This window comes from Solanum dulcamara, chromosome 8 (assembly GCF_947179165.1).
Source record: "Solanum dulcamara chromosome 8, daSolDulc1.2, whole genome shotgun sequence".
In the NCBI taxonomy this organism is placed as follows: domain Eukaryota; kingdom Viridiplantae; phylum Streptophyta; class Magnoliopsida; order Solanales; family Solanaceae; genus Solanum; species Solanum dulcamara.
Window position 1 is genome coordinate 24213656 of NC_077244.1, and position 72089 is coordinate 24285744.

General features: G+C 35.2%; 2 protein-coding genes across 5 annotated transcripts; one reads left to right on the forward strand and one right to left on the reverse strand.

Moving 5' to 3' along the window:
* The first annotated feature begins 26084 nt into the window (after window positions 1–26084).
* Window positions 26085–30167, forward strand: LOC129899392 (aspartic proteinase Asp1-like). Its single transcript, XM_055974341.1, has 8 exons — window positions 26085–26478; window positions 26972–27089; window positions 27726–27946; window positions 28709–28933; window positions 29025–29163; window positions 29253–29453; window positions 29539–29611; window positions 29826–30167. The coding sequence occupies exons 1-8, from the start codon at window positions 26267–26269 to the stop codon at window positions 29933–29935; spliced, it is 1299 nt and encodes a 432-aa protein (XP_055830316.1). The 5' UTR covers window positions 26085–26266; the 3' UTR covers window positions 29936–30167.
* Window positions 30168–30200: 33 nt separating this feature from the next.
* Window positions 30201–39476, reverse strand: LOC129899393 (uncharacterized). 4 transcript variants are annotated; one of them, XM_055974346.1, is made up of 3 exons: window positions 39087–39474; window positions 37871–38641; window positions 30201–31221 (listed from the first exon to the last, which is right to left on the reverse strand). In XM_055974346.1, exons 2-3 carry the CDS (start codon window positions 38495–38497, stop codon window positions 31216–31218), a joined length of 633 nt encoding a protein of 210 aa, XP_055830321.1. In that variant the 5' UTR covers window positions 38498–38641; window positions 39087–39474; the 3' UTR covers window positions 30201–31215. The 4 variants fall into 4 exon arrangements, with proteins under 4 accessions (XP_055830321.1, XP_055830319.1, XP_055830318.1 ...); XM_055974344.1 differs by lacking the exon at window positions 30201–31221 and having other exon boundaries at window positions 35512–38573; window positions 39087–39476; XM_055974343.1 differs by lacking the exon at window positions 30201–31221 and having other exon boundaries at window positions 35512–38635; window positions 39087–39476.
* Between the last annotated feature and the right edge of the window lie 32613 nt (window positions 39477–72089).

Genomic DNA, 72089 nt, shown 5'->3' on the forward strand with positions numbered 1-72089 from the left:
GATCCACTACTAAAGAATTACCTATTGGGGTCTAAACATGAAACGGTGCTATTAATGACTCAGAAGTCACAGCTAGTTGGGTAGAAAAATATATAGATACATATGAATAGGTAGAACCTGGATCAAATAGAACTAAAGCTGACTGTTGGAATAAAAAACCATACCTATGATAACATCATCTGAAGCCTCAGTTTATGCCCTTGCTAGAGCAGCAGAGAAATGGCTCTGATGGCTTCCCCCTCGAGCATCCCTTTTTCTGCCTGACCTGCCTCTTCTGAACCCACGTCGGGCATCCTATTAATCCCCCCTATGATCCTGGCCTTGATCCTCTCCTCTGGCTGGAGATGCTACTGCCAGAGCTGACTAGACTGTCTAAGAATAGGGAGGTCTGTCCCTCCACCTGGGACAATCTTTAGAATAGTGATCTAACTCGCCATAATCATCGCATCCCTGAGAAGATCAACCCACAAACTAATGACCACCACCACCTATAGTACCCGAACCTGAGGCCCTTGAACTCTGACCCGCTGAAGGAGATGAACCAACCTAACCGCAAGCAACCAATGCTACATCCCTGGACCTTTGAATGGTAATATAAAAAGGGCCACCCTAACCTAAGGATCACTGTTGAGGCCTATCATCTTCTAAGTCTACAATGAGGCATATACCAGTCAATGGATTTCCCCTGCTGAAATCGTTGTTGGGACCTGTCATAGTTCTCCTTAGACCTGTAGTAGGTCCCAGTATAGCTGTCCTTAGGTCTATCTCTCTTGTCGCTACCTCCTTAGGCCTTATGACTGAGCTACTCGATGGTGCGGGTATGGTCAACTATCTCCAGAAAAGAATAGCCTGATGTAACCAAGGCATAGGTGTTACACCCCGCACTCTTGAGCTCGAAACGTCTTCTTAAGTTCCTTAGACACAATCATGTGAGCCGGATAAGCTACGACATTATCAAACAACTCTAAGGAAAGAAGATTGTGATACCTCGCGAGATGGGAGGTTGGAGATAGAGTCATAAGAATCCGGAAAGAGTTGGAGGCTAAGAAATGAGTCGTAGGACTCGATTTACCTACGTAAGACACTAAGTTAAGAGTCTTATACACTTAAGTTGCTTAAAGATATACCAAGCTTACGTAGTTCGGATTACATAAGCTCTTAAAGTAAGATGAGATTACGAACCCGCAAGGAAGGGAAAAAGACGACGCGTGGAAGCCAATGGAGGAGCGACACGTGGCAGCACCTCAAGCAAGCAGGTGATGCACCTACTTAGGGTCAAGTAGGTGATGCATCTGCTTGGGGAGGTGGACCCCGCTGCCACGTGGTAGCCCCTAATTGGCAGCATGACACTGTGGTCAATCATGGCTTGACACGTGTCATCCTTAGGGGCTGACACGTGTCACCCCTTGGGACCACCTATATAAGTTGATATGTATCCTAATTACTTCAGTTCATTAACAAATTTCCAGCAGCAACGTGAGAAAACAAACCCTAAGAGCTAAGGAGAAAATTTCGACGGCTTGGGAGAAAAAAATAGGTAAGTCCCGTTTTCGTTCCGTAAATTAATTAATTAGCGTATAATACAATCATATGGAAGTATTAGTAGTATAAAATTAGGATTTTTTGCAGCAAAAATCAGACAGCAAGCTGCCACAACGATTCAGCACGTAAATAAAATTCCGAGGCACGATTTCGGCAAGTTTTAGTCAATTTCGGGAAAGGTAAGTTCTTACCCTCTAATTTGAAGTTTATGAGGTTAAATTAGGTTGTCTTACACACCTTAGGAGCTGCTGGAAGTTGGGGAAAAGGTTTTAAAAGTTCAGCGTTCGGAATAAACGAATTTGGAGTCGCTATAGTTAAGTTGTTGTCGAAATAAGGTGTTGTACGAGTAGGGGCTGCTGCTGGTTGTGTTGTGGCGTGTTGCAGGGTCTAAAAGTTATCTAAATGAGGTGTGGGAGCTGATGTTTGCAGCCACATTACCCTCCGCTTTGCAATTAAAGAATTCGCGAAAGAAAGATTAAAGACTCTAGTTTTGGTATCTTAGTTTCGAGTTAATTGTCGGGGGTTTATATTGTGTAATTTTTGTCGTAATATGTATATGTATGGGTTGGTGGTTTCATTTTTGGTTTTCTGCAGGTTCTAAGGACATGGTTGGAAATTCGGATAGGGCACATTATAGGGGAGGTGCTGCCCGATTTTCGTTAACATCCTAACTAGTTAAGGAACTAGCCGAGAAGGCGAGCGAAGGGATGAATGTTATGAATACTCGTGGGTAGTCTAAGTTGCTGAAAAGTCCAAGGTTGTTAATACTTACATTACTTCCATGTTAAATAGGTTTCGAGGACAACGATGTGGACGTGATTAAGAGAAGTCCATACAAGGTATGTGAAGCTTTCCTTTGGCGTGTTTTTGGAATAGATATGTAGAACTATTCTTCTTTTCTTTTGGCATGTCTTAGATATAAGTTATGAATGATATGTATACGATATTTGGGATTCAATCCATTCGTAAAGCCCTGAGTATGAGTCGAGACTCTTGTTTACTTCTTGGTATTAGAACTTCTGCAATAGCTGAGTCATTGCCTTTTTGTCTTCTATGTGATGAAAACTAGTACATGTAAAGCCTATTTCTTCTTTCCTTTGGAATGGCTTAACTTTAAGTGAAATGGTATATGATATAGGTTTAGAGGTAATTCCATTTATGAGCTCTGATTGTAACTCGTGACTTGTAGTCACTCCTGAACATTAAGAGTCTGAAAGTAGTCAAACTACTATTCTCGAGCCTGCTATATAATGAATAGAAAGTAGAGGTACCAGCTCCTATTTTTAGAGGCTCTGAAATGATAAATGTCGTTGATTGCATGAGTTGAGTCTTTGACTAGATAAATTGTGTTTCTGATTGCATAGACTATATTTCTGATTGCATGAATTATGTGGCATTATTTTGATGCATGTTTGTGATCCCTGAAGCCTCAACTGATATAAGCCCTAATGACATCTAAAGGGATACCTCGGATAATTACTCCCCCAGTCTTCAGGTGACGGTTCACTTGACTGTTTCATTGAGTCTTAGATAATGACTTAGTTGCATATGGTTTCTCACTACTCTACTCGTGCATACTGTAACCCATCCTTCCTCGAGTCCCATGATGGGCCGGGATATGTTATTGTGCACAGTGTTACTGCTTCTTTCACCGCGTCCCAGGCCGGATGTGTATAGTTCCACGCACGAGGAGACGATGTTGTACGTGAGGTATGATATATGTTATATGTTATGACGATACGATTATTCACCGAGTCCCGGGCCGACTGTAATATGATAGTATATGTGGTGAAATAAGGAAGGAATACCGAGTCCCTCCTTAGAGGGCCAGGTACATATGTATATTATGATGGTACGCTTTAGACGTACACCACTCCATTCACCGAGTCCCTCACTAAAGGGCCGGATACTTTATGTAGGCATGCATATGAGATTAAAGTAATACATTGTGACCCTAAGCCCCGTAGTGAACTGGGTATAATACGATGATATACATAATAAGATGATACCGTATACGATGGTATGATACCATATACGATGATATGATGAAATGAAATGCATTATGACACGATGATATGTGATTATGAAGTAATGATAAAGACACTGAGTTCACTAGAGGGCCGGGCACAGTATATGATGGTGTATAGGATCACGTGTCCTAAGGTGCAGGTACAGTAATTTGTTAATTGTTATACTTATCCCCTGCATCCCTATTTCAGTTATGATCTCAGTTACGATGTGTTATGCTTTACATACTCAGTACATATATCATACTGACCCCCTTTTTCTCGGGGGGCTGCGTTTTATGCCCGCAGGTACAAATATTTATTCTAAAGATCCATTAGCATAGGAGTTCCTCTCAGCTGTGTCGGAAGTGCTTCACTGTTCTGGAGCCTAAATTTTGATGCTGGTCACTTAATGTATATATTTGTACATTCAGGGGTACGACGGGGGTCTTGTCCCGTCATATGTTGCTGTTATTATTCTTAGAGGTCTGTAGACATATGTATATGTGGGTTGTTTGTGAGTTAGTTTCGATGTTGCCTATTTGATATGTTGTGAATGTTTTTGTTATAGCAGCCTTGTCGGCTCGCGTACCCTTTCATGATATGATACAAATGAAAGAGGCTACATGTACATGAAAAAGTTTTTAAGTTTTAAACTATTGGGGTTTTTGTATATAGTATCACATCACACACGGTTCAACTTAAGTGTAGTTGATAAATACGCATGAGAGGGTCTAAGTCGGAACCCAGTTGTGGCCTACGGGGTTGGGTCGTGACAATAGGTCTCAATCTATAGCTAGGTCTTCAAGCCATGAACAAAACACAAAAATCCTCTCTTTGTCTATAGGTAAGATCATGGTATCATATTTGGAGATCTCCTGGAATATAGCCTCATACTCGGAAACTGTTATGGAGCCCTGCTTCACCCTCGAGAACAGATCATGTAGCTTATCTTTGAGACTCCTAGAGACAAATATAGCTAGAAAAGTGTTACACTCCAGAACATTTCGTGTTACTAAGGCTACTAATGGCTTAATGTGAGTTCGAGGAGGAAAAAATATTGTGAGTATAAAGAATGAAATTCTATTGTATTAGTATGATGATAGCATGAGTATAATATTTAGAGTTCATACAATATGATTGGAATGGTATGTTAAAAGATATATAGCCCTTGTAATCATGAGCTAAGGTGGGGCCTACATGATAGAATTTTTTATATATATAAAAATGACATATTATAAGTTATATGGATAATATATGTAAATTAAACACAACTCAAGAAGGAACCTTGAGCCAAATCCAAGTGTAAGCCCTCCAAAAAGATATTTCTAAGTTATGTTTTCGGGCGATCTGATTTATAGAGACCATAACGTTGTCATGATTCGGTAATTTGGAAAACCTCATAAAATGAAAGTTGTAGATAATTGGATTATGTTTCTAACCATAAGTCATGATAATTTATTTGATATCGGTATCAAAAGATATAGAGAGCCTGAGATGTGGCCGGACCACTCCACCGCCCTTTATCACTATAAGTAGGCTCAAAAATATGTCACAAATAGAATGATAATTGTTATATTCCATAATTTTTTATATTGGACTATTCGCGAGCTAATGGGCTGTTATATTCCGTATTTTCATACATTGAGTCAGTCTCAAGAGAATTGACTCAGGTTAAAGACGGGATCATCTTTGACACGAGGAAGAAATCTTCAATTCCTAATTCTAATTAGAAGATATTTGTTGATATTATGAATTAATTAACCATGGTTGCATTATTAAGTGAGAATTTGGGATTAATTAAGATGAATTAAGTTAATTAGTGGAATAAAAAGTGGTCCCCCACTACCACATGGCCAATTCCTATTGGCCCACATTTTTGTAAGGGACAATTAGGCCTCTTGGGCAGCCACTTGGTCCCCTTATTGACAAAAATCTGCAGCCACTTCTTTTCCAACTCTAGATATTTCTCCAAGAAGGAATAACTCTCATATTCAACAAATAAAGATAGAGAGAAGCAACGGAAGTGTAGAGAAAGAGAGAGGCGGACAAGCTAGAGAGTAAGGAAGAAATTGAGGGGTTAAGTGTGGTGATTATTCAAGTTCATGGAAGCAAGAATGGATCCATTAGAGAAGCAAAAATATTTTTGACCAAGCCCTCAAGTTTTCAAGAAAATTGTGTCATAAAATCCTAAGGTAAGATTTCATCTCCGTTTTTATTTTTCCCTCATCTTGAAGGTAATTGAAGCTTGTGTGAGTTGATAAATGAATGATGAATGTATGAAATTATGGGTGTTAATGTTGAGGCATGGTAGGAGACGTTTGGGGCTACTTGGTGTAGAAAAGGATGAATTAATTTTGCTTACTATTGGATTGTTATTGTTATGGATTTTGTGATGAGAGTGAAGGAATTAAATGGTTAAGGTTGAGGTTGAATTTGTTGTAGAACTTGTGGTGATATTATCATGGCTTTCTTGCATATGAATGAATGATGTTGTGGTTGTATGTGGCTGCTGTTATAAACCATAAAAATTGGATGAAAAGTAGTATGAAATAAGGTGTAAAAATTGTAGGTGGTTTGCTTGGCTTGTTGTAGGTGTTCATAAGGTTTTTGAGCATCTTTATATTGTTGGTTAGGGGCTGTTTTGATAGGTTTTTGTTGTTCTTATTGAGCTTGGAAGATTAATGATAATTAAGGTTATATATTGCATTATATGTTGGTTGGGCTGTTTTAGGATTATTTCAATAAAATGTTAAGACTATGGATCATTAAGGATAATTGGAAGATATAGTAGTTGTATGTGGGTTATTTGGAGTATTTTTGAATATCATCTTGGATTGTCTTCACATGGCATTGGAATATGTGATTATTGATGTTTCTTAGTAATTGTATGTCTGATTTGGAAGTGGAGAAAGTAAGTAGTATAAGGGAGTTGCTGCTCAGATTTTTGTGTTTTGCAAACCCATTTTTGGATGGGACTGCTGTTAGTAATTTTAGCATAACTCTTTGTGTAAAGCTCCATTTTGAGTCATAGAAGATGTTCTAGAAAGCTATTTCATAGATCTAAAATTTTCGTTTAGGTTCTAAAACCTAGTGTTGCTTTTATATACTTGAAAAAGGGTGATGACGTTAAGGGGAGGTGCTTTCCAGTTTTTTTTCAGAAATAACCAACTAACGATAAAGTACGTTTTATGCCTTTCCATAACCTAATCATAGTGCCTAACGTTTTAATATAGGTTGAGACAATATTGGACAGCATATACGTATTGAGTGCAAGTAAATGCTAAAGGTATGTAAAGCTAATCTTTCTTCCTTTTGGCATGATCCATATGAAATAAACGGACGACGCATACTTAAATTCCAAAGAAACTCCTACTCTTAGATACATTCGGATGGCTAACATTCTTGGTTTACTGAATTTATATGGTTATGTCTTGTCTCATGAGTATGATTCTAGCTTTCCTAGTTGGTATAATTTAAATTTTTGGTACAATACATATTTCGGTATAATTCGTATTTGGCATAATGCCTAACGACAATCAAAGAGTACTTGAAATGACTATCATCCTAATTTTCAAATAATGGTTTGTTTTGATTATTCCATTAAGTCTTAAATGATGATTTAAATGCATATGGTTACTCACTACTCTACTCATGTATGTCTTAATGTATCTTTCACCGAGTCTCGGGCTGGGTATGCATTCGTGCATAGTTTCACTACATTATTCACCGAGTCCCTCACTAGAGGGCCGAGTATGGTGTATATATATATATATATATATATGATGATATGATATGATGACATGGTGATATAATGATGGCGCCGAGCCCCATGATGGGCTGAATATGATATACATATATATGACAGATTCACCGAGTCCATAATGGGCCAGATATGATATATGATATGATCATGCATGATTTTATTTCATAAGGCACAGGTATAGTGATTTCTTGATTATCGGTATTATACCTGTCTCTTGATTGTCCCTTTCAAATGTGATCGCCTTTATGGTATTTTATGCTTTATATACTCAGTATATATGTCGTACTGACCCCCTCTCTTTGGGGGGCTGCATTTCATGCCCGCAGGTACAGATACTCATTTTGGGGATCCGCCAGCTTAGGATTTCTATCCAGATATTTTGAAAGTGCTCCATTATTTTGGAGCGTTGACGTTTGATATCAACCTTTTGATGTATATATTTATTTATCCAGGGGTACGGTGGGGCCTTGTCCCATCATATGTTATTATTGATATTCTTAGAGGTCTGTAGGCATATATGTGTGGGTTGTATATAGATGTTATCTAGCTGTACTAGTATGACTAATGTTTTGGAACGTCCCCATTCATAGTGGCAGCCTTGCCGGCTTGCGTATATACATGTATATTTGGAATGTGATGTGTAGTGGCAGCCTTGTCGACTTGCATATCTGTATATGATATATAGCGGGATGTTCTTACATGTAATGAAAGCCTTGTTGGTTTACATACTATGTTATCTTTTGACGATCGTGACTCCCCAGGAGACAGGTGGTTTTGATATATATATATATATATATATATATATGTATGACTGTTTTGAGGCAAAGTTCTACCCGTATAAGTCCCCTATCATGTTTAGTTGCTGGCAGGTGTATATATGAGTGTGCAGTTCGGGCACTAGTCACAGCCCACGGGGTTGGATCGTGACAGAAATGGTATCAGAGTAGTTCATCCTCGGAGTGTCTATAGACCGTGTCTAGTAGAGTCTTGTTTATCGGTGTATTGTGCACCATATATATAAAAAGGAGGCTATAAGACATTTAGGATGTTGCCTTTCTTTCATAACTAAGATCGTGCGATAGAGCCCAGTTATAGGACATGAAGTTCCTTTTTCTAACCTTAAATTTCAGCTGAAGAATGACATCGATTGAAAAAAGCGAATGATGATATTGGAAGCTACACAGTATACAGGTAAGTAATGGTGCGAAAGAGGCATGTTGGATAAGGTAAAAATATTGAAATATGATTAAAATGAAAAATTGAAAATTGAAAGGAAAAGTAGATAGGAAAGTGTAACAGGTGTAGTTCGAGTTGGACATACGAGGTAAGTCCATTATTTTCATATTTTTTTTGATATTGGGTGCCCCATGTGGCTGTGATGTGATATGATATGATATGAATATATATATATATGTTGGCCCTGTGAGGCATTGTTGGTATTTTCTGCGTGCAGGTTTTGGAATAGTAAGAAATACAGAGGAAACTCTGCCTAAATTTTTCCTGAAATAGAAAGAAATAAAAAGAAAGGATGATATGTCTTGGAAGTTGATACTGATAGGGTAAATTTATTACGTTGGGCTAAAGCTTTAAGAGATAACTTTTATGTCATCCATAAGGGGCGCCACTCTTACTTGGGAAATGATATTTCGGAAAAAGTTTATATGAGCAACAAAATCTAGAATTTATTTAAACGGATCAGAATACGTCCAAACCACATATTGCCTTAGAAAAAGCTCATGTTGAAGGGAAAAACGTAACAATTAAATTTCACTTTCAATTGAAGAATACAAAGCATTCGCTAAGAAATTTATGAATTAAATAATTCGTTCATGATTCAAGAATAAGCCTAGAGGTAAACCAGGTGCATCAAGCACTAAGAAATCTGGTGGTGCTTGTTGGATTCTAGTTTTCATTTGGTAGTGGTTGGAGAATGATTCATAGTAACATTTTATTAGTTTTTAACCAACTAATTGTAGATGGCATTTGTTGAAGGAAAACATAAATTTGTGAGCTATTAAGGATAAGATTGATCAGAAAGGGTGAAGGGTTGAGTACTCCTAGTCCAGGAAGTGTAATTAAAATGTGGTAAGAATCGTCAATAAGGTTAAGAAGCGTTACGTTATAGGATAGATTACGAACAAATTGTAATGTGAATACCATAAGGATTGTTATTAAAATGAGTAAAGCCTAGCAAGGAAGTAACTAAAGCATATGATGTGATTTGTGAGAAACGGAAAATCAAATAAAGAATGAATAAGAAAGACTTACAAAGTTCTATAGGGAAAGTTCAGAATAGAAAGTCAAGTGGTAACGAAGGTAAAGGTGAACAAAAAGATAGAATAAATACCAGAAATAATTGGTATGATAAGAACAAATAGAGATGAACAAAATATGTTTTTTTTTGTTTTTTTTTGGGGGGGGGGAACAGACCCTACACGAGGCTCCCACCTCTCGTGCACAGTCAGGGGTTGAGCAGCACCCCCAAGCCTTAACATAAATAAAATAAAGTAAAAATACACGGAGGGGGACATAAACCTTACCTCCGATCCTATGTTGGTTCATAAGTCGGCTAACCTACTAAGGTCGGCTAACTCATTCCCGTTACAAAAGAAAGGCTAACTAAAACTAAAAAGCATTAAACCTATGGGAGGACTCCTCCTGGTACAAGTCGACTAAATAAGCATAAATGAGGGAGACTCTCCCCTTCCATGAGAGAAAAAAAAGAAAGTAACCTACACTAGTCCTATTCAACTATGCGATGAATCACATATCTAAATTGAAGCAGAACAAGTATACGAAACTTCTATTTCGCATGGGATGAGAAAGTTCTATTCATTTTGCCCTTTTTAGTCTTGTCATATCAAGTAAGTCCAAATGGAGAGATGCATCAACTTCAATATCATGATTATAGCAGCTATGGAGGATGAAAAATGGAAAGAAGTGTATCAGTCAGCCACTTTGGAGCTGTATTAGTCAGCAGCTTTGGAGATGTTATGGAGGATGACATGGTCCTGAGCTGCTGTATGTTGCAGATGTAAGTGGTGCAGCTATGACTGAACTGCTGCTTGGAGATCCAACTGCAATCTTGTAGGAGGTTTAAAGGAGGCTTCAACTTCTTGTTGCCTTTCTTTAGTGTGCAGCTGTGTAGAGTATCATGATTGTGCAAGCTGTAGTATCCTGCAGTAGAAATGCATATTAAGAGGTGCAATTCTGCTGATTCATGCTGCAGTTCTGCAAGCTTCTTGGGTGCTGCATGTTGTTGGAGGTGTTGTGTATTGAGGCTTGTATCCCCAAATATTACTTGATTTAGTGTATCTCCGGCTACCTGCAAATACATAAAACCAAGCCAACAAGACCAAAAACAAAGATCCACAAATAGAACTGGAATTCCCCAAGTTGCTGTGGTTACTGTAGAACAAAATATGTTTTGAAAATGAGAAAGGGGTTATGTAAAAGTAGTGTTTTTCGACGGATATATAGGTAGCATGAAATTCTTTGTGCACAAAATAAAAGATGGACATAGACTAGAGAAATAAAAGGAATACTAAAGGAAGCACTCAAGATAGACGCAATTAATTAAGTTTGAGTATGGGACAAAAAGAGAAATAGATAGCTACGAACTAAAGGTGTAGTATGATAAAAATGTGATAAGACAAGACCATTATTAAAATAAATTTGATATGATTTTGAGTAAGATTAGATGTTAGCATTGGATACACAACAAGGGTGAAAGCACATGAAGCATAAAAGAGTATTGCATATATATGACTTCACCTCGGAAAAATAGTGAGATTCTTAAAGGACAAAAATTGTAGATTTGTGAAACAACTGATGCATTGTGAACTTATTAGAGTAACAAGTCACATTTGTTGGGATAAAGATAATGTTATAACAAAGCTTGGAACATTTATCATCAGAATATAAGTGCTACCGAATGGAGAATATGAAACGATTATAAGCAATAGCTAATTATTGATTGGAATGAATAGAATGTGGCTTTGGATAAATTGCGACATTAATTATATTACTTGAGTACCAATCATCAGATTAAATTTTGTACTATATTTCGAGAATTCTAAGCACCTCATGATTGTGTTAAGGTTTTGTACATGGGTAATCTAAGTTATAGATGATATAAAGGAAGATATGGATATGGTGCAGTATACCAAATGTATTGGAAAAGAATCATATGCATTTGAAAATTTGAAATGGGAGCATAGAGTAGAATGTAAACAGATAATCATATGGGTACACCCTAAAGAGGGGAAGAGGATAAGAAAAATACAAATGTAAAGTGAAATCAACTGAAACTACAACACGTTACTATGAACACTTAAATTTCAAATGAGATTCCATGCTGGAACAAGTTAGTAAGATCTAAAAGCCAGTAATAAATGGATAGAAACCAAGATAATGTTTCAGATAGTGCTGAGGGTTATTGGTAAAGTTCTTGAATAGTATGATATCAAAAGATGAATGTAAAAAAAACAAAAGGATGAATACGACAAGAGAATAGTAACGAGTAACTTAAAGATATTATAAAGGATAGCAAGGCTATACTGGATTAAAGGTTAAGATGTTGGCAGCAGAGTTATTGGCTAATGATATTGTGGCATACAAGTTGCAAGGGAGGAAGGATAAGAAATCTCTCATATGCTAGAATATGATATAATTGAATGGTAAGTAAAGAAAGGGAAACAAATATGAAAAAATAGATAGCAAATGAGTGTTAGTACAATAAGATATGTAGAGTTGAATAAGCCATGAGAAGGAAAGATGATGATTAAGATTGCGCGCACTTTGTACAAATGGTACAAGAAAAGTATGCAACCTAAGAATATGGTATGCTAAGGGTGAGATCAAGTGATTACTTGATAAAAAGAATAAGAATTAAGTAACAACAATGTGATTTCAATATTTCAGATACATCAAAGAAATGTATAAGATGGTTTGAGACAAAACTACAAGGATATAATTAGTAATAAGGGAAAAGGCCTTAGATGAGCCCTGATATCAACTGAAAGAGGCACAATAAAATATAGGGTCTGCATAAAGACTAGTGTGGTGACGTTAAGGTATCTTATGGGCTGATCTAAGCACCTACACATGTTTGCGCAAATATTGCAATAGGATGCATGGTAGGAGAACTAAGAGAAAATTTGAGTAAAGGGAAAATAAAAAAGTTTAAGTCAAAAATAGAGAAACGAATCAAGATATTATGCCTAAAGTATTGCCCGTTAAGATAAAAGAAATTACGAAATAACTTAACCAAGACAATCAGAACAAATGGGTTACTAGTTACTAGATGATGGTAAAGTCATAACATGAGGAAACCCTATAGATTGTCACAATAGAGTAAAGCAAGAATATTAGAGTACAAAAATGTTATCCCCTGTGAAATTTCTTTTTACTTGTAGAACCTGGAATGCGTTATAATGAACTAAAGTGAATCGACAAATGGAGGAGGTATGTGAAGGGCATAATTAACCATGAAAAAACTCGATAAAATATTGGCAATTTAGAATCTATTTAACATTTGAGGACGAATGTTCCAAAGGGGGGAAGGATATTACACCTCAGAAAATTCCGTGTTACTAAGGCTACTGATGGCTTAATGTGAGTTCGAGGAGGAGAATGAAATTCTACCGTATTAGTATGAGGATATCATGAGTATAATATTTGGAGTTCGTACAATATGATTGGAATGGTATGTTAAAAGATATATAGCCCTTGTAATCGTGAGCTAAGGTTGGGCCCACATGATGGAATTTTTTATATATATAAAAATGAAATATGATAAGTTTATGGATAATATATATAAATTAAACACAACTCAAGAAGGAACCTTGAGCCAAATCCAAGTGTAAGCCCTCCAAAAAGATATTTCTAAGTTATGTTTTCGGGCGATCAGATCCGGAGAGACCATAACATCATCATGATTCGGTAATTTGGAAAACCTCATCAAATAAAGTTGTAGATAATTGGATTATCTTTCTAACCATAGGTCGTGGTAATTTATTCGATATCGAGATCAAAAGATATGACTATTTTACGGAACAAAGGCGTTGACCGCAATTAGAGAGCCTAACACGTGGTCGGACCACTCCATCACCCTTTATCACTATAAGTAGGCTCAAAAATATGTCATAAACAGAATGATAATTGTTATATTCCATGATTTTGTGCATTGGACTATTCGCGAGCTAATGGGCTATTATATTCCGTATTTTCATACATTGAGTCAGTCTCAAGAGAATTGACTCAGGTTAAAGACGGGATCATCTTTAGACACGAGGAAGAAATCTTCAATTCCTAATTCTAATTAGAAGATATTAGTTGATATTATGAATTAATTAACCATGGTTGGATTATTAAGTGAGAATTTAGGATTAATTAAGATGAATTAAGTTAATTAGTGGAATGAAAAGTGGTCCCCCACTACCACATGGCCAATTCCTATTGGCCCACATTTTTGTAAGGGACAATTAGGCCTCTTGGGCAGCCACTTGGTCCCCTTATTGACAAAAATCTGAAGCCACTTCTTTTCCAACTCTAGATATTTCTCCAAGAAGGAATAACTCTCATATTCAACAAATAAAGATAGAGAGAAGCAACGGAAGTGTAGAGAAAGAGAGAGGCGGACAAGCTAGAGAGTAAGGAAGAAATTGAGGGGTTAAGTGTGGTGATTATTCAAGTTCATGGAAGCAAGGATGGATCCATTAGAGAAGCAAAAATATTTTTGACCAAGCCCTCAAGTTTTCAAGCAAATTGTGTCATAAAAGCCTAAGGTAAGATTTCATCTCCGTTTTTATTTTTCCCTCATCTTGAAGGTAATTGAAGCTTGTGTGAGTTGATAAATGAATGATGAATGTATGAAATTATGGGTGTTAATGTTGAGGCATGATAGGAGACATTTGGGGCTACTTGGTGTAGAAAAGGATGAATTAATTTTGCTTAGTATTGGATTGTTATTGTTATGGATTTTGTGATGAGAGTGAAGGAATTAAATGGTTAAGGTTGAGGTTGAATTTGTTGTAGAACTTGTGGTGATATTATCATGGCTTTCTTGCATATGAATGAATGATGTTGTGGTTGTATGTGGCTGCTGTTATAAGCCATAAAAATTGGATGAAAAGTAGTATAAAATAAGGTGTAAAAATTGTAGGTGGTTTGCTTGGCTTGTTGTAGGTGTTCATAAGGTTTTTGAGCATCTTTATGTTGTTGGTTAGGGGCTGTTTTGATAGGTTGTTGTTGTTCTTATTGATCTTGGAAGATTAATGATAATTAAGGTTATATGTTGCATTATATGTTGGTTGGGCTGTTTTAGGATTATTTTGATAAAACGTTAAGACTATGGATCATTAAGGATAATTGGAAGATGTAGTAGTTGTATGTGGGTTATTTGGAGTATTTTTGAATATCGTCTTGGATTGTCTTGACATGGCATTTGAATGTGTGATTATTGATATTGCTTGGTGATTGTATGTCTGATTTGGAAGTGGAGAAAGTGAGTAGTATAAGGGAGTTCCTCCTCAGATTTTTGTGTTTGCAAACCCATTTTTGGATGGGACTGCTATTAGTAATTTTAGCATAACTCTTTGTGTAAAGCTCCATTTTGAGTCATTGAAAATGTTCTAGAAAGCTATTTCATAGATATAAAACTTTTATTCAGGCTCTAAAACCTAGTTTTTCATTTATATACTCAAAAAAGGGTGATGACGTTAAGGGGAGGTGCTGTCCAGTTTTTTTCCAGCAATAACCTACTAACGATAAAGTACTTTTTATGCCTTTCCATAGCTTAATCATAGTACCTAATGTTCTAATATAGGTTGAGACAATATTGGACAGCATATATGTATTGAGCGCAAGTAAACATTAAAGGTATGTAAAGCTAACCTTTCTTCCTTTTGGCATGATTCATATGAAACAAATGCACGACGCATACTTAAATTCCAAAGAAACTCCTATTCTTAGATACATTCGGATGGCTAACGTTCTTGGTTTACAGAATTTATATTGTTATGTCTTGTCTCATGAGTATGATTCCAGCCATCCTAGTTGGTATAATTTATATTTTGGTACAATACATATTTCGATATAATTCATGTTTGGCATAATGCCTAACAACAATCAAAGAGTAATTGAAATGACTACCATCCTAATTTTCAAATAATGGTTTGTTTTGATTATTCCATTAAGTCTTAAATGATAATTTAAATGCATATGATTACTCACTACTCTACTCATGCATGTCTTAATATATCTTTCATCGAGTCCCGGGCTGAGTATGTATTCGTGCACAGTTTCACTGCATTATTCACCGAGTCCCTCACTAGAGGACCGAGTATGGTATATATATATATATATGATGATATGATATGATGACATGGTGATATAATGATGGCGTCGAGCCCCATGATGGGCTGAATATGATATACATGTATATGACAGATCATCGAGTCTATAATGGATCGAATATATATGATATGATCATGCATGATTTTATTTCATAAGCATAGGTACAGTGATTTCTTGATTATCGGTATTATACTTGTCTCCTGATTTTCCCTTTCAAATGTGATCTCCTTTATGGTATTTTATATTTTATATACTCAGTATATATGCTCGTACTGACCCTCTCTCTTCGGAGGGCTGCGTTTTATGCCCGCAAGTATAAATACTCATTTCGGGGATCTAGTAGCTTAGGATTTCCATCCAGCTATTTTGAAAGTGCTCTATTATTTCGGAGCGTTGACATTTAATATCGACCTTTTGATGTATATATTTGTTTATCAGGGGTACGGCGGGGCCTTGTCCCATCATATGTTATTATTGATATTCTTAGAGGTCTGTAGGCATATATATGTGGGTTGTATATAGATGTTATCCAGCTGTACTAGTATGACTAATGTTTTGGAACGTCCCCATTCATAGTGGCAGCCTTATCTGCTTGCGTATATACATGTATTTTTGGAATGTGATGTGTAGTGGCAGCCTTGTCGGCTTGCGTATCTGTATATGATAATTAGTGGGACGTTCCTACATGTAATGAAAGCCTTGTTGGTTTACATACTATGTTATCTTTTGACGGTTATGACTCCCTAGGAGACAGGTGGTTTTGATATACCCGTATAAGTCCCCTATCATGCTTAGTTGCTAACAAGTGTATATATGAGTGTCCAGTTCGGGCAGTAATCACGGCCCACGGGGTTGGTCATGACAAGAGGCCTCTGAAAACTCTGTCCAAGACACCGGAGTGGACCTGGCTGGCCTAGTCTCCATATATGTCCACCACCATACCTAGCAAGTCCATCAAGATGATAGGCTGTGAAGTTGGCTCCTCTTGACTCCACCAAACTCAAGGCATACAATCGATCCCTGCAAGAAGTCAGAAACTCATGTGCATCCCCTATAGGAGCCCCTAAAGAACTTGGAGGTGCCAATCTAGGGAAGAATTTGAGCATCTTCTGGTCCTGAAATGGCATAGTGCCACAGGCAACATCTGGTTGAGTGGAGGGAGGCATAGGAACTGCTGATCCCCTAGAACTATAGCTGCAGGTTGACCTTGTGGTGCTGGCATAGTTGGAGCTAGCGATGGGGCCTGTTGCATACCCCCCCAACACGGTTAGTAATTCAGTGATAGCCTCTTATAAATCAAATGTTACACTCCATACTTTTGTACCTTGGAACGCATTCTTAAGTCTCTTGAAAGGCTCTTAAGTTTCGTGGAAGGATCATAAGCCTCTTACGGTTTCCTAAAGTTTCTTAAAGCTTCTAAAAACTTCTTAAGACTTCTTAAGAACTCTTAAGCTTCTTAAGAGTTGCCATGTGAGCTGGATAATATATAACTCTATCAAACAACTCTAAGGAAAGGAGAATGTGATACCCCATAGTAGATAAGAATGAAAATAGAGTTAGAAGAATCTGGAAAAAGTTGGAGACCAAATGATGAGTCATAGGACATGACTTATTTACGTAAGCTACCAACTTGGAAATATTATATATTTATGCTACTAGAGTACATACCAAGCTTACGTAGTAAGAATTACATAGGTTCGTAAAGTAAGACGAGATTACGAACCCACGAGAGGAAAAAGAGAGTGCTACATGGCAGCATGACAGAGAGCCACATGGCAGCACAACAGAGTGCCATATGGTAGCAGCTGGAGCTAGGGTGGTGGACCCCCCACACACACACATTCCACATGGCAGCCTCTGATTGAAGGAAAGAGGTGTGTTGGCCCAATGAGGCTTGACACATGTCACCACTTAGGGCTTGACATGTGTCACCACTTAGGGGTTGACACGTGTTACCTTCTAAGGTGGCATATATATATATATATATATATATATTGGATGACTTATTCTTATCAAAAATTCATCCTTATCTCCAACAAATTCAAGAAAATTCTAGAGAAAGAAAGGAGAGAAGAAACCCTAGAGCTAGAGAGAAACTAGTGGCGGCCAAGGGGAGAAAAAGGTAAGTTTTCCAATTTCATTCCGTAAATTAATTATCTAGGGTATACCATAATGGTATGAAGGTGTTATTAATGAAAATTTATGGTTTGGAGCATCCCAAAACGTTAGCAAGCAGCCATGAAATTTTAGGCGCGCTAAAGGAACTTCTGAGGCAAGTTTCGACGAGTTTGAGGAGTTTCAGGTAAGGTAAGGGCTTCCCTTTCAAATTGGAGTTTATGATGTTGTTATGAGGTATATTATATATCTTGAATAAGGTTGTAAGTGGAAAAATTTCATAAGAATGCTTGACGTTAGAAATAAACTAAATTGAACTGGTTATAGCTAAATTAAAGTCGAGTAGTGGGTTGTCATTGTGGTGCTGCAGGTGCAGCTGGTTGGGTTGCGTGTTGTAGGGATTTAAAGTGTTTTAAAAAGGGTTTGGTTTCTTCTAGTTTCATCCACACGACCCTCCATTTGGTATGGTTAAAGATTTTGTGAAATAAAGATTAAAAACTCTATTTTCGTATCGTAGTTTGGAGCTAGTTGTTTGGAGCTTGTATTGTGTAAGGTTGAAGTGATTTACTTGTAAATATGTTTCTGGTTGTTGTTGGTGGTATGGTTTTTGATATTGTGGCTGAGTTGAAATCTTGGGGATATTGAAGTTATAGGGGAGATGTTGCCCGATATTTGGTAGATTCGGAACTAGTAACAAACTAGTCGAGGGTAATGGATAAGAAAATAACTCCTATGAGTACTTGGGTGTAGAGTTGGAAATTGGAAAGTGAAAGGTCATTAACCTTAGTATTACTTTCATATTAAATAGTTTTAACAGACGATGAGACGAACATGTAAGAGTAATCCATAAGAGGTATGTGAATCTTACCCTTTCTTTTCTTTTGGCATGTCTTAGCCTTAAGTGATTGATATACGAAATGTGGGGATAATTCCATTCATAGAACCCCAAGTATGACTCATAAGTCTTATTCACTTCTTGATGGTAGAATTCCTATACTAGTTGAGTTATTGCCTCTCAAGGCTTCTATATGATGGAGAGTAGTAAGTATGTGAAGTTATCTCTTTTCTCTTGGCATGTTTTGGCATAAGTACGCAGAGCTACCCTTCTTTCCTCTTGATATGTCTTTGACATAAGTGTGGTTCTATGATGGTAAGGTAATGCAATAATAAGTTTATGATACCAATCCCATGACGGGTCGGGTATGATATATGTAAATAATGACTCTTTGAGGAAAAGTAGAGACTAGGTAAAGCTTATTCTTTCTCTTCCTTTGGCATGTCCTAATTGTAAGTAAAATGTGATACGAGCTCTGGGTAACTCCACTTTTAAGTTCTAAATGTAATCTGTATCTCTTATTCACTTCTGAATGTCAAACTCTTGTAGTAAGTTGAACTACTTTCCTTGAACTCCATAGGTTGAGAAATACTAGATGCACAAGCTCCTAGTCCTAAGGACTATGTGATGACGGGTATCCCTGATTCTATGAACTGTTAGTATTACTTTAGTACATGTCTAGGGTCCCCGAGATCCTAAGTGATATAGGCCTCAATGGCATTTAGAAGGCACTCGAGATGGCTACACTACTATTCTGGTCCTCGGGCGATAGCTTAATCTTCTTACATTGTCGAGTCTCTGATAATGATTTAGATTGTATGTGGTTACTCACTACTTTATTCGTGTATACTGTAATACATCTTTCACTGAGTCTCGAGCCGGCTATAATATAATTATTATTATATGGTATATGGATCGTGCCGATCGTTCCTCGGCATTATTATATATGTGGATCGGATCGAATGTTCCTCGACATTACTATATGATATGTTGATCAGACCGAACGTTCCTCGGCATTACTATATAATATATAGATCAGACCAAATGTTCCTCGGCATTATTATATGATATGTGGATTAGACTAAAAATTCCTCGGTATTACTATATGATATGTGGATTGGACCAAATGTTCCTCGGCATTATTATATGATATGTGGATCGGGCCGTCATTCCTCGACATTACTATACGATATGCGGATTGGGCCGTATGTTCCTCGGCATGTACTTACTATATACATAGATCGGGTTGTACATTCTATAGCGCTAATAAATATGTGTTTAGGATGATAGAATGATGTAGATGGTACACCGAGTCCCCTAATGGGTCGGGCACAGTACATGATGGTAATATGTATGAATTTCTTTTATACGATGTGAGTACGGTAAATGGTTAAATTTTATACTTGCCCTCTGCATCCCTACGCCAACTGTAATCTCCTTATGATATCTATGCTTTACACAGTCAGTACATATATCGTACTGACCCCCTTTCTCGGGGGGGCTGCGTTCATGCCCGCATATACAGATACACACTTTGGAGATCTGTCAGCGTAGGAGTTCCACTCAGTAGTTCAAAAGCACTCCATTGTGCCAGAACCTAGTTTTGGTATTAACCTTTGATGTATATATTTATTTATTCATGGATACGGCAGGGGCCATGTCTTGCCTTATCTTACTGTTTTACTCTTAGAGGTCTGTGGACATATGTGGGTTGTATATGGGTTGTATATGCATGCATGTACAGTGGTTCCTATGATAAGCCTCGCCGGCTTATATGTTATTATGCCTATTGATGTGCTATAACTTAAATAGGGGACCTGTCACGGCCTACGAGGTTGGGTCATGACATCAAGTGTCATAGTAGGCATGGCTGGCGGCTGTACTGGTTGGGGAGGAACATGAGCATCCCGAGGCTCCGCCTCCCACTCTGGAGTCCTATCCCTATGATGATATAGTGAAGCAACTCTGGCATGACCTCGAGGTTGTCTCCTACCCCAAACTGGGGTCCTATCTTCTGATCCAGGAGGGTCATCCCTAGCCGCATACGAGCCATACTGCGAAAGAATAAGACAAGTGAAATTTCAATAAATCAATAGAATATACCATGTCACGAAATAGATGTAAAATAACAAAGATTTCTAACGACACCCTGTAGCTTCTCAAAGATAAGACACGAACATCAATTCTCTGATCCGTAGGACTCTACTAGGTGTTGGCTCTGTACAAGTAAGACGAATGAACCTGGGACTCTGATACCAACTTGTCACGACCTAATTCCTTGAGTTGTGATGGAACCTACTATAACCCACCAGTAGGTAAGCCAACTCGTAACCCAGAACAGCTAGTAATGGGTATATGGGTAGAGACTAAATAACAGAAAGGAAGAAATACAGAAATAATACAAAGCAAGCCAAAAATATATACATAAGCAAATTGAATCCCTCCAGAACCTAGAAGTCACTAGAACATAGCCACTAACAGAGTAAAAGTCCCAAAAGCGGACCAAAACTATATAAGACCACAAGGAACTGTCTCAAATACAAAAGACAAGTCACAAAATAATAGAAGGAGATGACAATGATCTAGAATATTGTATGCTCACCCTCGCCTCCGAATTGTAGTTGCTACTGGCTCGAATGATGGCGATGATTATTGGTGCTCGGTCTTGCCTCACAAAAACAGATGCAGAGTATAGTGTTAGTACCAATAAAAAGCTACCAAGTAGGTATCATAGGCCGACTGAGTAAGAAAAGTAAATGCAATAGGAAATGCTAGAATAAAAATACAAACAGGGTCAAGAACAAGAATAATAAGGTATGCACACGGGTGTAGAAGAACAACCAGAGCCTAAGCATTAAACCCAACTAAGCCTCCATAAGCCCAGAAGGTACACCCGTGCCTAAGTTAAGGTAAAAACCCAAACGGACCCCCATAAGCCCGGCCAGTACACAAAAATGCTAAACTAAGAATAAAAGAATTGGTGGAACTAATATATTTCAAAAGTGCTAATAGTTTTGAGCTCTGGATGGATGAAGCGCAGAGCCCGGACCTCAAACTATATATGAATCTCCAAGATGTAGAATGTCAATAAACTGGACACTGAAAGGGTTAGCATAGACCCTGAACTTCAAACCGCGGATATCGCCTTTCATAAGTACAGTGATGATACCAAAGGGGATAGATTCTGAATGTTGACTCTATGTAAGAGGATGTATCACCAAATCAAGAAGTACAGAGTCAGGACCTCGAACTGCGGATGAATCTTCTCGATAATATCATACTAGGAATATCTAATCTGATGTGAGTCTCTCGAAATTTTCTCGTACCAACCACTATCATGTAAGTCTCTACGAATTATCATCCACCCCTTAAGAATAAGACCAACATAGCCAAGGGTGCGTTGTAACTGATTAATTTCTCCAAATAAGCCCAAAAGCATGGCCGGAGATGCCAAAGTATGGAAGTACAAGGATTATGGGTAATAAGGCTTTGAGCTGAGTTACTGCCTAGATAAGGCCCATCTCTATCAGACCCAAGTCTTCTACATCAGCCTACAGGGAGCTAAGTCGTCTGGTACGACACCCGTAAAGAGGAAACAAGGCCTATCGGCATCGAAGTATTGAAGCCTATCAAAAACACTAGCCTAAGCCTAGAATAAGGAAAAACATGCTCTAATATGATATACCGATCAATACAAACAACCGAAGATGCAAGAAAACTCAATTATAGCAATTCACATACCCGCCTAATTCGAAAACAGTCCAAATTATAAATTCTGTCAATCATAGCCTACTAAATCAGTTCCCCACCCCAATATTCATGTAAATCCACATACATTTACATATTCAAACTCAATCTAAAAGAAGAGAAGTCGTAGCCTACATGTAGGCTGATCACGCATGCTTCAAATCACAATGCCGGAGCTTTTTCCTTCCGTACAATATCTGAATACTGCCACACTATCAAAAATAGAATCACAATATCATTACGGTCGTTTTGACACATAATTTGCAAGGAAGATGGATCAATTTTGGAGTCCAAAATGGGAATGTGGGACCTGCGCCGAAAATTCCATAATTGACTCTATAAAATGATCATTAATAGTTATCCAAACTTGTGTTCCAAAATGGAACACAATCCGGGGCTTAAAAATCAGCCATGCAATAAAAATCCAATTTAAGCTAAGAAAATACGCAAATAAAGCAGCAAAATCATAATTATTACCTCAAACTGACCCTTTTCAATAATTTTCAACCACATCACTGCATTCTTCCAGAAAATCTCCACAATTTAGCCTTTTAAATCACTCAATTTGGAGCTCTATAGCTTATGATATTCAAGTTTGAATATTAGAAAAGAAATCTAAAAATGGGCCTTCTTATAGGGCTGTTCAAAACCAACTGCTACAGATAACCCAACTGCAAAATTGACTTATTGGTATTGGGTTATCGGATTAGCGGATGGGGAATTGATTTAAATTTTATAATTCATGGCTTATCGGTGTGGGGGACGGATTACTCTATTTTGTTATTGGGTAAACCGTTAACCCGTTAAGAATTTATTATATTTTATTATATTTTTATCCCTAAACATATAAAATATTTATGGTAATTATAATTTATAAACCTAAAATAAGCCTCAATAGGACAAGTCCATTTAGTTAAATAGGCCAAGCCCATTTAATTAAATAGGCCAAGCCCAGAGTATAAGACCCTAATTTTATCTAAATCTAAATAAGTTGTCAGTTGCACACTTGCACTTGCTGGCTGCTGCCTCTGTCTCATACTTTCATCTCTATTGTCTCATTCTCTTCTCTCTCAAAATTAAAAAATTTGTCGAAACAAGTAGAAAAATCATAAGCTACAATCGCTAGAAGGGGACGATTGCTCTAACTCTCAGTCTATTCCCTCAGTCTTCGGATTGTACTCTTCACTGGCTTTGACTTTGCCGCAATCTTTGCAACCCCAAATTCCCACTGCTTTCCGCTTTACTGCATACTTTCCACAAAACTCACAAAAGTACTTACTATGCTGGCTAACCTTCATCTTTTTAATCTGCTTACGTAGACTGGCACCATAACGGGTACCATACTTTCCAACGATTCCAGCCTTCTTGGTCCTCTTAGTCATTTCTATCTATTGATTTTCCAATATGTTCTTTTGATGCATGTTTACTCTTGTTGTGAATTTTGGCTAAAGCATGAATTTCTTTGAGGTTTCAGATCTTTGGTTCACTGATTCTTTATGTTAATGTGTTAAATCCTCACTTTATGTCTAAATCGGCTTCAAATCTTCTTTGATTATTTCTGTTAATTTTGGTATGTGCTTCACTGATTTTGGCGTTATTAAACTATTGGTATAAAATTGATTATTCATATCGTAGCTTATTTTTGGGTTGTTGATTGAAATACAGGGACTTACATATCGTAGCTTACATGTTACCACCGATACACCACCCGATAACCATCCGATATTTGCTAATCCGATACCGGACCAACCGATATCTTATAGGTTGACTAGCGGATTAATATTTTTAAAAGCCGATAACTGCTAAGTCAAACCGTTAAGCATAATAATCTGTCCGATCCGCCCGATAAGCAGCCCTACCTTCTTATAGGTGAGACTGCACCCTATTCAGCGCACCAGCAAATCTTTTCCTATTTTCAAAGTCTCTGAAGAGGTTCAAGATTTGCTTGGAACCCCGTATGCACAAACGGACTATGCTACCCCACTAAATTCGATGTTTCGGATTCAACGGAAAAGTCAAAATTTCCATACGAGGTTGTTTCGATAAAAAAGTGGGTCCAACTCCCAAATCCTACCAAGGGGCTTGAAATGAGTTCGGAAGCCTCAAGAACTACGAAAGATCCTTGTATACCAAACTCGACATTCCAAAGCTAACCGCGCTGATAAAATTTTCATTCGGGCACTAATTCAAAGTTTTTTCCTGGAAGTTTCAACCATGTTGACTTTCAAAAATGTTGACCAAAGTCAACTTTAGGCCAAATTTCTAAAGCTAAAACACTAAATGGTTCAAACTCGCACTGAAAGCCTTGAAACTCGAGTTGACCATGCTTCTGGCCTAGAATGGTCATTCCGAATCTGATGGAACTGTCAAAATTTGTTTTAAGGCTATTTACCCGCATTTTTTACCGAATTCAACTTTTAAAGTTATAAAGACCTCCAAACACAAAAAGCTGCACAAAATCCTAACGACCAGGAGACCGAACTATCAGTGCCGGCAAGTCATAAATGACCTGGGATCTCTATAGGGAAGCTCTAATCGATGAAAAATGGGCATTAACACAAAAATGACCTGGAGGGTCATTACACTATCGTTGCTTAACAACTAGCATTTATTCATAGTTAAAAGCTTCAAATATGCCGTCTTATAAAGTCCCCTTCTCTATGGCGAAGCACCTATCAAAGTCTACGATGGAAAAAAAACCACTCCCTATACACCACACACTTAACATATGATCAAGAGATACCGGCGAACCAAAACCTCTCCACTTTGAGTTTTTACTAACTCATCAACTATGGGACTCAAAAAATAAAGCTATGGCCCCTCCACTATCTATAATGACAAGACAAGTCATTACACTTATTGCAAGTACTGAGTAAGTTTTCCCCTCCACTATCTATAATGACGGAACAAATCGTTACACTTATTGCAATTACTGAGTAAGTTTTTGAAATAATTGAGTGAATTTTTGAAAGTAGTAGAAATCGTCCATCCATTTTTGGTGATTTGAGTTTTATATAAATTGGACAAAAATTTATAAAGAAAAATTAGGAACAATTCCGAAATATAATCCCTAATCTAAATTTAATCACCCTACTTAATAAAAATAACTTAAGTTACTCCAACTTAAAATTTGAAACATTTTTGTCATTCTTAATTATTTCTCCCTCGTAATCCGCGCTCCTATTTCCACTATAAAAAAAAAAGAAATGAAAAAATTTACAAGTGGCGCGGTAATTTTATATTTATCCCCTTGATAGGGTGTGACTCTAATTTGTCTTTTTGAATCGCTTTACACATATAAATATACACGGAATTATTCAGAAAGATGGAGAGGTAAAACAGAATCTAAGAAACCTAGTCTACATTCTATAAAATATTCAAAGTAAAATAAAAAGAATTACTCAAGGTATATGCAATAAGATAGTTTACTGGGGTCACGTTGACTCCTTTCCCCCAAAGTAAACCAAACTAAAGGGGCAAGGAATAAAGAAAACATGTACATTTTTAAAAAAAATTATTGGAAAAGAGTTTAAGAAAGTAAAAAATAATATATATTTTTTATTTTAAATTTAAAATGTATTAAATATATTAAAATATTTTTTAATTTTATGATTTTAAATATATTTTATAAAATGAAAAAAAAAGACAAAACAAATTTAACGTAGCAGTATTTTATTTTATGGTATATGGAAGAAGAATGAGTATAACCAAATGTGGTTTAGACAGGACAAGGAGTAAACAGGGGGATCCAAGCAATGCCATACTAAACCTCAGTTGTCAAGTAAATTAAAAACCCTTCCAAAGAATCCCTTGACTTTACTATTGGGTGGGGATTTCTTTTGAGAAACATATAAATATTGGTAATAATTAATAGAGGAACACAATTATTTTCTTACTATGGGGGGAGGAAAAATTCTTGGGATGTTAATCTTTGTGGTTGTGGTTGTTTCAGCAGCAGCAGGAGGAGGAGGAAGTTTTGGGGATAATCATCATCAGCAGAAATGGTGGAAATGGATGTCTTCTAGTTCTGCAGCTTCTTCATCAGTGGTCAATCCAGTTGTCTCTTCTTCAATTGTCCTACCACTCTATGGCAATGTCTATCCCCTTGGGTATGCAATGATGCTCTTGTGCACATTAATCCTCTCATTTCTAAGTTATTGGAGGTCATTTGGTATGGGATAATAATCTCAGGATGAAATACAAGATTATTTTATCCTATGTTTGATTAGGAATATTAGTTAGTTCTGAGACTATTTAACAATGGAATGAGTTATTTCATACATATGATGAGATAATTAATTCCGTGAAATTTTCTAATGCATAGACTAAGTTTGTCCATCTCATACCCAATACCAAATGACCCGTAAGGAAATAGATTAAGAAATTAGTGAATTTATTTACAATACTTCTATTTGACTATGTTGTTGAAGAAACCTCCGATTTTTTTTTGAAGAGGTATGCTCATAGGCATGCCTACGAAAAATGGGCTTCACATGGACCATTTTCCTTAGCATTTTTGAAATGGTCTTTGGAATGTAGGAAGATTGTAATCCCTATTTTCCTTTTCTAAGTTAAATTGATTGTATTAGTTATCTTCTGCAGTTATTACTATGTTCAGCTGAATATAGGGCAGCCTTCAAGGCCTTTTTTCCTTGATCCTGACACTGGCAGCGACCTCACATGGCTGCAATGTGATGCTCCCTGTGTTCGCTGCACAAGAGTAAAGTCTTACCACATCTTTCTTACTTCTGTTACAACTCATTTTTATGCTACTTCAACCCAAAAACTATCAAAATTGAGTACAATATTAGCTTTAATGTAGTTTGGGTTCCTCACAACTGTAATGGCTTATTACTGTCTCAAATTAAATGATCATTGCCATCTTTTGGAGTAGTGTTCTATCATTGGATGCAACCTCTATACTTCTAGTACTCAAGTTCCTAAAAAAGCCATGGAAGTGGAGGTCAATTATATACTGAAGAATTTACCCACTGAATTTCTTCCCTTTTTAAGCAACTAGAGTTGATAGAGGAGGGCTATCGACATTAAGAAGGAACAATAGGATCATTATGTTGTTATGAGGAATTGAATTAACGGGAGAAAGAACTAGGTTATGAGGAAAGGCAACAGAGAGAGAGAAGAGTTGGTTTTTCTCTTTCAAAATTCACCGCCCATATTTCTGGAGAACTATCATGTTTGACAGATTTGGGGAGGCCTAATAGTAAATGTAGAGGGAGGACTAGTTTAATCAGTTGTTGATGGGATCATTTTGAAATTTCTTGCTTTTGATAATCAAATTTGAACCAGTTTCATATTTATGGAAGACTGTCTCATCCTACTACTTCTATACTTGTAGGCGCCGCATCCATTTTACAAACCAAACAATGACCTCGTGCCATGCAAGGACCCTCTCTGTGCCTCCTTGCACCCTGCCGATTACATATGTGAGAGTCCAGAACAATGTGACTATCAGGTTGACTATGCCGATGGAGGTTCATCTCTAGGTGTCCTACTTAATGATGTGTTTAACTTCAACATGACCAGTGGTGCTCGGATGATACCTCGTTTGTCTTTAGGGTTAGCAATCTTTATCCTCTCTCATTCTGTATTCTCTCTTTTTGTGTGTCTTGCTTGTATGAAAAAGCATATGCTGTAATGTCCTTTTCCCAATACTTGCATTCTTATTTGCTTTCATTCGAAGTTTGTTAAGATTGTTGTCCTATGCTACTAAACGAAGCACTATGAGGCTCCATTGACAAAAGATAGAACAGTAGATACAAAAAAAGAGAAAAGAAAGAACTTTCAATAGCTTCAAGTATATGTAGAAGATTATGATTGATATAGTTGGACTTTTAAGAATGACATATACTCAGAAGAAATATGTTACACAGTGCTATGAAATATATCCTGTTCTTCCTAATCGACATCATAAGCAGAACTAAAAGAAATATTCTGCAGATAGGAAAAAGGAATAAAAAGAAAGAAATACGGAGAAAAGCTCACACCCTTATTCACAGTAGTTAATGTTTGGATGGCCGACTGAACATCTGATTTGCTGTTTTGAAGAGGTAATCCTGCATGAAGCCTCACAATTGTTTTGTAAATTTGGATACTTAATGGTCATGCTTAATTGTTTAAAGAAGGTCCTAACAATTCAATCCTTCACAATACTTCCTAAATATTAATAGAGGTGATTACGTAAGAACAGGTAAATTTATTCCTTCAGCAGATTCTAAAGCTTCCTTGATAGGAGAAATAACTCTATTCTAGCATATTAGTTGAGTCGAGGAACTATCATATCCAAGGAATTTCAGTTTTCATTTTCTTGTAACTTTGTAGGTGTGGATATGATCAGTTACCTGGTCAATCTTATCATCCTTTGGATGGAGTGCTAGGTCTTGGTAAAGGAAAAACCAGCATTGTGTCTCAGCTTCATAGCAAGGGTCTGGTGCAAAACGTAGTAGGCCATTGCTTGAGTGGTAGAGGAGGAGGCTTTCTTTTCTTTGGAGATGAGGTTTATGATTCGTCACGCATAGTCTGGACTCCTATGGCACATGATCGCATGTAATGCACACTTCTCACTCAAATCCCAACAGCAAACTTTGTCTTTCTAAATTCTCCTCTCTCACCAATATTGATGTTCCATGCATGACAGGAAGCACTATTCAGCAGGATCTGGTGAACTCATATTTGGTGGGAAAGGCACAGGATTCAAGAATCTTTTTGTAGTCTTTGACAGTGGAAGTTCCTTCAGTTACCTAAACGCACATACATATGAAGGTTTCATTTCACTAGTAAGTTGTACAACATCTAAGTTTACGGATGTGTTTGGTTGGTTTAATCTATCTATTGTAACTTATTGTTGTTCCACTTATATTGACAGTTGAAGAAAGAACTTAATGGGAAGCCACTAAGAGAAACAAAGGATGATTATACACTCCCACTGTGCTGGAAGGGCAGGAGACCTTTCAAAACCATAAATGATGTGAAGAAATACTTCAAGCACTTTGCACTTAGCTTTGGCAATGGATGGAAGTCCAAAGCTCATTTTGAAATCCCCCCTGAATCATATCTTATTATCTCAGTAAGATTTTCAACATTCTTTCTTTTACATGGTGTTAGGATGGGGGAAATCCTCTATATGATGAATATTCTAACTTATTTTGCAGTCAAAGGGCAGCGTCTGCTTGGGAGTTCTAAATGGTACTGAAGCCGGCCTGCAAAATGTCAACCTTATTGGAGGTATGAGGTCTGGCACAAGAGAGTAGCCTAAACTCTCCTTCCATCTAAAATGGTTGCCTCGTTTTGAGTCTATTCAAGTGCATTTTGCCTTTATCATTATATTTGACTTTACTTTAAGAACAATCAACATCTATTTTCACACCACCTCACCGTTGCATCCAATTTCAATGGAACATCATTTGACTAATCGAATTACCTGTTTTCTGATTTCCAGATATATCAATGCAAGATAAAATGATGATCTATGACAATGAGAAGCAAGCAATAGGTTGGGGCCCTGCAAATTGTGACAGGCCACCAAAATCGAGTAACATGATTATGTAACATGATAATGTATCTTTTACCTTTGGTTCGTGTTACCTTTTGAGTTTTATCATTCTATTTGTATGTGCTTTCATAAATAAATGGGGTAGAATAAGAAGCTCCCCCTTCCCCCACCCCACGAGTAATATAAAGGCTCTAAAGAGCCGGATATTCAATGTACTTGTGACTTAGCAACAATTTAGTTATTCGAATACTGTAAATGACCAAAGAGAGTATGTTTATTGATTATTAACTACTTTAATTAAACTATTAAAAGCAAGTAATATCGTTAATTAATTATCTAGCATTTCCCTTAAATAGTAATCAATCTCTTAGTTAATACATAAAAAAAAATGAGTTTGCATTTAACCACTTTCGTTTTACAAAAATTCTCTACTTCCTGCACTATCCTCTAGTATATTTCTATTAGAAAAAACACTGTACTTTTGTAATTATACTTTACAACTGATACCAATCGGATAAGAATAATGCCAGACCTTATACTTCTTTTCAAGTCACTAAAACTAAAATACATCCACTTGTGGGATTATTTGGGGTATGTTGATGTTGTTGTATCTAATATTTTCTTGCCAAAACTGCTGATGAAAACTCTACATTTCTGCGACAAAAAACTTAGGATAGAAATAGTGTGAACAATCCATTTTATATATTCTCAATAATAAGCTAATTCTGCAGCTAGCTCCTCAAACAAAAAGCTTTCTATCTCTCCACATATGGTACCAATTTCTTCCTCCACTTTCAACCACCTTGTTCCATTCCCAAGTGCTTTCTCGGACGAATCCTTGCAAACTTCTTTTTTCGGACTCTCTAGCAACTTCCATAACTCTTCCTCAACTTCATTTCTTCGCAATGTAAAATCATACCTTCTTTTCAAAGATTTTTCCATCGTGTAGATATCCAAAAATGAACGCAAAATCTTACTCAACCCTGAATTTATAAAGTCAAACAGCAGCTTCCTAGCTGATTTTGGCCAAGACTCTTGCATCCCGTATTTCTTCTCTAACATGTCAAACACCGAGGAATTGACAGAACATTTAGAAGAATTCCAGATATTATAGTCTATGTTAAGTTAATGCCGCACAAGTTCACTTCTTCTAAAACATCAACAAGGTAGGAACAGTCCCTACTTTCTTCAGTGTTGAAGTCTATCAATATCTTTTTATTCTCTTGACATAGATCAAGAGATGCTCTTTCAGAAACATTATCACTTGAGACAGCCATTTCAGAACCTTCGGAATATGTTTCTTCTGAGTTGGTATCAAGAAGCTCAAGTTGCATTGCTACACCTGGCAAAAATTTTAGGACAACCAGAAATGAGATGGGATAAAAACCAAAGAAAAAATAGTGAATAAGATTTGTGTTCTCTTACAGCATAGATCAGCATGTCTATCATTCAATTCAGAGGCACAGAGCTTCTTCTCCTTGAAAGTTTGTTCCAAAACAGAACTTGGACTAGTTTGATTGATTTCTCTCAGGTTATGAGGAAATTTTAGGTCAGCCGTGGTGTTTTTGGTAGAAAGTACTCCAGTTTCATGTGCTTTGTGTTGGGTTTAATTGATAGTTTGAATGGGAAATTGAGGGAAAAAGAGGAAAATGATTTGTTCTCTCTTGCTTTATTAAATAAGTTTTGGTACCACATAGGTGGTGGAAAGAAAAAGTCTCCTACTTAAAAGTAGAAGGACTCTTTCATGTTGCTAAAGGGTCAAGAAGAGGGTCTCCCCTTGAGTCGTCGTCGCTCGGCTCGGATTTGATTGATAATTTTTTTGGACCAAATTTCCTTTAAATTTTAATTAATTAATATTATTTATTTATTTAATTAATTAAGTAAAAAAATTCTGACCTGCGACCCGTTTCTTTCCCGGATTAATTTAAAATTATTTCCCTCCGTTTTTCCAACAGATTTTTGAAAGGTTGCAACCTTGTCTGTAATGATTGTTGATGATAATAAAGTTCAAGCTTCTTCTTACTTACTTGAGTCAAATAATTTATGGCATTCACATTTAGGACATGTCAATCATAAAACCTTGCGAAAACTGATTCACTTAAATATATTGCCTAACTTTGATTGCAATAAATCAAAATGTCAAGTATGTGTTGAATCTAAGTATGCTAAGAATCCTTATAAATCTATTGAAAGAAATTCTAGTCCCTTAGAATTGATTCACACAGACATTTGTGATATGAAATCTACACCAACTCGTGGTGGAAAAAAGTATTTTATAACTTTTATTGATGATTGCACTCGATATTATTATCTATATTTGCTTAACAGTAAGAATGAAGCAATTGATGCATTTAATCAATACAAGAACGAAGTGAAAAATCAATTGAATAAAAAGATAAAAATGATTAGAAGTGATAGGGGTGGAGAATACGAATCTCCTTTTGAAGAGATATGTTTAGAATATGAAATTATTCATCAAACTATTGCCCCTTAAACACCACAATCAAATGGAATTGCGGAAAGAAAAAATCGAACATTAAAAGAAATGATGAGTGTTTTATTAATAAGTTTCGGTTTACCACAAAACTTGTGGGGGAAGCTATCCTTACAGCTAATTGAATACTCAACAGAGTGCCCCACAACAAAACACAGTCTATTCCATATGAACTATGGAAAGGAAGAAAACCCAAATTGAAATATTGCAAAGTGTGGGGGTGTTTAGCAAAGGTCCAAGTTCCTTTGCCCAAAAGGATAAAAATTGGACCAAAGACCGTAGATTATGTTTTTATTGTCTATGCTACAAACAACAAAGCTTGTCGATTTTTGGTTCACAAATCGGACAATCCTGAAATTTATGTTAATACGGTAATTGAATCAGATAATGCTGAATTATTTGAAAATATTTATCCATATAAAACTAAATGTGAGTCCTCAAGTGAAAGATCTAAACGACCGCGAGAAGAATCAAAGGAAAGTAAACCGACTGAAGAGGATCCAAGGCGTAGCAAACGTCAAAGGATATCTACTTCCTTTGGACCAGATTTTGTGACATTCTTGCTTGAAAATGAGCCTCAAACATTTAAAGCTGCAATGTCTTCTTCTGATTCAGCATTTTGGAAAGAGACAATCAATAGTGAGATTCAATCAATTTTGAATAACCATACATGGGAATTGGTTGATCTTCCTCCTGGAAATAAACCTTTAGGATCAAAATGGATATTTAAAAGGAAAATGAAAGTTGATGGCACTATTGATAAATATAAGGCAAGACTTGTGGTCAAAGGTTATAAACAAAAAGAAGGCCTTGATTACTTTGACACATACTCGCCGGTAACAAGAATAACATCTATTCGGGTGTTAGTGGCACTTGCAGCTGTATATGGTTTTGAAATTCATCAAATGGATGTTAAGACGGCTTTCTTAAATGGAGAATTAGAGGAAGAAATTTACATGGAACAACATGAGGGTTTCGTAGTTCCAGGTAAAGAAAGGAAAGTGTGCAAATTTATTAAGTCACTTTATGGACTTAAACAAGCACCTAAACAATGGCATGCAAAATTTGACCAAATAATGTTGGCAAATGGATTTAAAATTAATGAGTGTGACAAATGTGTTTACATTAAAAATACTCCAAATCATGAAGTCATTGTTTGTTTATATGTTGATGACATGCTGATAATGAGTAAAGACATTGCCGATATAAATGCTACGAAGCGTATGCTTGCTAGCAAATTTGACATGAAAGACTTAGGGATTGCTCACTTAATTTTAGGAATTAGGATCCATAAAACTCCACAAGGTCTAGCATTATCACAGTCACATTATATTGAAACCATTCTTGATAAGTTCAAGTATTTAAATTTTAATGTTGCAAAAACTCCAATTGATGTAAGTTTTGCACTTCAAAAGAATGAAGGTAAAAGTGACTCACAATTGGACTATGCACGAGTTTTGGGAAGTTTGATGTATATTATGAATTGTACACGACCAGATATAGCATGTACTATTAGCAAGTTGAGTCGATTCAGAATAATCTCAATCAAACTCATTGGATGGCAATGAAATGAGTCTTGGGGTATTTGAAATACACCCAAAACTATGCTTTGCATTATAATAAATATCCCGCAGTAATTGAGGGATATAGTGATGCAAACTGGATCACCGGATCATTTGAAGTTAAATCCACAAGTGGATATATTTTCACCGTTGGTGGAGGAGCAGTGTCTTGGAAATCATCAAAACATACATGCATCGCCCGCTCTACAATGGAGTTTAAATTTATAGCTTTAGACAAGGCTGGTGAAGAAGCTGAATGGCTTCGAAATTTTTTGGAAGATATTCCATTTTGGCCCAAACCTTTGGCACCCATATGTATACATTGTTATAGCCAAGCGGCAATAGGGAGGACAAAAAGTGTTATGTATAACAGAAAATTGCATCACATTCGATGGCGACACAATACTGTTAGACAACTACTCTCTAGTGGTGTTATCACTATTGACTACGTAAAGTCAAGAGATAACGTAATGGATCCACTAACAAAAGGCCTATCTAGAGAGGCTGTTGAAAGATCATCGAGGGGAATGGGGTTAAGGCCTAGGACAAGTCATCATGGCGGTAACTTTACCTAGTAGACTGGAGATCCCAAGAACTAGGTTCAAAGAGATCAAACAAAGTTATGATTGGCGGTTCAACATTGTCAAATAACTCAACCCATTCTCGTGATGATGACAATGTTCAGAAATAAAGGATAAAATCTTAAGGCTTTTTAACGAGTTAATAAAGCATTAAAGATTTTTTAATGATTATCTAAGTCTGGCGGAAAATGACTAGATAATGTGTCTATAGGACTACACGTTTAGAAATCACCTATGTGAATGTGAAGTATAAGCCGCTTCAAGGGAAATGAAGGTAAAGGCCCATTCTCTATGCATTTACGAAATCAGGCGGTGTTCATGGCTAAAACGAACACAACCATGAGAACCATAGATGGTTGATGATTAATTGTGTGACTTATGTTGTCTAGTTATACAATAAAGTTCGACGGTTCAAAGATATCGCATCTACCGATTGATCGAGTATATCTTATATAAGTTCACTATGAAAAGCTCAAAGGGAAACCTGCTTATCCAGATGCAATTAATCTTTGCTTGTATATCATACACTTATCCGTGCATTCCTTTATCTTGTAGACATTCCCTATTCATGTGGGAGATTATTGGGTTTAATTGATAGTTTGAATGAGAAATTGAGGAGAAAAGAAGTGGAGGGAAAAATGATCTGTTCTTCTCTCTTGCTTTATGAAATAAGCTTTGGTCCCACATAGGTGGTGGAAAGAAAAAGTCTCCTACTTAAAAGTAGAAGCACTCTTTCATATTGCTAAAGGGTCAAGAAGAGGGTCTCCCCTCGCGCCGTCATCGTCGTCGCTCGCTTGGCTCGGCTTCGGCTACGGCTTCAGATTCAGATTTGGATTCAGATTTGGTCAATTGATATGATTGATTGATAATTTTTTTGGACCAAATTTCCTTTAAATTTTAATTAATTAATATTATTTATTTATTTAATTAATTAAGTGAAAAAATCCTGACCCGCGACCCATTTCTTTTCCGAATTAATTTAAAATTATTTCCCTCCGTTTTTCCAATAGATTTTTGAAAGGTTGCAACCTTGTCCGAAAAGTTGCAAACCTTTTTTCAACAGGCAAATCTTTTCCCAACAGGTGCCTTTTCTTAAAAGGTGCAAACAGTCTATATATGTCTCTTAATCCTCAGAATGTTCAATACGAAAATTCTGAAACAACATCTTCTTCTTCTTCTTTCTGCACTTCCTAAATTCGTGTAATATACAGCCTTCGAGTGGTTCGCAGTCACCAAAATTTGCAGTACCTCGACTTTGGTGAGTAAATCGTTCTATCCTGGGAGGAAAGATTCCAAAACCTCGGGTACTTTGAGGGGAATAATTTCCTTAAGGACACACTGTGCATTCAGTGGGCTCGATTTTGTTCTTGTATTAATTTTCCAGATTCTGAGTTTTATTACCTTTAGTTGTTGTTACTGTTTTTAATATTTACAATACAGTTTACTAACACTTTGTTCCACAATTCCTATTGAAATAGAAAAATCAGCTTAAGCAATATGACATATCATATATATATGAACTAATACTGCAACTCTACTTCTCTTCACAAAGCTAAGTTTCAAGTACTCATACACCAGAGAGAGAGAACCAACATGTCATAACATTTTCACTTTTTTTGGTATGTTCGTTTGTTTGTTCTCTTGGTGACATAGAGTCACTTTACAGATGAATCACAGGAGAGCTCCGCACGTTAATAAAACGTTGGCCTGATGAGCCATTCGACAAAACTGACCCAAGGTTAATCTAATTTGCACCGTGTTGGTCCAGAAAATTTCTCTTAATGGGCTTAGAACCCTTAGCTTCATGCATTTTTGAAAGTATTTAAAGAGAAAGGACAATTGTTTTGTGGAGACAACAAATTAAACCTTTATCAACCAGTAATCAGGGAAGAGTTAGTAGAAGAGTTGAACTCTTCTTCAAACAATTGTCTGGCATAAACAATCTTATTCATATACTTGGTATCATAAATAAGCGTGTGAGTCATCTTAATCTGCGGATAAATTTAACGAAGAAAGAAAAGCAAAAGTTCCTACAGTCATGATGCTCAACATGAATTGGAGCTCAAATATAAAGATGCAAGCAATCTCATATGAAACTTTATGTAGAATTGATTTACTGACACAGTTCAATTTTCATTTGAAGTATCATGACAACAAATTTTGTTCTCAAGGTATTCTTTTTCCTGCGCAAAATCAAGAATGGCAGGATAATAAATGAAGTATGTTCCTTGGCATGAGGTCCACTCAACATTACCCGATATGGAGGTCAACCAACTAGAACAGATTTTCTTCATCAAGATCATACTGTCACCAACTAATTAATTCCACCAGACAGAACAAGGATCTTGTTCTTCTTTTTCTTTGTCCAAGTAGTTAAAAGGCTCAATGCTTATTATATAAAACCTATTACTCCTAAATTTTGAGGGAAGAAGAGAAATAAAATAACATAGGTCATAGGTATACTATTCATAAGATGATCGGATAAAGCCTATGAAACAATAGTAACCTTTCTTGAACATCAAGCTAGTGAATAATTGTGCATATAGTTTTACCTCCTTTTGGAAAGTTTACCAGACAAATTGACACTTCAATGCTATTTTCTTTCACATGGACGCATTAATTCATGTTTTCATTTTTCACATGTTCATGATCCTTTCTTCAAAAGATACTAGCGGGAGTCTAGTATTGAGAAGGATATAATGGTCAACTTCTTCAAACCTAAATTGCTCTACCTTATTACACTAATATATGCAGAACAATCCAATACTCATTCAAACACTAGAATGTTTCAGATGAAGCACCCAAAAGGTCCTTGTGCTTTTTCTTTCTGGAGATTAGTTGCCATTTTCAAAGATATACCTGTCTATACTCCTACCTATCCTGTCCATTTTGTTATCAACTGTAGAACAACTTGTTAGATGCTAAGCAGATGACTACAAGTTGATCCAACTTTTTTGAGGTTGGATGCATTGTACTTCAGCTCACGGCGTTTCATACAAATTGAAAATACAGAGTCCGCAATTTTAAATGCATGTGAAAATGTATGCTGATCCTTTTCTTGTAATAAGTCAACAACCTTGGAATTCATATTTATGAGACTACAACAAATTCTTGAATCAAAATACAAGACATCATTTGGTTCTAAAATATCAAGAGATACGGAAATATAAAAAGACATAATTTGGTTCTAAAATATCAACAGATAAGAAATGCAAGTAACTTCTTAAATAACAAAAAGGTTTAACAACTTGAATATAGAAATAAGCCTAGGTGAATCAGTTCACAGAAACTAACAGCAAATTAAACTACCATGAAGATTGTTAGTCATTTAAGTGGTAGCACGAGGAAACAGACCTGTCCAACAGAAATGATAGAAGTATTGCCACCTTCTATATATGAATGGCTTATATTTGTTTCAGATTGCAACTCATCAATGGTCCTGGAAGAATTTCTGATGTTCCTTGCATTTGCATTGGCCACTGTATTACCATGACTTATATTTGAGCAGTGTGGAGCTTCAGAAGTATGTTTGCTGCCCCTATACAGACTGTTTTTCTCCAACATAATCTCTTTTTCATCATCAATCATCTTATTGACTTCCTCAGGCTGGCCGTAAGCTGAGCTTATACAAGGACTAATGGAACCAGATGACTGATCAAGAACAAAACTCAAGTCTCTACCTTCTGAATCAGCTTTCTGTTTTAGGTAAGAAGGCTTGGAATCATTCTCATCAACACTTTCTTTTTTCCTCAGATGACAGCCATATTTAGATGCTTTATTGCTAATGCTGTTCTTAGGACTTCCAGAGGCTACTCTAGAATTACGCGAAGAAATCCTACTATGCTCATACTTTGAACCATCTTTGCCGCTGATACACAAAGGACTACATGAGCATGAACTCCTAATGTGTGAAAAGCAATGTTTCTCATGCTTGGAATCCATACATTGTGGCCAAGTTTCCGACTCAGCCATAGCACACATTTCTCCAAGAGTATGGCTTTTACGACCTACTTCAATTTCTTGACAAGCATTGGTCAGTTTCCATCTTTTGAAATGACTTGAGGCCCCAAAAAAAAAGAAAAAAAAAGAAAAAAGCTTCAATCTTTGAATACAAGACAACTGTATCTGCCAAAAAGGAAATATACCTCAATCAAAATTCACATGTGAAATCTGATTTACAAAATACTAAAAGACAACTGATGGTGTAGAATTGGATGTGTTTTACTATATAGTATACTTGTGTCCGTCAACAAAGTCTAAATGAAGTAGTAGACATATGGTCCAAAAAAAAGGTTAACATCCAAAGCTAATCGAGAAAAGGAGGATAAATTTAAAGGTCCAATCCCAGAGTCATCATGAAACACAATTATTGCCCACACCATAAAATTGAATTCAAAAAACATCACTGTAACTAACATAAACCAATGATCTAATCCATTTCACATAATTGCTACTGTAGTATTCTTACTTATCCATACCCCCAAAATTCAGCAAAGTGAAGAATAGCCATCCAGAAATCATTTTTAAAAATCTAACAAATTAAAAAACTCAAATAGGAAATATTATTAACCTTGATTAAAGATCCTCCTCCTCCTCCTTATTGATGTGTATACGAAATTGAATTGATAATATTTATCCCGGCAATTACGCCAAATACTTTTATTCAATAATGATTAATGATATGTCTAACCGATTATAAATTGGAATTCAAGCAACAAAAAACACGCCTACAATTAAACTGGAAAAAAAAAACGGATCAAACTCCGAGAAATTTGCATGTAAGAAATCAGTTTTTTTTTCCTTTGTTTTTTGGCGAGTATATGCATCAAAAATGGCTGAAAATGTTGAGTACAATTATGGAGTGATGGAGAAAGAATAGCTGGATATTAATTTTAAATCTATAGGCATACGTAAACACGTAATTGTAATTACAGATGACATGTAATTAATTCATGTGTATATCAAGGGATTATGTTGGTTTTGATTACAAATCTTACGCGCCGACGGACATTAATGTAGTCAACGCAAAGTTTGAGCCAAATTTTCGACAGTGATACGTCAAAAAAAAAAAATGTTTATTAGATCCACACAAATGCCCTATCGACAATACTAGTCATTCTTCCTAACTCATAAGTCATATACATAAATTATATTCTCGTCACTTCAAATTTATTTGTCATAATTTTTTGTTTAGTCTACTTTTAAAAAAACACGTTTTCCTTTTTTTATAATTCTGTAATGTCAACTTTCAACGTGTCATATTTAAGACCATAAAATAAAAGTAGGACTAGACATATTTTGGTTTAAACCGAAAACAACAACTAAATTAAATTTTTTTAATCTCAATTTCAATTTTTTTGATTTGATCGGTCAATTTTGATTTTAAATTTTAAAATTTCTTTTATTCGATTTGATTTTTGATTTTTATAACGTTTATTTTGATTAAGTGAAATTTAATTCACCCACACTACACTTTACACAACCTTTTTTTTAAGTAAAAAAGATATGATATATATATATATATATATATATATATATAGAGAGAGAGAGAGAGAGAGAGAGAGAAAGGCAAGAACGCCACCTGTCAGCACTACAATTATTTTTGAATTTTCAAATTTTTTAAAAATTAATTATCAATTAATTAAATTTTAAAATAGAAAATAAAAAATTTATTAAAAACTGTCCATCTACAAAAAGATGCAGACATTTAAATTTGGAAAAAACTCTCAATTGACAAAATCAGATTACAAAAACTGTCAATTGACAGTTTGTTTCTAAAATTTAAAATTCTTTGCTTTTTTATACTTTTATTGAGCCGAGGGACTCCAGGAAACAGTCGTCCTACCTTGGTAGGAGTAAGGTCTACGTACACTCTACCCTCCTCAGACCCACGTCGTGAAATTTCACTGGGTTATTGTTGTTGTTGTTTCTGAAATTTAAAATTCTGATAATTTCTAGAACAATATTAAAAGAATTTTGAAAAGAAAAAAAATTAATATTAAATATTTAAAATTTAATATTCCATAACACCTAACTAAGGTATTTAATTAGTAGTCAATGTTAATAAGATTTAATTTATTAAAACTTAAAGTACATATTTAGATTAGTTTAATTAATTTAAAATATTAAGTATATATTTAGGTTAAAATATAAAGTATAAATTAATATTAAATTTTCAAAAAAGATGAAGAAAAAAAGAAGAAGAGAAAGAAAAAAAAAGGAAAAAAATTAAACTATATAAAACTACGCACGTCCCTTGCCCCCCATATCTCCACTAACTCACAAACACACACATGCACCGTTTTAATGTTTATAGAATAAAATTTAATTACAAATAATCAAAAAATAAGTAAATAGAAAATCTTTGACAATTCAAAATCCCGCAACAGTTTCAAAATAAAGTTGTTATTAAACTGTATTGTAAATATTAAAACGGTAACAATAACTACTGAAAGCAATAAAATACAGAAACTGAAAAATTAATGTAAGAACAAAATTGAGCCCACTGAATGCACAATGTGTCTTTAAGGAAATTATTCCCCTCAACGTACCTGAGGTTTTTAGAATTTTTCCTCCCAGGATAGAACGATTTACTCACCAAAATAGAGGTACTGCAAATTCTAGTGACTGCGAACCACTCGAAGGCTCTATATCACACGAGTTTTAGGAAGTGCAGAAAGAAGAAGAAGAAGAAGATGTTATTTCAGAAATTACATATGGAACATTCTGAGGATTAACAGATATATATAGACCGTTTGCACCTTTTAAGAAAAGGCACCTGTTGGGAAAAAGTTTGTCTGTTGAGAAAATGTTTGCAACTTTTCAGACAAGGTTGCAACCTTTCAAAAAATCCTTGAAAAAATGGAGGGAAATATTTTTAAATTAATCCGGGAAAGAAACGGATCGCAGATCACGGGTCAGGATTTTTTCACTTAATTAATTAAATAAATAAATAATATTAATTAATTAAAATTTAAAGGAAATTTGGTCCAAAAAAATTATCAATCAATCATATCAATTGACCAAATCTGAATCCAAATCTGAATCTGAAGCCGTAGCCGAAGCCGAGCCAAGCGAGCGACGACGATGACGGCGCGAGGGGAGACCCTCTTCTTGACCCTTTAGCAATATGAAAGAGTGCTTCTACTTTTAAGTAGGAGACTTTTTCTTTCCACCACCTATGTGGGACCAAAGCTTATTTCATAAAGCAAGAGAGAAGAACAGATCATTTTTCCCTCCACTTCTTTTCTCCTCAATTTCTCATTCAAACTATCAATTAAACCCAATAATCTCCCACATGAATAGGGAATGTCTACAAGATAAAGGAATGCACGGATAAGTGTATGATATACAAGCAAAGATTAATTGCATCTGGATAAGCAGGTTTCCCTTTGAGCTTTTCATAGTGAACTTATATAAGATATACTCGATCAATCGGTAGATGCGATATCTTTGAACCGTCGAACTTTATTGTATAACTAGACAACATAAGTCACACAATTAATCATCAACCATCTATGGTTCTCATGGTTGTGTTCGTTTTAGCCATGAACACCGCCTGATTTCGTAAATGCATAGAGAATGGGCCTTTACCTTCATTTCCCTTGAAGCGGCTTATACTTCACATTCACATAGGTGATTTCTAAACGTGTAGTCCTATAGACACATTATCTAGTCATTTTCCGCCAGACTTAGATAATCATTAAAAAATCTTTAATGCTTTATTAACTCGTTAAAAAGCCTTAAGATTTTATCCTTTATTTCTGAACATTGTCATCATCACGAGAATGGGTTGAGTTATTTGACAATGTTGAACCGCCAATCATAACTTTGTTTGATCTCTTTGAACCTAGTTCTTGGGATCTCCAGTCTACTAGGTAAAGTTACCGCCATGATGACTTGTCCTAGGCCTTAACCCCATTCCCCTCGATGATCTTTCAACAGCCTCTCTAGATAGGCCTTTTGTTAGTGGATCCATTACGTTATCTCTTGACTTTACGTAGTCAATAGTGATAACACCACTAGAGAGTAGTTGTCTAACAGTATTGTGTCGCCATCGAATGTGATGCAATTTTCTGTTATACATAACACTTTTTGTCCTCCCTATTGCCGCTTGGCTATAACAATGTATACATATGGGTGCCAAAGGTTTGGGCCAAAATGGAATATCTTCCAAAAAATTTCGAAGCCATTCAGTTTCTTCACCAGCCTTGTCTAAAGCTATAAATTTAAACTCCATTGTAGAGCGGGCGATGCATGTATGTTTTGATGATTTCCAAGACACTGCTCCTCCACCAACGGTGAAAATATATCCACTTGTGGATTTAACTTCAAATGATCCGGTGATCCAGTTTGCATCACTATATCCCTCAATTACTGCGGGATATTTATTATAATGCAAAGCATAGTTTTGGGTGTATTTCAAATACCCCAAGACTCATTTCATTGCCATCCAATGAGTTTGATTGAGATTATTCTGAATCGACTCAACTTGCTAATAGTACATGCTATATCTGGTCGTGTACAATTCATAATATACATCAAACTTCTCAAAACTTGTGCATAGTCCAATTGTGAGTCACTTTTACCTTCATTCTTTTGAAGTGCAAAACTTATATCAATTGGAGTTTTTGCAACATTAAAATTTAAATACTTGAACTTATCAAGTATGTTTTTAATATAATGTGACTGTGATAATGCTAGACCTTGTGGAGTTTTATGGATCCTAATTCCTAAGATCAAGTCAGCAATCCCTAAGTCTTTCATGTCAAATTTGCTAGCAAGTATACGCTTCGTAGCATTTATATCGGCAATGTCTTTACTCATTATCAACATGTCATCAACATATAAACAAACAATGACTTCATGATTTGGAGTATTTTTAATGTAAACACATTTTTCATACTCATTAATCTTAAATCCATTTGTCAATATTGTTTGGTCAAATTTCGTATGCCATTGTTTAGGTGCTTGTTTAAGTCCATAAAGTGACTTAACAATTTTGCACACTTTCCTTTCTTTACCTGGAACTACAAAACTCTCAGGTTGTTCCATGTAAATTTCTTCCTCCAATTCTCCATTTAAGAAAGCCGTCTTAACATCCATTTGATGGATTTCAAGATCATATACAGCTGCAAGTGCCACTAACACCCGAATAGATGTTATTCTTGTTACCGGCGAGTATGTGTCAAAGTAATCAAGGCCTTCTTTTTGTCTATAACCTTTGACCACAAGTCTTGCCTTATATCAATAGTGCCATCAACTTTCATTTTCCTTTTAAAAATTCATTTTGATCCTAAAGGTTTATTTCCAAGAGGAAGATCAACCAATTCTCATGTATGGTTATTCAAAATTGATTGAATCTCACTATTGATTGTCTCTTTCCAAAATGCTGAATCAGAAGAAGACATTGTAGCTTTAAATGTTTGAGGCTCATTTTCAAGCAAGAATGTCACAAAATCTGGTCCAAAGGAAGTAGATATCCTTTGACGTTTGTTACGCCATGGATCCTCTTCGGTTGGTTTACTTTTCTTTGATTCTTCTCGCGGTCGTTTAGATCTTTCACTTGAGGACTCACATTTAGTTTTATATGGATAAATATTTTCAAATAATTCAGCATTATCTGATTCAATTACCGTATTAACATAAATTTCAGGATTGTCCGATTTGTGAACCAAAAATCGACAAGCTTTGTTGTTTGTAGCATAGCCAATAAAAACATAATCTACGGTCTTTGGTCCAATTTTTACCCTTTTGGGCAAAGGAACTTGGACCTTTGCTAAACACCCCCACACTTTGCAATATTTCAATTTGGGTTTTCTTCCTTTCCATAATTCATATGGAACAGACTGTGTTTTGTTGTGGGGCACTCTGTTGAGTATTCGATTAGCTGTAAGGATAGCTTCCCCCCATAAGTTCTGCGGTAAACCGGAACTTATTAATAAAACATTCATCATTTCTTTTAATGTTCGATTTTTTCTTTCCGCAATTCCATTTGATTGTGGTGTGTAAGGGGCAATAGTTTGATGAATAATTTCATATTCTAAACATATCTCTTCAAAAGGAGATTCGTATTCTCCACCCCTATCACTTCTAATCATTTTTATCTTTTTATTCAATTGATTTTTCACTTCGTTCTTGTATTGATTAAATGCATCAATTGCTTCATTCTTACTGTTAAGCAAATATAGATAATAATATCGAGTGCAATCATCAATAAAAGTTATAAAATACTTTTTTCCACCACGAGTTGGTGTAGATTTCATATCACAAATGTCTGTGTGAATCAATTCTAACGGACTAGAATTTCTTTCAATAGATTTATAAGGATTCTTAGCATACTTAGATTCAACACATACTTGACATTTTGATTTATTGCAATCAAAGTTAGGCAATATATTTAAGTGAATCAGTTTTTGCAAGGTTTTATGATTGACATGTCCTAAATGTGAATGCCATAAATTATTTGACTCAAGTAAGTAAGAAGAAGCTTGAACTTTATTATCATCAACAACCATTCCATTTAGTTTGAAAAGACACTCAGTGAGGTAGCCTTTTCCTAGATACATTTCATTCTTACTAACAACTACTTTGTCTGAAACTAGAACACACTTGAATCTATTCTTGATAAGAAGACCGTCAGACACCAAATTCTTTCGCATTTCTGGAACATGATAAACTTTGTTCGGCGTCACCACCTTACCGGATGTCATTTTCAGAAATACTCTCCCATATCCTTCAACCTTAGCAGTTGAAAAATTTCCCATATAGATCGCCGCATCAGGTGCTGCAGGGGAATAAGTAGAGAAGGCTTCTTGGACTGCACACACATGAGAAGTAGCTCCCGAATCAAGCCACCATTCTCTGGGATTACCTACTAGGTTGCATTCTGATAGCATTGCAAACAGATTATCCATACGTTCTTTATTTTCCACCACATTGGCTTGTTCCTTTCTCTTGTCCTTTTTTGGAAGACGACAATCTGGAGCGTTGTGGTCAACTTTCCCATAATTATAACAATTGCCCTTGAACTTTTTCTTGTTCTGCTCCTGATTCTTTTCAAAAGGTTGCTTTCTTTTCTTATTCTTTGGAGCAGCATCTTCAACGATGTTCGCTCCCATAATTGTTGAATTTCCACGGGACTTCTTTTCTGCTATTTTATTATCTTCCTCAATCTTGAGACGAATCACAAGATCTTCCAACTTCATTTCCTTGCGCTTGTGCTTTAGATAATTTTTGAATTATCTCTACGAAGGAGGCAGCTTTTCTATCATCGCAACCACTTGAAATGCTTCATTAACTACCATACCTTCAGCAATAAGGTCATGAAAAATAAGTTGTAGTTCTTGAACTTGGGTTCCAACAGTTCTGCTATCTATCATTTTAGAGTCTAGGAACTTAGCAACCATAAATTTTTTCAAGCATGCGTCTTCAGTCTTGAACTTCTTCTCAAGTGCATCCCACAATTCTTTAGAAGTTTTCACAGCACTATAGACATTGTACAAATCATCATTCAAAGCACTTAGGATGTAGCCCTTGCATAGAAAATCCACCTGTGTCCATACCTCAGTAATCATAAATTTTTCATTGGGCGACATATTAGCAGCGGGCATAGGAGGGTCTTCGTTGGTGAACTTCTGCATACCAAGAGTGGTAAGCCAAAAGAACACCCTTTGCTGCAATTCTTTGAAGTTGACTCCAGAAAATTTTCCTGGTTTTTCTGCCGGTGGCACAGAAGTGCGGCTTGTTGCAGCAACAGTCGCTGAAGTAATAGCAGTATCACTTGTCATTTTTTTTCACTGTCAAAATAGACAAATTGTCTTAATATTTCAGAATATCAGACCTTTTACAAAAACAACGATGAAGTTTTTATACTCTTCAAATCGTTGTACAAGTATGAACTTTAATATTCCAACGAAGTTTTCATACTCTTCAAGTCAGAATATTTATTTTAAACGGAGTAGAAAACCACACAGGTTTTAGTCTCCAAAAACAGAATACAGTTTAATAAAAAAAAACAAAAATAATAGTAATTACCTTAAGATTATTATTAAACTGTATTGTAAATATTAAAATAGTAACAATAACTACGGAAAGTAATAAAATACAAAAACTGAAAAATTAATGTAAAAATAAAATCGAGCCCACTGAATGCACAGTGTGTCCTTAAGGAAATTATTTCCCTCAACGTACTTGAGGTTTTTGGAATTTTTCCTCTCAGGATAGAATGATTTACTCACCAAAATAGAGGTACTGCAAATTCTAGTGACTGCGAACCACTCGAAGGCTGTATATCACATGAGTTTTAGGAAGTGCAGAAAAAAAGAAGAAAAAGATATTATTTCAGAAATTTCGTATGGAACATTCTGAGGATTAATAAATATATATAGACTGTTTGCACCTTTTAAGAAAAGGCACCTATTGGAAAAATGTTTGCCTGTTGAGAAAAAGTTTGCAACTTTTCAGACAAGGTTGCAACCTTTCAAAAAATTCGTTGAAAAAATAGAGGGAAATATTTTTAAATTAATCCGGGAAAGAAACGGGCCGTAGGTCACGGGTCAGAATTTTTTTACTTAATTAATTAAATAAATAAATAATATTAATTAATTAAAATTTAAAAGAAATTTGGTCCAAAAAAATTATCAATCAATCATATCAATTGACCAAATCTAAATTCAAATCCAAATTCGAAGCCGTAGCCGAAGCCGAGCCAAGCGAGCGACGACGACGATGGCGCGAGGGGAGACCCTCTTCTTGACCCTTTAGCAACATGAAAGAGTGCTTCTACTTTTAAGTAGGAGACTTTTTCTTTCCACCACCTATGTGGGACCAAAGCTTATTTCATAAAGCAAGAGAGAAGAACAAATCATTTTTTCCTCTACTTCTTTTCCCCTCAATTTTCCATTCAAACTATCAATTAAACCCAACAAAAGTTACACTATTGAAAGTTTCAGATCCCATTTTTAAATATGCCTAAGAGATAAAATCGATTTTTTAAATTTATTTGTTCACATATACTTAGATTTTAAATTATTGTTAATCATTTTTCAATTTTATCTACATATAAGAAATCAAACCAATTTTTTTTTATATAAAACTGCGATTACTGCTAACTTGTTTACACGTTAGCAATTTAATATTTACGAATTTTTTATAGTTATTTTAATTTTTAAATTCAAATTCTGAAATTTACTTTTAATTATTTCATTATAGAATCCATTGGTTTCCAGAGAAGTTTAAAGCTTATTAAAAAAAATATATTTTGTAGTTATTTTTAAATTTTAAATTCAAATTCTGAAATTTGCTTTTAATTATTTCTATATAGAATCCATCAGTTTCCAGAGAAGCTTAAAACTTATTAAATTGAACAAGTATTTTCCTCACCAACGTAACTTCCCCATCTTATTTCCTCACCCACTTAACTTCTCCATTTTTATTGAAAGAAGATGACTTCTCCACCCCATCTTCAATTAGGAAAAATTCTTTATATCAATTCATGAATAATGAAGCGAACTAGCTATGCTCAACTTATTGTGATTCCTTTATTTGTTCACAGGTTCCATCTGAGATAGGGATGCAAAGAGGTACTCTATTAAACATTCACATATTTAATTTATTAAAAGAGGTATTCTATTAAACATTGTCATGTCAAAGGTGATTGGTGCCTATGTACAGGCCAATCAAATGAAAATTGTAAAAGTTGATGTCTGTCGTTTGTTGGCCGGTGATCAACTTTATGATTGATCATGCGTTTTTCCTCTTTCTCAATAGCATGAAACTGAAACTGTTTTGGTTGATATCTAATTGCAACAAGTGGCTGAAATTCTTTGACAATATATTTTTATAAATTGGTAGAAGTGTCCAGTTGTTGACTAATCGATGGGTTACAAAGTTGCAGGATTTGAAGGTACAACATAGTACACTAACTTGGTGGCTAATCAAAAGTTGAAATTTTCTTGGTTAAGCAAGGTATTATTATTTTTACAATGTTGTAATTAACACAATAGATAACATGTACACTTATTTACTTATTTATCCATCCGCTATCATTTAAACTGTTTCAAAAAATTAAACACTACTACTAGGACTGTACAGGACAAACCGATAAACCGCACCAAATTGACAAACCGAACCAAACCGGAAAAAAAAACTGACTAGTGATTTGGTTTGACTTGGTTTGGTGTTTGAAAAAAAAACCTGACCATTATAGGGTTGGTTTGGTTTTAACTAAAAAATTCAAACCGAACCCAAACCAACCCGATTATAGATATACTATTTTTAAATTATGTTATACATAAAAATATTTATTAAAATATAATTTATAAATATTTTTTAAAATTTTTTCATAATTTTTGTTTTCTTTCTTACATTTAGATTTGGACTTGAGAAGCCCATATAAATAATATATAAAAAAAGCTCATCTTATAAAGTTATATTATAAAGTTAAAACTTCAAACAGTGTTCTGTCTCCATCTTATATGTTGATATTTTGTACTAGAACTCTTTTTAAGAAGCACTGCTCTGTGCTTTTTATTAGATACTATGAAAAACCCGAGAAACCCGAAAAAATCCGAGAAAAATTGATATCTAAAAATCCAACTTTTATTGGTTTGGTTTGGTTTATAGATTTAATAACCCGACACAAATAATTTGTTTGATTTGTAAAAAATCTGAACCAACCCGATCCATGTACACCCCTACTACTACACAATTAGCTCATCACAATACAATAAGTTAGTGCATCTTCATGTATTTTCTTAATTTCAATTTTTTATTAATTACTTATGAAAGTCTAAACATTTCTTTGATAATTATTTCAATTCTATTCCTACAATTTTAATGCTCTCACGTTCTTTGAATTTTAGTTTAAAGAAATATGAAAAACAACATTTATGAGTGCAAAAGATGCAACAAAATACATAAAAGGTGAAAATGATGGCATTGGAAGGAATAGCGGATGAGAGCAGCATTTATCAATTTTCTATAACATATTATTATTTCTTCTTCTTTTTGGTACATGTATCACTGGAGATCTTTTTTTTAATAGCAACAAGTCAGATTTTCTTCTAATGGCTGCAATTTTTATTGAATTCTCCTTTTGAATTTTTAGGGAGAAGAAATAAGAGTGAAAATAGTAGGATAATCTTTGGAGAATAACTAAAATATATACTTATGAGATTTTATGGTAGATTATTATGAGGGGGAGAAATAAAGAACTTGTGTAATAGTACTCAAAATTCTGCACTTAATGAAGGAATATGTGTAGATCCGAAAATGCTTGTATGGACGAAGATGTATCATGGATATTTTTTATTTCTCCTAATTTCTTAAAGCACATACTAAAAATTATATTTTACGGATAAGATTACTTCACTAAAATCTTAACCGATATTTAACTCAAAACATATTATAGTTAAAAAAAATATTATCTAAAAGTAATACATATGATGATACAATAATTTTAAAGTTTATGGATTCTATGTTTTGGATAAAGTCGATATATATATATATATATATAAAGTAAATTTTATAAGATAAATACAAAGTTTGATTTAAAATTATTGAGTTTCGCTAATTAGTATGCGTACTTCTAATTCGCTGCTGATAAGCAAGACAAAAAAAATAATACAAAACTGAAGGATTGAAAACAATTGGCAAAAAGACAAAATTTGCGTTGTGAAGGATCAAAATTGGGTGTCAACAATAACAATACTAAACTAAGCAATAAATTAATAAATACTTATAGTAATTTTGTTATTAAGTATATTGTATTAACAATAAAATAATTATTGTTCAAATTTAAAGTTGTACTATGTAATTTTGATATGCTCAAATAAATTAAATGTTTATTTTCCGCGCATCGCTAGGGTAACACATATGTGTCAACACCACAAAAATAGATTTTTTAAATAATTAAAATTAATTAAAAATCCAAAAATAAAAATAAAAATTGCAAACACAAAAAAAAAAGTTACCAAAGTTAAAATTAGAATAATTATCTTTATTGATTAATTATTTAAAAATATGTAATTATTTCAAAATTACATAATTTAGACCTTTTCCAAAATTCTCTCCAAATTGTTTAACCGATTAATGTGGCTTTAATATTTACGGGTTTTTAATTAGCTATTTGTTTCTAATATATATGAAAAAAATAAGAAAAAATAATCAGTTTAAAAATAAAAATAAAAATGAACGTGGGTGTGTAAACAACAAATTTTTGAGCCAAAATAAATAAATAATCAAGACTGAAAAATTGGAGTAACAAAGTGTAATATTTGATTTCAAAATGTGTGCGTGTTACAATCTCTATGATAATCCTCTGATTCTTCAAATAATATGGAATATGTTGAACTTGAATTTAATTTAGAGTCAAGGACTTGAATAGCTTGATCTTGAATCTTCGTCTTCAAATTTGGATTTAAATTATTCGTCACGAACACTTTTATGGTTATGACGAATAATAAATATAAAAAGTAACTTGATCTTGAACTTCTTAATATTTTCCTTCGTTCTTGATCTTGAACTTAAGCTTGAATTTGATTACTTGAACTTTGTAGCTTTGTAAAAAATTTATGGCCTTTGATCTACGAGCTCTCTTCTTGCTTCTTGTTCTTGAACCCCACCTCTGAGAATACTGAGGACCTCTATTTATAGTTGTAGGGAGTGGTATGAGGGTGCGATTTGATTGGTTGGTTTGAACTGACCAATCAAATTTTTTTTGGTGAAGAGCTTTAATTTGATTGGTCAGAACATGTCAGATATACATGTGGCATTATTCTAGTGACTCATTTAATTTGACTTAATTTGCCACATAACTTTGACACGTGACACGATTTTAGTAGCTTATTTAATTTGACTTGGATTGTCACCTAACTTTGGCACATGACATAATTCTAGTGGCTTATTTAATTTGACTTGGATCCCCACATAACTTTGGCACATGGCATAATTCTAGTGACTTATTTAATTTGACTTGAATTACCACATAACTTTGACACGTGACATGAAAATGGGTGAGATGATATCGGACTTAATAAAGCGGGGTCATCTTTATAGCCCAAATCAATGGATTTAGATTTTTAATTAAATCCATATTTATTGGACTTAAATAATTGACCCAATTTTATTAATCCAAAATATTTATTTGGACTAATATATCTTGAATTTAATATAAATTGAATCATTCTATAAATTTATATTTAATAAATTTTAAATGATTACAAATGCCCCTGCTTCAAGTCTTGTCGAGATATTTTATCTTTTGAAGACTAGGCTTGAAGTATTAACTAAACGATAATAGTATGTCGTGCAATTTAATATGCACCATGAACATATTAAATTAATACGTTCCTCCAATTGGAGTGACATAGTTGGAGTAAATAATGAAACTCCAATTGGAGTATATATTATTATTATTATTATTATTATTATTATTATTATTATTTGAGCCATTTGTTTTTGTTTTTTATTTTTTTTTGTAAATGCCTACACTTTATTCTGTCTTCTAAATCCAATTAGAATTCCGAAAGGACACACTCCTTTTAGAATACGGATAACCCAAATTTTCATAATTTCACAACCAATTAGGATTTGGAGAGAATAAATTGGTATCATTCTAGTAGAGTCCTAACCCAAAAAGTAATTATAATTACTTTGGAAGAATGACTTTCTCACCATCACTACTTGTTTATAAATAGACTCTCTCTATTTATTTATTTTCATCATTGGCATTGACAATTTTGATGCTCCTTTTTGCATACCCTCTTGAATTCATCAATATACGAGGTACGTTTTTTTTTTCTGACACCATCGCATCATTATACATATGTACTCCTAGTGATATTGTAAATGACTTTTGGAAGGGTAAGACACAGATTTTTTAAAATTTATTATTTATTTATTTTTTCTTTTTTTTGGAAGGGTAAAACAGATTTTTTTATTTATTTTTTTATTTATTTTTTTAGCAAATGCCACCCTTTATTTTGTCTTCTAAATTCAATTAGAATTCCGAAAGGACACACTCCTTTTAGAATATGGATAGCCCAAATTTTTATAATTTCACAACCAATTAGGATTTGGAGAGAATAGATTTGTATCATTCTACTAGAGTCCTAACCCAAAAAGTAATTATAATTACTTTGGAAGAAGGACTCCCTCACCATCACTACTTGTCTATAAATAGACTCTCTCCTTTTATTTATTTTCATCATTGACATTGGCAATTTTGATGCTCCTTTTTGCATACCCTCTTGAGTTCATCAATATACGAGGTACATTTTTTTTACTGACACCATCGCATCATTATACATATGTACTCCCAGTGATAACGACTTTTGGAGGGTAAAACACAGATTTATTTATTTATTTATTTATTTATTATTTTTTATTAGTTTAGCAAATGAAAATATTACTTCATATACAATAAACTTTTATTCTATTGGAGTCAAAGGCATCACATAGTTTAAGTCAAAGACTTTACACCGTCTGAGGCAAAGACTTTACATGATTTGTGACAAAGACTTTATATGATTTGTGGCAAAGACTTTACACCATCTGAGTCAAAGGCATTCCATAGTCCAAGCTAAAGACTTTACACTGTCTAAGGCAAAGACCTTATAAAATTTGTGGCAAAGACTTTACAGCGTTTGAGTCAAAGGCTCATAGTCTGAGCTAAAGACTTTATATCGTCTAAGGCAAAGACTTTACATAATTTGTGGCAAACACTTTGCACCGTCTAAGTCGAAGGCATTCCGTAGTCTAAGCTAAAGACTTTACACCGTCTAAGATAAAGACTTTACATGATTTGTGGCAAAGACTTTACACCGTCTAAGTCAAAGATATTCCATAGTCCTAGCTAAAGACTTTACACCGTCTAAGACAAATACTTTACATATTTTGTGGCAAAGACTTTACACCATCTGAGTCGAAGATATTCTGTAGTCCAAGCTAAAGACTTTACACCGTCTAAGACAAAGACTTTACATGATTTATGGCAAAGACTTTACACCGTCTGAGTTAAAAATATTTCATAGTCCGAGCTAAAGACTTTACACCGTCTAAGACAAAGACTTTACATGATTTGTGGCAAAGACTTTACACCGTCTGAGTTAAAGATATTTCATAGTCCGAGCCAAAGACTTTACACCGTCTAATGCAAAGACTTTACATAATTTGTGGCAAAGACTTCATACCGTCTGAGTCAAAGGCATTCCGTAGTCCAAGCTAAAGACTTTACACTGTCTAAGGCAAAGACTTTACAAAATTTATGGCAAAAACCTTACACCGTCTGAGTCAAAGGCATTCCGCAGTCCAAGCTAAAGACGTTACACTGTCTAAGGCAAAGACTTTAAATGATTCATGGCAAAACTTTACACCATCTGAGTCAAAGGCATTCCGTAGTCCAAGCTAAAGACTTTACATCGTCTAAGACAAAGACTTTACATGATTTGTGGTAAAGACTTTACACCGTCTGAGTTGAAGGCATTCCATAGTCCGAGCCAAAGACTTTACACCATCTAAGGTAAAGACTTTACATGATTTATAAAGACTTTCCACCATCTAGATTAGGCATAGGTCTTGCTCAAAGAATATAATCGTTCATTATCGAGATTCATGACCATGATTATTGAATTACTAATTTATGAGCTAACAAAACATATATATATATATATAAATTTTTTTTGCAGATTGAATCATGGTTTACTTTAGAGATTTAACTTCTCCTTCTTCAGAGTTACGATACCTTGTGATATCAGATCATAAAAACAGTGAGGTGGAGACCAAACTGCTTGTAAGTACGCCCTTAGCTGGCCAATATGCTGCTCCATGGCCATCTTTGGGGGAACTTCCTAGTTTAGAGGATTGGACTCTTGAATATAATAGCCGTCCTTCCAAGACGTGGATACTTTGCACTCCTAATCATCGTACCAAAAATATTGCAACTTCTTTACCATGTTTGGGGCGACGAGTCATTAATAGAGAGACTCGATGGAATGACACTTTTACACTTGATGGAGAATTTTACTATATTCCAGGCTATTGGGAGTGGACTAAAGATATCCTTAGCAGGAATCGCTAGACTTTGAAGAATGCAAAAATATATGATGCTGTGTATGGTTAACTTTTTACTTATGATCATAACACTAACATCTTGCAAGCCTTCTGCGAAGCTTGGTGTCCTGTTACAAATACACTGCTTACTTCAGTCGGAGAATTATGTATAGCATTTTAGAATTTACACGTGATTGGTGGTCTACCCATAGCAGAAAGTCTTTACGAGGAAGTCGTGCCAAATATTGCAGAACTTTTAGGCACATTTGATAAGGGAAAAATGATTCTCCCTCACTCTTGTGAGAATTTATTTGATACTTTTCATCAGATCCGAGTAGAAAATAATCATGACCTAAATGTTTCTGTGGAAAGATGGGTAGAGTTTTGGTGTAAGAAAGATACGAAATATGGACAACCCCCATCAAGAAAAGAAAACAAATCTGCCCGTCTTAAGTCATCGCATAATCCAAATGGCGTAATTGGTGAATCTATTAATTGGTCTCCTGCTGAAGAAGCTTTATTTCACAAGTTGGAAGTAAGAGTCACAAGAAAAATAAAATATACTTGGTAGCTTTTTTATCTTGCTGGTTGTGTGTATTTATGCTTTCTACGAAGGAGGATGGCTTTATTCGTCTGGGCGTCTTTAGAATCGCCTGTCATTTAGTATGTGGACGAAGAGTTAACCTTGCAGTTCCAGTCTTAGCCAGCATTTACAAAGGTCTAAATACGATTTCAAGATGCTCACGACTTGATCTCGTTCAAACTTGTTTTCCAATTCATTATGTGTATGGTTGGTTGGCCTACTACTTCAAAATTCATTACCCATTAGCAGGTGGACCGATTGATCCTCTTATGGCTTCTTTTTCTGGCAAAGGTGCTGGCAGGTATTTTGAAAAAGAGGATGCGAGGAAGCGTATACATGGAGGGAAAACCATTGCGTAGGATGCAACATTGATCAAAAGGCCTAATGCTCACCACTACCGCGACGACGACACTGAAAAGGAATTTCAATCGAATTTCTTTATGAGCCTTCTCTCAAACTATCTCACTTTAAGGGATGAAAATATCTTTATTGTGGAGCCTTATAGTCCCCATAGATTTAGTCGTCAATTTGGCTTTTTTCAAGATGCTCCTGGTCGATTAGATCAAGATTTTCGTGAAGCTTCATTAGCCGAGGGCTTAAGGCTTGCACAAATTTGTGTGCTAAAATCTAGGGCAAAAGCAACATTTCCTCCTAGTGGGTCCAACTTGAAGAAATTCTTTTCGCTCAATTACAAGTCTTGGTGAAAAAAGGTGCATGGAAATTTTCTTGAACATTATATACAGTCTTTGGTGAGTGCTGTTGGTTTGGATAGTAATGTTCTTCAAAAGCAAGACGAGGAGGTCTTAATTATGGCTCAACCTACTATTTTGAAGTCTAAAGTTGTTGTTCCAGACAAGATCAAGGGATCTTCCCTTGAGGAAATTCAAAAAGAAAAGTATCCATCTCAAATTCAACGGACCTCTCACAAGCGGTCATCTCAAGATAAAAGTAGTAGCACCCGTAGTGATCATTGTTGAAAGCAATTGAAACTACCTTATGACACGCCAAATGATGCTAGTTCACATCTTGTAGAGATTTCTGACAACAATGTTAGTTCTTCAAAGTCTTTGACAGCTATTAAAGAGGCAATGATATTTTTTTTCATTCCATGATACCACATGATTCTACTAACTATGATATTTCTTCTTTTATTTATTTATTTCTTCTTTTTTCTTGCAGGCAAACAATGTTAGCATGTTGGAGACTTCTTACCAAAGCAAGCCACAAGATAGTAATGAATCCGTAGAGGGGATGACTTCAAAAAAATCAATTCTGTCACCCAAATTAAAGCGAGAGGCTACTTTTGTCCCACATAAAAGGACTACATCAAATGTAGAATATCCTCCCCATAAGAAACGGGCAATGTCCGTGTCCATTTTTTACGAAAGGCAAGTCATCTCAGAACTTTGAATGAATTTTGTCGAAGGAGCTTGGAATAAAATTCGTTCTAAGCTTGCTGATCTCACTGAAGAACGTGTTTCTTCTCTTAAGGATGAGGTCCAAGTAATTCTTAAGGATGTAGATGAAATAGAGGTGGATATTTTTCCTTTGAAGAACTTATTGGAGTCTCTCTTTGAACTTGCCACCTCCTATGACCAAGCACTATCATTCCTTGCTGATAAAGACCTGAAAATTAAAGAATCCGAGCCATATCTAAATGCCAAGAAACACCTTGATCTTGTCTTGAATGAGAAGAATGGAAAATTCGAAGAATTGTCTGACATCTGTCAATCTCTTAAGGAAGCGAGGAAGAAGGTGAAGGAGTTAAAAGCCCTCCGAGATGCTGTCAAGAAAGAAGTCGAAGATGTCGAATCTAAAGTCTCAGCAGCTGAACAAGAGTGCAACAAATGTTCTGATGTTTCTCTAGCTACTGTGAATGCCTCAAATGATGTGGAAGAGAAGAACAGAGTTTTAGAGATTTCTCTTCAAGACTTAACTAATTATAAGCTACATTTAGACTAGCTTATTATGAACTATTTTTTTTGCTCCTTTTTTTTTGCATTCTGATTGGTTAGTTGTTACTCTTTTATATTACATAGCGCATTTCTGTAAGTATTTCTTTTACGTTTCAGCTTCAAGAGTTACTTACTCGTATTGATGCATTGATGTAATCACATTAAGTGTGGACTTTCTCCTAAACATTATTGTTTATTATCTTGTGTGTTTTGATAGTATGAGAAATATATCATTGTATGAGAGCACCAAATCCAGGAGAGACATAATTTATTAGAAACCAAACTTCTTAATCTGAAACATATCCAAAATTTATAGCTCGAGTCCCTCAGGATCGTTCTAAACAAACTTCAAAAATGAATTTCACATGCAGAAAAGCTGACAGGTTCATATTCGCATGATTTTATTAAAAAATATATATTCATATCTCATCATAGAGAAGGCAAAAAGAAGATTCATAGAACTACAACATGTACAATAATCACAACTAATAGCTTTATGGATTTGTACGAATATTTCTATGAAGTCAATTCAAATTCTATCTTGATTGCCCCTCTCTAATTCACACGTTATATATGACAATCTACGAGAACATTGTGATGCTCAAATAATAGCGTGCCCCATTTCTTTTGAACTTATGAGACTAAACTTAGGATGTAACTCACGAATTACGTTGAAGAGGGTCAAGAGAGACTATGAGTTCTTTGGATACTCATGCGACTGAACTCAGAATGTAATCCAAGCGCCTACGTACCTCAGTGAAGAGGATCAAGTCATAACGTAGTTCTGAAAGAGTGATTTTTTTTGTGTCCTAATTTTTTTCTAGGCCGCCTCTTTCGAGATTTTCAACCAAGCGGACATTGTTTTTTTATAATGATGATGCGGTGCACAGTTTATACTCTTGCGGGCCAGGAGTAACATGCAGTTTATATTCGTACCTTAAGGAGTGTGTTTTTTTCTTCAGGGATAGTATCTCTTTATGAAATTTTCGTTAAGGGGCCAACGCACAATCCTTCTGAGTCAACCAGTTTGTAAGCGCCACTTGAGTATACTTCTTGTACCACATATGGTCCATCCCATTTAGCGGAGAACTTACTTCCAGACCGACGAGAAGTAATAATGGGTCTTCTTACAACCAGAACTTGATCACCCACTTGGAAGCATCTAAGACAAACCTTCTTATTAAAAGATCGAGCTAGACGTGCTTGATAACATTCCAGACTTTGTTGGGCCTCTAGTCTTTTTTCATCAAGAGCCTCCAATTCTTCAAGGTGTAACCAAGCATTTTCTTCAGCAGTGAGTCATTCTTGAATGGCAAGGCGCAATGATGGGATTTGACGCTCAAGTGGAAGAACTGCTTCAACTCCATAAATAAGAGAATAGGGAGTCGCTTGTATTGGCGTGCGATACGTAGTCCTATATGCCCAAAGAGCCTCTTTCATTCTTTCATGCCAATCTCTCTTAGACTTGGAAATAACTTTTTTCAATAAGTTGCAGAGTGTCTTGTTAAATGCTTCAGCGAGACCATTAGCATCCGCATAATACATAGAGGAATTGCGTTGCTTGAAGCCAAAAAGATCACATATCTTCGTCATTAACTTGTTATCAAATGGCTTGCCATTATCTATCAATATGTATCAAGGAATACCAAAATGGTAGATAATATTGACTCGAATGAAATTGATGACATTCTCTTTCTTTACTTCTCTAAGAGAAATAGCTTCTGCCCATTTTGAGAAGTAGTCAGTTGCAGCTAGGGTGTACAAATGTCCACCAGAGGACATAGGCAATGGTCCAACAACATCCAAACCCCAAGCTTCAAATGGCCATGAGGCAATAGTTGGGTGCAATACTTCTGGGGGTTGATGTATAAAATTCGCATGGAATTGACAAGCTTTACATCTTCGGACGTAATCCAGGCAATCTTTCACCATGATTTACTAGTAATATCCCATACTTTTTATGTGAAAATGAAGTTTTGGCCTAGATTGATGTGCTCCACATACTCCAGAATGTGCTTTTTGCCTAGCTTGAGTAGATTCATCTGCCCCCAAACATCGTAAGAGAACTCCATCGAACGACCGCTTGTAAAGTGTATTTTTATAATAAAGAAAACGAGGGTCTCATCATCAGATTTTTATTCTTCTTTGAAGGTTTTTTTGGTAATATTCCATAACACAAATAATCTATTATTGGTTGTCACCAATCGTCAATTTCAGCTTTTAAAGTGGCGATAACTTATCGAAATTCTTCTTCATGCTCATCTGGAGGCGGGGTTATCAATATTTGGCAAACCACAACTTACATTTCATCAGGAGATACTAATGCAGAAGCTAAAGCTTACATTTCATCAGGAGATACTAATGCATCAGCCTTTTTATTTTCCATTCTTGGAATATGTTGAATAGTCACCTCTCCAAGCCACCCTATCATCTTTTGAGCGTAATTGCAGTATGGGATTAACTCAGGCTTATTTACTTCATAATTACCCAAGACTTGATTGATCACCAACTTGGAATCCCTAAAAACTTGTAGTTGCAATTATTTCATATCAATGGCCATCTCAAGCCCAAGTAAGAGTGCTTGATATTCAGCAACATTATTGGAGCAGTGTTGTGTTAGAGTGAAAGAGTACGACAAAACTTCTCCATGGGAAGTGACAAATACCACTCTAGCACCGGCTCCTTCACAATGTGTAGCACCATCAAAATACATCTTCCAAGGTGGCTGAATTTTCACTAGCATTACGTCTTCATCAGGTAATTCATCAGATAACTCCCAATCATTCGGAATTAGATGATTGTCCAAGAAATCTGCTAGCATTTGTCCTTTTACTGCCTTCTGAGATATATACACAATTTTAAATTATTGAAACTGGAGGTACCACCTTGCTAGTCTATCACTTAAGACAGGCTTGGACATGAAAAACTTGATAGGATTCGCTTTAGAGACAAGTTGCACAAGATGAGCTTGGAAGTAATGCTTCATCTTCTGAATCGAGAATACGAGTGCCAGACATAACTTTTCAATAGGTGAATACTTGATCTCGTTTTATGTCATCATCCTACCAAGTAATATAGGGCATTTTCTTTCCCTTTATTATTTTCTTGTACGAGAAATGCTCCTACTGACCTTTCTTGTGCTGCAATGTATAAAATCAATGGTTTTCCAGGTATAGAAGCTACAAGTTCTGGAGGTTTCATCAGATAAGACTTTATATTCTCAAAAACATTGGTACAAGCTTGGTTCCATTCAAAAGGAACATCTTTCTTCATTGAATGGTTGACATTTCCCAGCCAGATTTGAGATAAACCTCCTAAGATATGCTAATTTTCCTTGTAAGCTTTTCAACTCATGAATATTTTTTGGCTCAGACATCTTCAAAATAACATCTATCTTATCTTGGTCAATCTCGATTCCTCGATGTCGAACAATAAAACTGAGAAACTTTCCCAAAGTAACTCCAAAGGAACATTTTAAAGGGTTCATTTTGAGTTGGTATCTTCGAAGTCATTCAAACACCATTCTCAAATCTTGCAAGTGGTCATCACTCTTCTTTGTTTTCACCACTAAGTCATCGACATAACACTCAACATTTTTATGAAACATGTCATTAAAAATATTCTGCATGGCTCATTGATAAGTGGCTCCAATATTTTTTAAACCAAAAGGCATCACTTTTTAGCAATATATACCTTTAGAAGAGCGAAATGCAGTAAGTTCTTCATCCCTTGGTGCCATACGAATTTGATTGTATCTAGATGAACCATCCATGAAAGACATTGCCTCATATCCAGTTGTAGCATCAATCTTAAGCTCAGGGATTGGAAGAGAAAATTCATCCTTATGGCATGCAATATTAAGATCTCTAAAGTCAACACAAACTCGTATTTAGCCATTCTTCTTTCTTACAGGTACAATGCTTGAAATCCATGTAGGATATTTGACTTCACGAATGAAACCTGCTTCAATGAGCTTGTTAACTTCAGTTTCGATCAAAGGAACCAGTTCAGGTCTAAAGCGATGTTGCACTTGTTTAACAAGATGAGTGCCTCGTTTCACAGCAAGACGATGAACTGCAACTTTAGGGTCTAATCTTGGCATCTCTTTGTAACTCCAAGCAAATACATCCCTAAATTCCATAGGCAGCTCAATATATTTCTTCGCTTCATCATCATCTAGCAAAGCACTTACATATGTAGGCCTTATATCATCATCAACCCTAAGATTTACTTCCTTCAATGCATCAACAGTATTCTTTATCCCTTCCTCGAGTTCAGGTGGCGCATCTTTAGCATCCTCATCTTCTTGAGGATCACCATCATTAAAAGATATGTGATGGTATGCATGAATATCAACAAACCCATCCTTAATTTTTTCATATAGTGGAGTACTTTCTTCATCACAAATTATGATGTGATTTGATGATCCCACATTTTTTTCATCTTCATCTTGCTCCCAAGTGTGAACTATGGTATGAGTTCTTGCTCTCAAGACATCTCCATATAAAACTACAAGCTTTGTTTCTCGCCTCATTCTAGAAGGGATCAAACTGGGCCAATTCTTGAGTGAATTATGCTCCCGAGCATGTACCCGTTCTTCTATTATTCTATAATTTCCTTGGCTCTTGTATTTCTTCTTCATTGGTCCCAATCGATCAAACACTAAAGTTTTTGGAGTTGATTCTATTAGCCGATCAGATGCAGAAATATTAGGAGTCATGCCACTAAGTCGATCAAACATAGAAGACTTCTTGTTGAACATCATCGTTTCTTCCACAGGGGTAATGTAGTTGATGCTCATCCTTTTTATAGAGATTCGGACTGGTGACAGTTGTTTATAATCCAAGCCTTTGCGCAATTGCTTGACATCATACCCTCTCTCTATCATCATCCTTTGAGTTGGATTTAGACCATGATTTTCTCTTTCAATAATTTCATTTAGAAGCTTCCCTACTTTAGAAGCTTCATTAGGATTGTATTCTGCTTTCACCAACAACTTATATGCATTCGGTCAACACCCTTATTTATACGCTTTTTAGGAAGTGATTCATGTGAATCATGATTCGATAGTCTGACAAATCCTTGTATCATTTTTGAAGGTGATTTGATTGCATTAATTTGCTTGATAGGGAATGTCAACTTGCTACTCTGCAACTCAGAGGGTGGGATCTTGACTTTGTTTGTCTTTGGTACATAGTGAGAAATATGAATCATTCTCTTACTTGAAGATGCCTCACTTATCTTAAGTACTTTACTCATATCTAAAAGCATTTTGCTCTTTTCAATCATGACCCTCGCATTATTAGGTGCTACATCAACCTTTTTTGTAATGTTAGTAGGTATCGCATTATCAACTTTGACTTCTTTTGAAACATGATTCTTTAAGTAGAATTTTGCATCAGCAAAGTGCGCTTCTGTCTCGGTGAAAGATTCATCATCAGCAACCATATTACTTTGAACCCCATCTTCAAAGTATTTGAAACATTGATGGTAGGTGGACGACACCACTTTGTTCTCATGTATCCATGGACTTCCTAACAAGATATTATACGAGGTTTTTGAGTCAATAACAAGCATCCATGCATTTGAACGCATATCTCCCATCGTTATATCTAATTTGACAGCACCAATGACTCTCTGCCCTCCTTGGTTAAATCCTTGAATCATTAGACAACTTTCAGACAGTTCATTTATCGAGATTCCAAGTTCCTTCACAGTACGAATAGGGAGAATATTGACCCCAGATCCATTATCCACCATGATCCTATTTACTTTATGTCCACGCACAAAACCTACCATATATAAAGGACGATTATGCAATACTTCACCCAATAAAAGATCATCATTAGTGAATATAAACTTCGCATCACAAGTGTCCATTTCTTTAGAGTGAGGCTTTATAGGGCCTTCATGTGATGGAGGTAATGATGGTGATGAGATTTCTCCCATTGTCTCTTCTTTATCAATGTTACAACACGAGGCCTTGGTGTCACAATGAGAAATCTTTTCACGAAACCAACTTGGCAAGAATTCCTCTAATGTCACCAAAGGACGTTGCTTTTGATAGTAATTTCCCCCAATTCTTGACTTCTTCACATTCTTCTTTACCCTTTGAGTTTTAGGTAGTTTCTTCATCTTTGCTCTTGTCACTTGCTTACTTGGTTCTCTTTGCAAGCTCATTTTACAACATCTTCGTCGTGTCACTAAAATTCATCCTTCATCATCAGTATAAGCACCATAAGATTGGTTTTCCTCTAGAGGTTTATCTTCCCTTATTACTTCATTCATCAAAGAAATAAGCGATGATGCGTTAACATCTATTGGTTTGAAGTCACCAAATTTAATCATTTTTGATGGTGATGTGGCTAGGTCATCACCACTATCATGTATTTCGATGAGGTTGCAAAGAACTATGGGATCAAGTGAACCAAAAGTGACAGAGACTTGATTTGAACTCTCCTTCTCGTCTTCAAGCAATATCTTTCCTTCACGGGCCAAGTCCATGATATTTTCCTTAAAGATAAAACACTTTTCGATAGGATGGCCCATCAAACGGTGATATTTGCAATAATTTGGATCATTAGTCCTCCTAGCCTCATTTGGACGTGTCATTTCAGATAGCTCAAAGAGTTTTAATGCCAGAAGCTCTTCAAAAATTACTGGAACATCTGAGTCCAAGAAAGGATACTCTTTTGCCTGCATTTCCTTCAAAGTCACCTTTCTACCAGCGTTATTCTGAAAACTCGTGGTCTTCACCCTTTGATTCTTGCTTAGATTTATAGCCACTTTCAAAGGTACGACATTAACATTCATCGACTCCTTATTTCAAAATTTAGGTGCCGATTTTCCTCCTTTCTTTACCACTATTTTGTCTTTTCCCTTGCGAGGCCCATAAATAAGTGGTCCTTCAATCCCTCTTGCAGACATGCTCAACTCCATATCACGAGCACGTGTGACTAGTTCCTCAAATGATTTGGGTTTAATACCCTGTAGAATATAACAAAGTCCCCAACGCATTCCTTAAATACACATTTCTATTCCGGAAGTTTCACTAAGCCTATCCTTATAATTGAGGCTTACATTTCTCCATCAGTTGATGAACTCAATGACAGCTTCATCTTCCCATTGACGTATATTTGTGAGTTCAACCATACTCACAATACACCTTATGCTATAGAAACGATTGAGAAATTCATGCTCAAGTTGTTCCCAACTATCAATAGAGCAGCCTCGAGATTCGTATACCAATCAAAGGTATTTCCTTGTAAGGAGCGCACAAATTGCTTGACCAGATAATCTCCATATGTTCCAACATTATTGCAAGTTTCAATAAAATAGGCAATGTGTTGCTTTGGATTTCCCTTTTTGTCAAATTGTTGAAATTTTGGAGGTTGATAACCTGCAGGCATCTTCAAAACATCGATTCTTGAAGTGTATGGCTTTGCATACGTAAATGATGAATTTGAAGACACGTCATACTTATCCTTGATAGTTCACGTAATAAAGTCCTTCAGTTGATGAATGGGGATTCCTCCTTCAGCAAATACTTGCAGCTCATCACCCACATTTATTTGCTTTGTAACTGAATCTCCCTTTTCTTATATCATTAGACGTTTTCCAGGTGCATGACTTGAGTCACCCTCCATAACATTTTCAACTCTATCCGTTAACTTGATAATTCGATTATCCTGATCTTGCACATATTTTGTTAGACCTTCAATTGCCTTTGTCAAACTCGCCAGGTCTTCTTCAACAGTTGAGGCGTTAGTCATCATCGCTTGGATGACCGTTATGGATGATGGAGCAAAGCATGGATTTTCCCTCAAACTGAAATTTATCTGAAACAAGTTTCGTGGAGTGACTGGGGCAGATCTAGTGATCAAGACATCATCTTCATCTTGAATAGTGTAATTTTTTGTGTTAAAAGGACTAAGTCGAGCCAACGTCTTTCAACAATATCAGCTATATTCTCTCCTTCTTCCAATTCATTAAGAAAGAATCTTGCCCTCTTTGAAGATGAAGGATCAAAAACAGGAACCAATGCGAACGGCACTTGGAGTGCTTGTTGTCCTAGCAAGCTTGCTCGGTTCCTAGTGATGGGTCCCAAACTCCCTATAGTTGCATCCAGTATGTTCTCCACCTCAGAAGAACACTTGAAATCAGTAGCCTTAGCAATAATAGTTCTAGAGTCAAACTTCTTAGATGCCATTTAAGTATTCTTGAAATTTGATGATCGATGTAAAGAGATGAGAGGTATAGATCGTCCCACTAGGCGTGCCAAAATTTATAAACAATAAATTTTTGAGCCGAGAAAAATAAATAATCAAGATCAAAAAATTTGAGTAACAAAGTGTAATATTTGATTTCAAAATGTGGTGCGTGTTATAATCTCTATGATAATCCTCTAATTCTTCAAATAATATGAAATATGTTGAACTTGAACTTGATTTAGAGTCAAGGGCTTGAATAACTTGATCTTGAATCTTCGTCTTCAAATTTGGATTTAAATTATTCGTCACAAACATTTTTATGGTTATGACGAATAATAAATATAAACAAGTAACTTGATCTTGAACTTCTTGATATTTTTCTTCGTTCTTGATCTTGAACTTGAGCATGAATTTGATTACTTGAACTTTGTAGCTTTGAAGAAAATTTATGCCTTTTGATCCATGAGCTCTCCTCTTGCTTCTTATTCTTGAAAAAACCCCTCTGAGAATAATGAGGACCCCTATTTATAGTTGTAGGGAGTGGTATGAGGGTGCGCTTTGATTGGTTGGTTTGAACTGACCAATCAAATTTCTTTGGTGAAAAGCTTTAATTTGATTGGTCAGAACATGTCAAATATACATATGGCATTATTCTAGTGGCTCATTTAATTTGACTTAATTTGCCACATAACTTTGACATGTGACACGATTTTAGTGGCTTATTTAATTTGACTTGGATTGCCACCTAACTTTGGCACATGACATAATTCTAGTGGCTTATTTAATTTGACTTGGATCGCCACATAACTTTGGCACATGGCATAACTTTAGTGACTTATTTAATTTGACTTGAATTGCCATATAACTTTGACACGTGGCATGAAAATGGGTGAGATGATATCAGACTTAACAAAGCGGGGTCATCTTTATAGCCCAAATCAATGGATTTGGATTTTTAATTAAATCCATATTTATTGGACTTAAATAATTGACCCAATTTTATTAATCCAAAATATTTATTTGGACTAATATATCTTGAATTTAATATAAATTGAATCATTTTATAAATTTATATTTAATAAATTTTAAATGATTACAGGGTGCAAGAAAAAAACCACCCATTTTTTTACTTTTATTGTGTGCATCTGCCACTTGGTAGTTTTAATTTTTCAGTTTTAAAAATTAAAATTTAAATCTGTATTAGTTAGTAATTTTCAACTTAAAAATATTAAAAAATAAATATATTTTTAAACGTATTCTTTTTAAAATTAGAAAGTTACCACATTTAATATAACTCTTCCCTATTCTTTTATATATTTTTTTAAAAAATAATTATTCTATATGGGATAAGTGTCGTATAGGTTAGTTTTTTAACTTAATTTTTTTGTCTTTTTAATTTTTTAAATATTAGAAATTTATCTATAATAAGATAGTAAAAATTTTGACAGGCAAAATCTATCTATCTATCTATTCTATATATACTTGCAAAATCTATTCTATATATAAAATTAATAAAACTGATTACCACATGGCAGTACCACGAACTTACTTAACTTTTTGGTTTTTTAAAAATATTTTAAAAGAAAAACAAATTAACCAAAAAAATGCACACTAACTGTACAATACGTGGGATGGGGAAGTGTTTTCAGTATATTTCCCCCCCTCTTTTTACTACTAAAAGAGATATGTTATTTTTAAAAATAAAAAAAGAAGATAAAATAAGAAAAAGACCCCCAAAAAATTAACCACCCACAAAATTCTCAACAATTTGTGTGTAACTTTCCATTCCTCATTTCCCTCATCACATAAATGGGATAAAAAGAAATAGAGAGTAAAGAAATACCTGGACGCTCTCGATTCACCGGCAGTGAAAAAATTAAAGGAAATCTTCAACTAGGAATTATGATTAACATCTATTTTTGCTTTGTTTGTAATTTTTATTCGGCCGTATATATTGTCAAATTGCTATATTAGAAGCGGGAAAGAGTATTACATAAGGGTAAATCTCTGCCCAAGCATCACATGTATCGGAGGATTCTTGGAGTAGAACAATTCAAATTTTATATTATTTAGAGCTTCAAATATTACTTTATTAAGGTAGTATTTACATTTGAAGAAATATCATTAGCGTTGTTAAGTAATAGAATAATCGGAATAATCTAATGACAGTATCAAAAAAATTATCTTCTATAGCATTATTCGTGAGAAAATACCACTTGCAATTTTGGCATAATTGATGAAAGCACTATTGTATGTTTTTTGGCATATCAATTATTTTTTAAGACTCAAATGTATAAATATATCTAATAGGGTGTGTAAGATAGAAGCATAAATTTTTTAATCTCATATAAAATAAATATTTGAGTTGAATATTTCTACTGAACAAAGATTATCTACTTCTCACTCACATTAAGCAAAAATATTATTGTACATAGTGATAATGGATTTGGAGAAAAAATTTACTTTGAAATTTCTTATTTCCTCCCAATGATAACAATCATTATAAAAATATATTTTCTAAATTTTTGATAACTTATGCATATGCAATAACTTTTTTTCTCACTAATTTGACTATTTTCTTAATAATTTTTTATTGAAATAAAAATTAAAAGTTATAATATTATCTTTTTTATATATTATTATTCGTTCAATGTGTTATCTGAAATAGATTTGAAAATAATTTTATAAAAATATTGTTCAACTGTAACAATTATATAGTACTAAGATACCACATAATTATATGATTTTTTTTAAAAACAAATATCATATAATTGACATATGATTTTTAGAAAAATGGAAAGACAAACTTTGAAAATTTGAATAGCATGCATACAATTTGATATTCAAATAATTAAAACTATTTAATTTTATTCTTAGCATTATGATAATCATAGGACTTATCTTAGCTATATTTTATTTTTTAATCTAATGATTAATTTTTTTTATATCTTCAGTATTCTAACAAGAGGATGACATGAATTGTGTGAGTGTATTTATGATTTTAAATAATTTTTAAAAAAATTATGCTAAAATTTATTATTGTCAAATTTAGATAATAAACTAAGTTTATATATTGATTTATTTTTATCAATTAACCGGGTAACACGTAGGTACATATATTAGTATATTAGAGCAATGGAAGTCTATTGCAAGCAACAGATGAAACAACAGTACGGGCCGTGGTATGGCCGCTTAAGTAGTTATTACAAATAGATGTTTTTCTTAAGTAGGTAGTTCAAAAAATGTCTGCCCAAAAACTTTTAGCTGCATACATTGGTGGAACTGACAAAACATAGGGCTCCAAAAACTTCACATTTAACTCCTTTCTTTCCTAGGATATCTGTCATTTTATTTTGTTCCCTAAAGAGGTGTGTCACTAATGCATCCCCCATCATCTGAATCAATAACCTGCACTTAAGAAGGATATTAACATATAGAAGGTTATCACGTTTCAGCATGTCTATACTTCCATTGAATCTAAGTTGATCTCTAGCGGAGTGAGATTATCATAGTCCATTCGGAGGCCAAGTGTAACGACCCAACCCCGTAGGCCGTGACTAGAGTCCGACTTGGACACCCGCCTACATATCTATCAGATGTAGTCAAATCGAACTACGAATGATGTGACAACATATATAAGAACCCCAATGGATCATAACATTTCCATATATATATAGTCCATTTCATTTGTCTCCTGAGGAGTTACCATTAATCACATCGTAAAAGGGCACGCAAGCCGACAAGGCTACCATATCATATTAACATTCACAACACATCATATAGACACAACTGAACAAAACTTACACACAACCCACACATATATGTCTACATACCTCTAAGAGTGTCAATTGTATCATATGGTGGGACAGGGGCCCCGCCGTACCCTTGAATAAATGAATATACACATCAACAGATAAATACCAATAGTTTAGGCTCCGGTACAAGGGAGCACTTCCAAAATCTCTGAGTGGAAATCTTAAGCTGACAGATCTCAAAATGCATGTCTGTACCTGCGGGCATGAAACGCAGCCCTCCAAAAAGAGGGGGTCAGTACGACATATGTACTGAGTATATAATAAGCATAACATATCATAAGTGGGACCACATCTTAAATAAGGGTTCAGGAGACAAGTATGATATTCAAGAAATCACTGTACCTGTGCCTTATAAAATAAAATAATGCATGATCATATCATATATCATATCCAGCCCATTATGGACTCGGTGAATTTGTTATATACATGGCCCATCTTGGGGCTCGATGCCATCATCATGTCATCATAATAATGTCGAGGAATGTACGACCCAATCTATCTATCTATCTATCTATCTATATATATATATATATATATATATATATATATATATATATATATATATATATATATATATATATATATATATATATATATATATATATAGATATACTGTACCCGACCCTCTAGTGAGGGACTTAGTGAACAATACAGTGAAACTGAGCATGATAACGTACCCGACCCATTATGGAAATCAGTGTCATAATCATATCATCATAACATTGTATCATTGTATACCGTACTCGGCCCTCTAGTAAGGAACTCGGTGAATAATGTAGTTAAAATGCGCTTGATAACATACCCAGCCCGGGACTCGGTGAAAGATGTATTAATAGTATGCACGAGCAGAGTAGTGAGTAACCATATGCAGATTAAATCATCATCTGAGACTCAATAGAGTAATCAAGTGAACCATCACTTGAAGATCAGGGTAGTAATCGTCTCAAGTACCCTCTAACTGTCATTAGGGATCATATCAAATAGAGCCTCAAGAATCATAGACATGTATCAAGACAATTCTAAACATCTTATGGAATCAGAGACATTTGTCATCGTAGAGTCCTTAGGAATAAGAGCTTAGACATCCAATTACTATTCAACATATAGAAGGCTCTAGGGCAATAGCTCAACTACTTTGAGAGTTTTAACATCCAGAAGTGAATAAGATTCATGAGTCACACTCGAAGCTTATAAATGGAATTATCTCCAAACTCATATCATATATCACTTAGATCTAAGACATGCCAAAAGAAAAGAGGGATAGCTTTACATACCTTTTATGGATCAACCATAACCGAGCTTGCTTCGTTACTCCTTGAACCTATTTAATACGAAAGTAACACGATTATGAATAACCTTCCACTTTTCAGCTTCTAAACCTAAAACCAATTACCTATAGGAATTACTTCCTCGTTCACACTTCTCGACTAGTGTATCAATTAATTAAAAAGTTAACGAAAATCGGGCAGCATTTTCCCTATAACTCACCCTATCCGAACTTCCAATTAACCTCCGATTAGCACAGCTATATCAACAACAACAACCACCATCCATATACACTACAACTACTACAACACTATTCAATACCATCTCCAAATAGCCCACACAAAACCACGACCTTAAAATATGATTTTCGGTTTTTATTTCATAAAATCACAACCACACGGAAAGGAGCACAACATGGCTTCACACGACAAAACTTACATTCATTTTTAACCACATTTCCATCCCTTCAATATATACAAATCACCTTTAAATAAAACACCATAATAACGACAACACTAACCAAACTGTAATTAACTAGAATAGCTTCAAAACAACCCTACACGATTTTCAACACCCTTCAACAGTAATGTACATAATTTATGTTTCCAGTCCATATTTACACATCCATAACATGTTTAAACCCTTATTCAAATGTGTGAAAAGGGAATCAAGTCATACCTTAACAAGCGAGCTTCCAAAACTTGCCGAAAGTTGTAGGTTCACGTTGAACCTCCTTGCTGCCCCAACGATGAATCCCACATAGCTAATCACCTTCCAATGGGTCTAGATTACCTTATAAAATTAATATACGGATCAATACTCGAAGCTCCACCTTGCCTTAGCCATGGCCGAACTTGCCATGGCTTTGAACTCTCCTTGTTTTATCTATTCTTCTCTAAGGCTAAGGTTAAGAAAAAGATGAACAAATGAAGTTTCCAGTCATTATTTAGGCATATATACACCTCTTTTGAAAGTGACACATGTCATCTCCTAAGGGTGACACGTGTCCAGCCCCTACACGTGTCTAACCCTAAGGGTGACATATGTCCAGCTCCCATAGGTCCATCCCCTCCATGCTCCAACCAGCTACTACCACGTGGATTGTGGGGCCCACTCTCTAAGTAGGTGAATTACCTACTTGTAGTAGGTGCATCACCTACTTACTCTTTTAGGTTCGTAATCTCATCTAACTTTAAGAACCTATGTAATCCTTGCTTCTTAAGCTCGACATGTACTCAAGTAGCTTGATTATGGAGGACATCAAAATCGGTAGCTTACGCAAGTAGGTCAATTACCATGACTCACTACTTGGCCTCCAGCTTCTTTCAAATCCTTCCAAACCTATTTCCAGCCATCACTACTCACATAGAGGTAGTCTATGCAAAATATGAGGCGTTACATCCTCCCTTCCTTAGAGTTATTTGATAACATTGTCCTGAATAACATGGATCACATGGCAACTTTTAGAGAAGCTAGGTAACTTTAAAGAAGCAAAATAAATATTCCTATATACCAAGAGTATGGGGTATAACACTAAGTCTAAGGGCCTGAAGTTCTACCAATAAGGGATTGGTATGGGGAGTTTTACTGATGAAATCGATGGTCTAGGCAAGTTTATAGTTCCTAATAACTGTAAGACCCCGTAAGTCAAAAAGTCAAAATGAAGGAAAATTTTGGAAAAAAGATTGAAAA

Coding starts and splice junctions, on each gene's coding strand:
- LOC129899393 (XM_055974344.1), bottom strand. CDS start 38,497: ATGTGTGCTATGGCTGAGTCGGAAACTTGGCCACAATGTATGGATTCC.
- LOC129899392 (XM_055974341.1), top strand. CDS start 26,267: ATGGGGGGAGGAAAAATTCTTGGGATGTTAATCTTTGTGGTTGTGGTT. Junction 27,947..28,708: donor ATACCTCGTTTGTCTTTAGG/GTTAGCAATCTT, acceptor GTAACTTTGTAG/GTGTGGATATGATCAGTTAC. Junction 29,612..29,825: donor AAATGTCAACCTTATTGGAG/GTATGAGGTCTG, acceptor TCTGATTTCCAG/ATATATCAATGCAAGATAAA.